Genomic DNA, 71,687 nt, shown 5'->3' on the forward strand with positions numbered 1-71,687 from the left:
TCACATTGGCAATAAAATAATTTTGGGGCAAAAAAAATCCACAATACATTTAAAAAAAGGTGTGTAAGTGTGTGTACACTGGCCAAATTGTGTTGCGTGTATGTGTATTTGTTAATGTGAGTAAGGCCACTGACAGTTTTTGTTGGGTCACATATTATTAGTCCACCTGTCACCTGGGTTTCTGGGTAGTGACCCCTATCAACAATAAAAAAAAGCCCATGAGTGGAACCCATTTCGAAACCCACAAATAGCACCAGGGCCCCTGACTGCAGTACCCTCTTCCCCCCCGATGGCAGTCTGTGTGTAATATATGTGTGCATATGTAAATATACACAAAGAGATCCATAGGATTAATGTCACCCTATGGCGCTAAATCCCTACACTTTATTGTTCCCTAGTTGCTGGATAAATGCCCATGTATCTAGTTTTGCTTATTAGCATATCTGTATCATTGGCCCTTAGACTTATGACCATTTCTTGCCACACTTTAATATAGTGTCTGACAAAGGGTGGATTTTCCTCATTGACCTTCAGTTGCTTACCCAGCTGGATGTGCTCCAGGGAACCTGTCCTGCCCTAGAGGTGTACCCTACTTCTTTTTTTTAACTGTCTGGTTTTATTCAGATACTTATCATATCAGATAACATTACACCAAATGGTATTATTTGTACAGAATATTCAAAGATACATAGTAGGGTACATGTTAATTATTCACATAATGAAAGTATTTTGTTGATTTTAAACAGTAGCAATAAAACTAAAGCTACAAAAAAGAAAATTAACAAAACCAATTAGTCATCCATAGGAAATAATTGCTCGCTGTGTTTAGTTAAACAAAATAAAGTTTCCTAATATAAATCTTGTTGTTCGTGTCTTTCTTTGAAGATTGGAGTTACAGTTGGGTTCCACGGTTGTGTTACACAGATTAGCTTTAAATAAACCAGTAATGGGGGTAGTGGTGCCCATTAGATACCTAATTCTCCTGGTGTACATTAATTTATAAATAGGCATGTCTTGCTGTACCAGTTTTTGTCAGAAGTTCAATGTGGTGGGGTTTTGGTCTTTCCATTTAAACATAATGCTTTTCCTGGCATAGGCAAGAATTGTAGATTTTAATGTCCTTTCCTGTCTAGTTGGGGCTAGTTCTTGTACCTGATTAAGCAGGGTCACTTGGGGATCCAGGGGGACTGTGAGGTCTAGGTTACTGATCTCTATGTAAAAATTTAAAGGTAATTAATTTGTCTCTAGCCAAGAATAGGTTGTCAAAAAGGTAATCTAGCGTATCATTCCAAGCATCTATAGACAAGGTGGGAATATCTCCCTTCCATTGTTCTTGTGCTTGTGTATCTTACAATCCTGTGCTCTTAAAAGGAGGACATAAAGAGTAGATTCCAGCTTTTTATTATTTGGGGAGTGAACAAAGTCCTCTATTTTTCTAGGAGTGGTGGGTATTGGGGTTGTGGGAAATTGGGCTTGTACTGCATGCCTGAGTTGGAGAAAACGAAAGAACTTAGTATTAGGTAGAGCATATGTTTAAGGGCATTGAAGTACAGCAGGCTAGAATTGTAAATTATGTCTTTGAGATATTTAATGCCAAAGAATGCCCAAATTTGTGGGTCTGAAATTGTGTTGAGGTGAGGAAGTTTGGGGTTACACCATGGTCTGGGAAATAAGTTTAGACCAGTGTTCCATGCCCACACAATTTTTTTTGTTTGTATGTGGGGCTATCCAATACAGTTTTCAGTTCTTCATAACCTATAACTTGGGCTTACAGTATTGTCGAGTGATGGGGAGGCCTACCACCATAATGTGGTCAGTTTAGTCGCTAAGTAGTATAAGAACACATTGGGACTGCCAGCACCCCCCATCATCTGTAGGCAGCTGTAGCTTTGCTAGGCTGATTTTAGGGGTTGATTAGTAGTATCTGCATGGATCATTATCCCTAGGTATTTAAATTGTTCTACCCATTGCAGTCCTCCCAGAAGTAATGGTGGTGGGGTTTAATTGTTTGTCTATCGGGAAAATAGTTGCCAAGTTATCTTTCAGGCTGGAAAAATGTGCATGTGTGTTTATTATAGAGAGAGCTGATTCCAAGTCTGCATGTGGATCGGCTAGTTATAAATGGGTATCATCGGCAATAATTATATAATAATTACATTTTTTTTTCGTTAAAAGACCTAGTTTAAGACCCGTAATGTTTGCTGATTTCCATATTTTGATTGTTCCATTGCTACCGCAAAAAGAAGTGGCGAGAGAGGGCAACCCTGCCTTGTACCCCTATACAATCTGAAGGGGGAAGAGGTGTTTAAGTTAGTTCTTATTGTGGCCTCAGGGGAGGTATATAGTGCTTGCACCTATGTTATGAAGTGTGTTTTGAACCCAAACTGGTGCATTACTGCCCATAGATATGGCCACTCAAAAGAGTCAAATGCTTTTTCATTGTCGATGGCACCCACAATTCTAGTTTCAGAATTGTCATGAGTTATAGAAAGATTGATGTGGAGGCGCTTTAGATTGATATTGGTTGTTCTGCCAGTTACAAAGCCTTATTGATCAGGTGATATGATGGAATGTATAACTCTGTTTAAGCGTTTTTCAAGTATTTTAGCCAGAATTTTTGCATCACAATTTATTAATGAGATTGGCCATTGGCCATGAGAGGCGCATTTCCTTAGGTCTTTAATGCGTTTCAGTTTCTCTGCTTTCTGCTGAATAAATATAGCATTCTAGGTGGCACTAATGTGGCGAATCTATTAGTAGTAAAATGCCAAAATGACTTTCCTTCTCCTTTAAATATTTGGAAAGGATTTTTTACTGTGAGAGCTGTGAAGTCATACTGGCTGATACAATAGATAGCTTCAGAAGGGGTTGGATGGCTTTTTTTGCAAGTGAGGGAATACAGGGTTATGGGCAATAGCTCTTAGTACAAGTTGATCCAGGGACTGGCCTGATTGCCATCTTGAAATCAGGAAGGAATTTTTTCCCCCTCTTCAGCAAATTACTTCAGATGGGGTTCCTCTGGAACTAGCAGTTAGGCAGGATATATATGGGCATTAAGGTTGAACTTGATGGACGTATGCCTTTTTTCAACTTAACTTACTATTTTACTATGTTAACTACAGGTTCTTTCTGTTTGGTTTAGACCACAAGTTATGTCTGTCCTATACTTACTAGTGGGTCGAGGGCAAGGTCATTGTGGGAGAGAGTTGTATGTGCAGCGTTGTAGCAAGTGAATTGCATTTTGTCTTAATGTCTAGATCTCCACAGGTCTACCAAATTGAAAGTGTTTGCCAATCTAGCTAGGGATGGATCATGTCTACTATATGGTGGTAATCTATCTTTGCAATTGTCCAAAACCTAATTGAAATCTCTTATTATTATCATTGGCGCTATTTGGAGAGAGGCTATTTTTCCATTAGGGTATAGAAAATATCATCACAATAGGGTGGGGGAATATACACACTTATAAAAGTAAGTAGTTTACCTTGTATTTGGGCCTGGACAAGCAGATATTTGCCACCTGGGTCTGATATGACATGTTTGGGTTGATTCACTAAAGTGCGTTAATTTTTATCGCATGCTTTTTTGCGTTAAAATAGACTCGAAAATTAACGCGCGATTCACTACAGTATTACCGCGCTACCGCATGCGTTAATTTGCGCGCAGAAATGAATACTAACGTATGATTCACAAACACTTACATTGCATTAGGCTACGCGAAAATTAACACCTACTTGAGGCAGGCGGTAATTATAGAAAAGTACAGTTAATGAGCTTTTGGCAATAAAATATGGACTTTGCAGTGTGATTTATTCAAGTATGTGTTGGCCCTAGAGTGATGCAGCCTCCAGTTTGCAGGGAAATGGTCTTTTCAGTACAGTAATTTTCCGAAAGTATTGGCATGTATGGCTAACATGGCGTGCGTTTTTTCGCACGCGGCAACTACGCGGTGCGTTGATTAGTCTTTGCGACTAAAATAACGCAAGCAGTATCACGCGTAAATTAAAGCAAATATCCTTTTAGTGAATCGTGCGTTAAGATGCGAAAAATTAGACGCGATAAAAATTTTAATGCATGCTATAAATAACGCATGTTTTAACGCACTTTAGTGAATCAGCCCTCATGTATCATAAATGGACAAGAGTTTGCGATAAGAATTGCGATAAGATAAAAATTGAGGCCCCAGTGTATGCGGCGTGGTATGTAGTTGCTATCCATGGTTCTTAAAGGGTACCCAGTTTAGCCCTGTCTAGGAGGGTTTCTTATAAAAATATTACTTGTGGGTGGTACCTTTTCAAAAACCAGACCTCGTTTAATAGAGGCACCCATTGGGAAATATGTACAATAAAACTTCCACACCCCCCAGATCCAGTTCAGCTTCCACTGTGCATGATCCTAGTTCACAGAAAGCAGATCAGTGGTGCAAAAAATGCAGCTGCAAACCTTGCTGCACAACTCACGGGAGCTTACAATGTAAGCAGGATAAGTAGTGGGACTTAGGGTCAGGGTAACCAATGTAGTTAGAGAGTTTCTGCTTGTTAGGATAGTAATAGTAAGTGCATAGTTAAAGCTGGAAAACTAGTAGACTAGTAGTGTGTGTGCGAGCAAAGAATAAAGGGGGATAGGAAGATGGTCAAGTTGTTGAGGAATTAGGTGGTAGACTTGAATAAACAGTAATTTCTAAGTGATTTTAAGTGATCATTTGAAAAGCCTGGAGGCTCTGAAAGTGGTTAGTGGGATGGGGTTGAGCGTTTCATAGAATGGGTGCAGCAAATGAAAAGTCTTGGATGTGGATAGAAGTAATGACTCAGGAGGTCATGTGCAGATTGAAGGTGACTTCTGAGAGTGTAATTGGTAATTAGAGAGCTGATATTGAGAAAATTGGTAGACTTACCATTGAAATTTTCTTTTCCATTAGTCCATAAGGCAGCACAACAATGGTTAACTCCCGCTCCCCCTGATAGGACAGGTAGCACAAAAAAAATATTAGCCAGCCTTTAAAACAGCCCTTTAACCCCTCCCCCAGCATGTTATTTTCCTAGCAAATCAACACAAACGACAAAGCACTGTTTGCCGACACACGTTTTTTTTTTACAGGGAGGGATATTGTTGTGCTGCCTTATGAACTAATGGAAAAGAAAATTTCAATGGTAAGTCTACCAATTTTCTCATTCCATTACGTCCTACAGGCAGCACACCAAGGGAAATTGCTAGCTTTCCTAAACGGGAGGGTCATATCTTTCTTGGAGAACTGCTTGCAGTACTTTAGTGCCAAAGGCTGTGTCACATGCCGACAAGATGTCTAGTCTGTAATGCTTCGCCAATGTATGCAGACTGGTCAAAGTCTTCGCACTGCAAATATCCCGAGGTGATGTGAAAGGCCATTCTGCCAGGACATTGCCCTACCTCTCGTAGAATGAGCATTAATCATTTCTGGAGGTTCTCTATCCTCCAACATATAGGTTGTCTTAATCGTTTCCTTAAGCCACCTAGCAACTGATGATTTTGACGCTTTTTTCCCTCTGTTTCTTCCATAAAACAGGACACAGAGATCCGATTTTCTGAGCTGTCTGGTCCTCTCCAGATACTGTACATACTCAAATAGCTCTTTAAATCAAAACCGTGTAACAACCTTTCAGCATCATCCTTTGGGTCTGGGAAAAAAAACTGGAAGATTGATAACTGTATCTGCGCACCATGATGATGGTACTTTCGGTATGAAGAAAGGCAGAGTTCTTAAACATACCTTATCTGGACGGAAATAATATATGGCTCTGAAGCTCCCAAAGCCTGAATTTCACCTATCCTCCTTGCTGATGTAATTGCCGTCAGAAACACCACTTTGAGAGTTAAAATCTTTAAAGACACCTCTAGCAAAGGTTCAAAGGGAGACATACACAATCTATTAAGGACAAAATTGAGGTCCAGCGGAGGCAGAAATGATCTAACATGTGGTCTCAACTTCCTGGTAGCTGTCTTTTCACCAAAGGATCTAGGAATAGCCTCATATTTAGGTGAGCTGATAAGGCAGACAGTTGCACTTTCAAAGTGTTTGGCTGTAAACCTTCTCAAAATCCATCTTGCAAGAATAATAATATCTATGTGATTCCTTTGTCAAGTGGCGATACACCCTTCTTAGAGCACCACTTATTGTATACATTACAGACTCTTTTGTATGACATGGATGTAAATACCTTCCTTGCTAGTATTAAGGTTTCCACCACTTCTTTAGACAGACCCTGTGTTCTGTCTCAGCATCGGTTGTACCTGCCACGAGCCCAGTTTAGACCCAGTCTGTAAGGATGAATGATCACCTTAACAGATAGCTTACTCAATGAATAAAGACTCCAGAAGTGTTTTCCAATGCTTCTTTATGCTTCAAGGTAGCAAGGGTATAAACATAGAGACTTTTCCATAGGTACATTTCTAATGAAGTTACACAGCTTACACACTGCAGTCCCATCATAACACACTAAACAAAAGGGGGAGTTACAGCAAGAAAATGGAGGGCGGGAGCAACTATCCGGCAAGAAACAGCAGGGGTGGAAGGATGATACCAAATAACATTATAACATAACAAGTAATACAACTGCTAGGCAGTAAGAAGCTGCGTGGCAGCACACCCTGTTCCACTATTGTTGCACGTTCAACATCCAGGCTGTCCACTTGAGTCTCTCCAGATCTGGAAATTCCACTCCCTTCTGAGATATCAGGTCTCTCCTTAATGGAAATCTCAAATAAATGCTCCTGGATAGGTGCAAAAGCTCCGGGTACCATGACCTCCTGGGCCAACTCGCTCTAATAACTATCATACTTGCTTGACCCTGCTTCACTTTCTCTATTACCTTCTGAACCATGGCACTGGAGGAAACCCCAGGGTATAGAGAAAGCATCCAGAAAGGTTGTTCTGTCTTTCCAGTAAAGTGAGCAGCATCTCTTGCATTAGCGATTCTTCCTGGTCGCCATCAGATCTATCTAAGGAGGGCCCCATAACTTTGAATCAGGAAATCTTCCCACATATAATAGAGACCACTCCCCTGGAACTACCGTCTGTCTGCTGAGTCGATCTGCCCACCAGTTGTTCACACCTCTTATGTGAATTGCTGCAATGTGCGACAAACTTTTCTGCGACCAGACCATGATCTTGGCACATAATTTGACCAGCTTTTTGATCTCATTCCGCCCTGGTGATTGATATAAGCCACCACCAAGATGTCGTCTGACTGAATCAGAAACAAATCTTGTGCTGAAAGGCTTTTAGCGCTTTCCATACTGCTTCCATTTCTCTGTAATTTGCCGATGTTGTCCTTGTCTTCCAAGACCACAGCCCTTGTGCAGTATGTTTCCTCAGATGTGCCCCCCAACCCTGGAGGGATGCATCTGTGTTATCACCACCTGGTATGTTGGGAGAAAAGGTTTTCCCCTGTTCAAATTGTCTAGGTGAGTCCACCACCTTAACAATCTCAATTTTTCTGTAATTCTCATGGTCTTGTGCATGCCTAAAATCTTCTGATTCCATGCTGCTAGGATATGTGACTGGAAATATCACATCCTGGCTTTGGCCCATGGCACTGCTTCGATTGTCGCAGTCAAGAGACCCAAAGCTCTCATTGCTTTGTGAATAGTAATTCTCTTGCTCTTGATTATTGCCTCCACTGCTTGAATAATTTTTTCTGACTTCCGTTGAGGAAGGAAAATTTTCATGCACTGGGTATTGATGTAAAATGCCAAGAATTTTACCAAGGTCGATGCATGCCAGCTCGATTTTTCTCTGTTCACAAGCCAGCCATGCACCTCCAGAGCATTTAGCGTCTGCTGCAGATGTCTCTCCATTTCCTCGGTGCTTGATGCTTTCAGCAACCAATAGTCTAAGTAAGGTATGATGTAAATGCCTTCCTTTCTCAGAGCTGCCGCCAATACCACAATGATCTTGGTAAAGACCCTTGGTGCTGATGTTATTCCAAGGGCAATGTTCTGAACTGAAAGTGCCTGAGATTCCTTTTCAGGAACACCGCAACTCTTATATATGCATCCTTCAAGTCGATAGTGACCATCCAATCTTCCTTGTTAACATCAGCAGCTGATACAGTAGCCTGGTTAATTTCCTCAAAAGTTTCAGACATCATACTCCTGAACCAATCAATGAAACATTCTGTAACACTTGGATGGCTATAAAAGGGTTAAACGAGGCTAGTAGTTATATGGAGAGCATGTGTTACATGTGACTCCCTTTCTCAGGATGGGCCTTCGCTTAGGTGGAAGAGACCTGACCGGAGATGAGGGTGTAGTTGAACCACAACTCACTGTAGCTGTGTAGTCCAGTTGGTAAGAATGGATGCCAGAAAGGTTCTTGCTGTTGAACTATGCACATGTTTATTGTCAGAGACAATGATGGTAACAGGGTATTGATATACTCACACACACAAGCAGATATAGATGGTAAATCATTAATCCATTGTTTCTCTCCAGCTGATTCTTCTGGGGGCCATTAACCCACTGTTTCTCTCCAGCTGATCTCCTTGCATGCCCCATTGTGCTTGTGGGGCAATCTTCTGCTTGGCTCCTTACGGTGCTTGGGAACTGGCGCTAGCAGGAATTGAACTCTGGACCTTATGCTCCGCAGGCGGATGCCTTAACCACTGGACCGAGCTGGAGGCCACCAGTTCTCATACATACATACCAATTTTTGGTATGTAAGTGCCTCAATTTCTGTGTCTTCTTAGCAGGAGACCTAGACCTATAAAATGGCATAGTACAATAATAAGACTTCCATACATTGCTTTCGGAGAAACACACTGACAGTCTGGCACAATCAGATCCTCAGATGTAGTGTCCAGAGTCACAGAAGGAAAAAAATATTTGCACACCACCAGCATATCTAGCAGAAAGGCGCATCCCCCCAGTCAAAAGGATGTAAAAATACCTTTTCTCCACACCGGTAGAAATGCTAGTGCAAAACTCCTTGTGCCCTTCTTCCTGGTGTGCGCATGTAAGGGCGGACGTGACATCACACCATGCTTCTTCCTGCTTCAGCGTGTCCTGCTGCCCTCAGTCTCCCAACAACTGGAGAAACTTTGGCAAGCACAATAGATCATCTCCACTTCCAGTAATCCTCTGCCAAGGAACCTCCATTCCCCCAGGGTCTCACCCTAAGGTAGTCCCCAGTACGGCCTTCAGACTCCTAGGAGTCTGGATCTCTGGATCTACATCCTCTTCACTACCACGTCTTGAGGTAGGACAGGAAAAAAACATGCTGGGGGGGGGGGGGTTAAAGGGCTGTTTTAAAGACTGGCTAATATTTTTTTTGTGCTACCTGTCCTATCAGGAGGAGCGGGAGTTGTTGTGCTGCCTGTAGGACGTAATGGAAAGTCAAGTCAAAGTCCAGGTACACGTCATGGCAGGTAAGGTTCCGAAAAAAGAAAAAAAAAACTTACAACAGGAATCCAGGAACAGGCGTAGACACAGATTTTCATGTTTTATTTTTAATTGATGACACATGGGAAAAAGGCAGACAGAATGCAGCAGGGTAATTTTTACAGGGGGCAGGTGTTTTTAAAGGCAAGGTAAAGGGAGGTCTCTGCAATATCCAGCAAAGGTCTCCCTTTGCTGGATACTGCAGTGCAGCTAATAACAATACATAGAGCTTGGAATATGGACTGCATTTGTAGGCTTTCTATATGGAAATGCCCAGGCCATTCCGTCTGTCTTTGTTGTATAGTGGCAAGGTCTGGGAAGCCCAGTGACAGGCTGTACATTAATATATAATTCTTTATGTAGGTGTATTATTTAAACACAATCAGGTTTTCTGTAAGCTTGAAAAGCTTGAAAAGCTAGTCGCCAGGGTTGACCTGATTGCAGTTTAATTAAAATGCAATTAGTACAGCCCTGCAACATGTATATATAGACATCTCCCTAAAATTTTCAAGTGATCTGGTCACTCTATTGTAGGGGCATCTGATAAAAAGGGGCCCTTAGCACAGAGCTGCAGGCAATGTTTTGGAGTTCTAAAGATATGCATTATACAAACCAAGTTTATATCTGTTTGTGGGAATTGATCAGATTTGCCCAAACTTATTTTAAATTGATACTGTAAAACAAATATAAATAATAGTGTTTAAGCAAACAGCATCATTGCTTATTAAGCCTTTACTGGGAAAAATAGGGTTACTAGATAATTTGAAAATTCAAGGACATGTCTAGAACATTCAGCTGGAAGGGCTGCACTGATTACAATATAATTTAAATGCAATCAGTGTGGCTTTGTGACTTGCATTTTAAAGAACTGTAAACCTAAATGTTCAAGTACTCTGTAACCCTAGGGAAAAAAAAGTCTAGAACAGTCTAGTCAGGCCAACATAGACTTTTCCTCCAACTGATTCACTAGTGGTTAACCCAGTTCAAACATTTTACAACAGTGCCACCTATTGTCATGTTCAAACATTAACGTAACAATCCACAATACAAAAGGTAATACAATACATTTGCTAAAAAATATAAATAAACGCCTTTAATCTGAATAGATAAACTATACGCAGCGTTGGACTGGGGTATCTGGGGCCGCCATAACCTCTCCACCCCTGGTGCACTGCCGTATTGCATACTTCCTCTTGCTTACTTGGCAGTAACAAACCAGCAAACCTGGTCATGGGTAGGCAGGCTTTCTCTTGGTGTTCTGCCAGCCTAGTCTAACCCTGATGATAGACACTTATGTGGCTCTGATTTAGGAAATCCATAAATCCATATTACTATCCATAGCAAAAGTATCTAAAAATAGAATAAGAATCAACAAAAACAATTCATATTAAGGACATGTAGCCCCCTTTTTTTCCATGGCAGATCCAACTGGCTTCCTTTTTGACTAACCCTTTAAATCTGTGACCTCCACCCCCTCAACCCCATGGCCTTTTTCAACAAATGTCACAGCACTGGGCTGACTTTTCTTTGGGGTACAATCTATACAGCCGTGATGGATTGCACCTCAATGGAAGGGGGTCCGCTGTGCTAGGGGAGAGAATGGTTAAGAGGCTGGAGGAGTGTTTAAACTAGACAAGGGGGGGTTGGGTGAGCTAGAGTTTTATGGGAAAGCTAGTGTAGACGGGGCAGTGGGACTAGTAAAGGGTTGTGGGGGAGGAGTAAGGGGGGCATATAGTTTATTAGATAAGGAGCTTCCGTTGTTACAAGAGAAACAGACTCATTTTCACCTTAGCTCTAACTCTCCGTAAGCTAATATAAACATCATTGGGTGAAGTAATAATCTCCGCTGCATGCTGGCTAATGCGCGAAGCTTGCCGGGTAAATTAGGGGAGCTGCAGGCTATTGCATGTATTAAAAATTATTTAATTGGTATCACTGAGACCAGGTGTGATGAAAAATGCAACTGGGCCGTGAATTTAAATGGTTATACACTTTTTAGGAGGGACAGAGAGATTAAAAAGGGTGGAGGGGTTTGTCTTTATGTAAAGTCAGATTTAAAGCCATGTAATAAAGACATTACCAATGAAAATGTTGAATCTCTTTGGGTAGAAATTTGGGTAGAAGGTCACAAAGAAAATGATCATTGGTGTATGCTATAAACCACCCCGTATAGATGAGGGGGATGAGACCCAGCTACTGGTGCAAATTGAGGAGGCTTCACAACTGGGTCAAGTTGTTATTATGGGGGACTTTAATTATCCGGACATTGACTGGAGTAATGGGGTGGCTAAATCAGAAAAAACTAGTAGATTTGTAAATATGCCAAATGACAACTTTTTATTTCAGGCGGTTCAAGAACCTACTAGGAATGACTTTATTTTGGACCTGGTAATATCTGATAATACTGAACTCATCTCTAACATTTGTGTGGGTGAGCATTTGGGGAACAGTGATCACAACATGGTCTCCTTTGAGATAATGCTGCAGAGACAGCTCTATAAGGGATTAACTAAAACGCTTGATTTTAGGCGTGCAGACTTTGCCAGTATAAGGGCATCTCTGCAATGTGTCAACTAGGCTTTTCATAGGGTTAGACACAGAAGGAAAATGGAATCTTTAAAACATTGCTTTGCAGGTATACACAACAGTATATTCCCTTGTAAGCTAGGAGTAAAAAGAATCTAAAATTATTTTTTAATTATACATAGTTACATAGGGTTGAAAAAAGACCAGAGTCCATCAAGTTCAACCCATCCAAGTAAACCCAGCACACACAACCCACACCTACCAATCTATACACTCACATAAACTATATATACAACCACTTATACTAACTGTAGATATTAGTATCACAATAGACTTGGATATTCTGATTGTTCAAAAACTTATCCAGGTCCCTCTTAAAGGCATTAACAGAATCTGCCATTACCACATCACTAGGAAGGGCATTCCACAACCTCACTGCCCTCACCGTGAAAAACCACCTTCGCTGCTTCAAATGGAAGCTCCGTTCCTCTAATCTATAGGGGTGACATCTGGTGCGTTGATTGTTTTTATGGGAAAAAAGAACAGCCCCTATCTGCCTATAATCCCCTCTAATGTACTTGTACAGAGTAATCATGTCCCCTTGCAAGCGCCTCTTTTCCAGAGAAAACAATCCCAACCTCGACATTCTAACCTCATAGTTTAAATCTTCCATCCCCTTACCCAGTTTAGTTGCACGTCTCTGCACTCTCTCCAGCTCATTAATATCCTTCTTAAGGACTGGAGCCCAAAACTGCACTGCATACTCAAGGTGAGGCCTTACCAGGGACCTATAAAGAGGCAAAATTATGTTCTCATCCCTTGAGTCAATACCCTTTTTTATACAAGACAGCACTTTATTTGCTTTAGTAGCCACAGAATGACACTGCCTGGAATTAGACAACTTGTTATCTACAAAAACCCCTAGATCCTTCTCATTTAAGGATACCCCCAACAAACTACCATTCAGTAGATAGTTCGCGTTTATATTATTTCTACCAAAGTGCATAACTTTGCACTTATCAACATTGAACCTCATTTTCCAGTTTGCTGCCCAGTTTTCCAATTTTTTCTGCAAAGCGGCAGCATCCTGCATGGAACTTATAGTTTTGCACAATTTTGTGTCATCAGCAAAAATAGAAACAGTACTGTCTATGCCCACCTCCAGGTCATTAATAAACAAATTAAAAAGCAAAGGACCAAGGACTGACCCCTGCGGTACTCCACTAACCACACTGGTCCAATTAGAAAATTTTCCATTTACCACCACTCCCGAGTGACCCATGAGTCAGTAGGAAGCCTTCATTAGCTGGCTCCTCAGATGTATAGACAAATTAAAAATAAGAGTTCAAAATTTCTGCTTTTTCCCCATTCCCCCCACCCCGTGATAATAAGGTTCCCACTCCTTCTTGTTTCATTTTTTTACTATTCACATACAGTAATTAAAAAATAATTTTGGATTCTTTTTCCTCCTAGCTGCAATACCCCTTTCCATCTCTATTTTAGTTTGCCTTTTTTGCATGCTTTATTTGCTTCCTTGTACCTGATGAAAGTTTCTGCTGTCCCAGCTAACTTGAATGCTTTAAAAGCACGTTTTTTCTTACCAACCTCAACACTAACACTTTTATTCAGCCATAAAGGTTTTACTTTGAAATGCCTCTCCTTGCTTACAAGGGGGATATACTGTTGTGTATACCTGCAAAGCAATGTTTTAAAGATGTTCCATTTTCCTTCTGTGTCTAACCCTGTGAAAAGCCTTTCCCGGTTGACACATTGCAGAGATGCCCTTATACTGGCAAAGTCTGCACGTCTAAAATTGAGTGTTTTAGTTACTCCCTTATAGAGCTGTCTCTGCAGCATTATCTCAAAGGAGACCATGTTGTGATCACTGTTCCCCAAATGCTCACCCACACAAAGAGATGAGTTCAGTATTATTAGATATTACCAGGTCCAAAATAGAGTCATTCCTAGTAAGTTCTTGAACCGCCTGAAATAAAAAGTTGTCATTTAGCATATTTACAAACCTACTAGCTTTTTCTGACTTAGCCACCCCATTACTCCAGTCAATGTCCAGATAATTAAAGTCCCCCATAATAACAACTTGACCCAGTTGTGAAGCCTCCTCCATTTGCAACAATAACTGGGTCTCATCCCCATCATCTATACGGGGCGGTTTATAGCATACACCAATGATCATTTTCTTTGTGACCTTCTGCCCTGCTGAAATTTCTACCCAAAGAGATTCTACATTTTCATTGGTAATGTCTTTATTACATGGCTTTAAATCTTACTTTACATAAAGACAAACCCCTCCACCCTTTTTAATCTCTCTGTCCCTCCTAAAAAGTGTATAACCATTTAAATTCACGGCCCAGTTGCATTTTTCATCCCACCAGGTCTCAGTGATACCAATTAAATCATAATTTTCAATACATGCAATAGCTTGCAGCTCCCCTAATTTACCCGACAAGCTTTGCGCATTAGCCAGCATGCAGCGGAGATTATTACTTCTCCCTCTGATGTTTACATTAGCTAACGGAGAGTTAGAGCTAAGGCAAATATTAGACTGTTTTCCTTGTAACGGAAGCTCCTTATCTGATAAACTATATGCCCCCCTCACTCCTCCCCCACAACCCTTTACTAGTCCCACTGCCCCGTCTACACTAGCTTTCCTATAGAACTCTAGCTCACCCCCCCCCCTTGTCTAGTTTAAACACTCCTCCAGCCTCTTAACCATTCTCTCCCCTAGCACAGCGGACCCCCTTCCATTGAGGTGCAATCCGTCACGGCTGTATAGATTGTACCCCAAAGAAAAGTCAGCCCAGTGCTCTAGGAACCCAAACCCTTCCTTCCTACACCAAGACTTTAGCCACGCATTAAGCTCCCGCTGTCTCCCTAAACTTGTGCGTGGCACCGGCAAAATTTCTGAAAAAATTACATTGGAGGACCTTTCCTTAATCTTAGAGCCTAGATCCCTGAACTCACTCTTTAAGGTCCTCCACCTACCGTTCATTTTGTCGTTATTACCGATATGTACCAAGACAGCCGGGTCATGCCCAGCCCCTCCCAAGGAAATGGGGGGCACTAAAAATAAGAAGAAAAAGCGGAAGAATAAGCTGAAGTTGAAGAACAGTATGTTGGTTTTTTCAACCCAACATAATTATTACTGTTCTGAATTTGTTCCCTTAAAGGACATGTAAAGCCTACATTTGCCGACAATGTATATCAGTTGGGCATGTCTCCCCCACCCAAATGGCATTATTTGTACTGCATATATCCCCTCCGCTTGCCAGCACCATCACATTTTTCTAAAGCAAATAGTAGCTTTCACCTGGTGGCCATTTTTCCTCTGATACATAATCAGAAACATTTAAAACTGCAAACAGCATACACACATACAGACCCTTATTCAGCATACATTTAATCAAGAATACAGGCTCACACAGGCAGAACTGTCTTTGATAAAATTTCTGCTTTGTTCGAGCACTGTAATGGTAAAGCTGAGCTCAGGAGAAAAAAATTAAAGCAGACAGCTAGAGCTGAGTTTCTATGGGAACCAGCAATGCCATCTCTTCATTGGCTGCTAGACTGGGGGGTGTGTTTAGTAATCTGAGCTTAGAACAACTGAAGCCAGAAATCAAAGCAAATTCCTGATGGAGAGGGGTGTGTGGGTTACAGGAGAAGAAGGAAATCTAAGTGATTAAGGGGATGCTGCAGCCTTACTATTAATCTCTGGACAACCAGTGTGGCAGGTATTGAAAGATTTTAAAGAGGCTGTTCACTGATTACATTTTTGTGTGTGGGGTTTACATATCCTTTAAGAAGTAAATGTAGAAGCATTAAGAACCACCCTATGCAGCATAATTCGGATCTAAAGAAGTTAATAGGAAAAAAAACTGTAACAAGTGTTGTAAAACAGCAATCTGGAAGGCAAAAACTGAAAATAAGGAGCGCATTGTGACAGATGATAAAACTAGCGCCAAAATGTTTCTAAAGTATATTAATAGTAAAATGATGCGGGTTGAGAATGTGGCTCCATTGAATTATAGTAACAATATAAGTTATAACGGATACAGAAAAGGCAAATATGGTAAACCAGTTTTCTTCAGTGTATACAATAGAACAGTGCTGTCCAACTTCTGTGGTACCGGGGGCCGATAATGGAAGCCAGTTTTGACCACTTTTTCAATCCACACCCATGTTATCCCAAGAGATTTTACAACCAAACCCACATTAATGGTGGTAGCGCAGCAAAAACCCAACTCTCAAACTGCCTTTCTGTAGGGATATCACCCTTCATTCATATGTAAAAGAATTATACACACACACAGGCAGAATAGGGCTGGCAGTACATACAGTGACACAATGTTGGCACTGCTCCCACAGTCTGAGGTGTGAACAGGTGAACAATGTGGGCCTTACAGTCTGATCCACAGATGTGAACAATGCAGGATGTGAACAATGCAGGGACTAAAATATATTTTTTCCGAAAGTATTTTTTGACGAAACAAAAATAGGCAAATACATCTTTCTACTGCAAACTACCAAACTACAAAGCTGTGCTAAACATAATAGTTTTTATAAAATTTCTTAAAATTGTCACAAATTGTGATGAGTGAAATTTTTTGGTAGGCATGGATTAGTGGCGAATTGTGAAATGGACGCAAAAATTAGCCACACAATACCCTAGAAAATTATACATTTTCTGAAACTACACATTGGGACGAAACAAAAATTGGTAAATATATCTTTCTATTGCAAACTACCCAGCTACAAAGCTATGCTAAAAATGGCAGTTTTTATAAAATTTCTAAAAATCGTCACAAACCATGCATTTTACCACATTATATGCCCCATATTTTGTAAAATATCAACATAAAACATTCTAAATATGAACGCCAGGCATCTCCTGAACAGTTGGATGCCCAATATGCATAGATTTACCAAACTATGTGGAGTACAGAGACATACAAATAAAAACAGTGCATATGAATTTTCACATCTGACACTTTGGCCCCAGCAATATAAGCACCCGGCATGTGTATTATGTGCCATAAGACCCCCTAACAGTACTGAGACCCTAGAAAACCATATTTTTTCCAAAAGTACACATTCTGACAAAACAAAAATAGGTAAATACATCTTTCTACTGCAAACTAACAAACTACAAAGCTATGCTAAACATAATGGTTTTTATGAAATTTGGGAAAATTGTCACAATAATGATGAGTGAAATTTTGTGGTAGGCATGGATTTGCGGCGAATATCCACGTTTTGCCTTTGCCGTATTTATTTGCGAACCGGGTGCACAAAATTGCCACAGAAACATTTGACAAGTGACAAAAACATTCGCCACGCAACAAGAAACAGTTGCACAGGTATTGCACAGTGCAGTAAGCGAATATGATATCCACAAAGGCAATAAAAAAAATTTTCAGGCAAAAAAAAAAAACGATTGGAAAAAAAAAATAATCCACAAAATTGTGTAAGTGTGCATGCACACAACCGTGGGGGGGGGGGGGGGGGGGGGGGGGGTGCAGGTCGGGCGATGTGGGGGGGTGGCAAAAGGGGGCGGCCTCTGCTCTGTTCTGTGACACTTTACCCCACAGACTGCCCTAGCATCTGGACAGGTTCTGCCTTTCTGAGTTACTGCTCAGCCACTGGGGTCTATACACCCTTAATGCGATTCTGTGCCTGGCATTTCCTATGGGGCCCCTGGGTGATCACTCCCCAGGGGACATTAGTTCTCCACCTCTGCTTGTTGCCTAAGGGCTGGGGAACGACTGAGGAGCAAACTGCAGCACAACATAGAATCTACTTTCTGTGGCACTTCAGTCCTTTTATCCATACAATGTAGATTCTACTTGGGTGGCACTTAAAGGGTTAAAGGGGTTTACAGAAGCGGCTAATGGACAGCTTTGTTGTGATAAACTCCCTATAGTCTTACATTTTTTTTTTTCAGACTTTATTTTTACCCTGTAGTGTTTTATTCATATGCGTCTTAATACCAATAATGGCCTGACGTCTTTCTTAATGAGAGGTAAATGAATAACTGGGATTTATACTATAATTATTCTGTTAAAAAAATTTGTGTGTAAATGGGTTCTTCAGAAGTTTGCCTGAATAGGCTTTTGTAATAAAGAAAAACTTGCAGCTTTTTTTATGATTGCCTGCAAGCTTGGGCAATCATAAATAGTCCATTTTCATGAGTGGAAGAAAGATTATAATTTTATAGTTTGCACCAGTGCACTCTTTATGTAATAAAAACTTCTTACTGAAAATGTGTTATTTTTGCCACCCAGGGAGCTACAGCCATGAGGCAAAGAGAGAATCATTTGTAGCAGCTGGTCAACTCCAGATTTCTTTTTCTTAATGTATTTAAGAAGTCCAGAATTAGTTTTGCTTAATGTTAATCTTAAATAAGATGAAAACCTTGCCTCAGGCGACAGTGCCCTAAAAGTTACCAGGCATGGCAAAAAAGGCGCTCCTTGTAACTTTAATAGCTGGAATGATGTTTTTAAATCATAACTTTGGTTCTTCTAGTACAGAGAGCACAATAACTAGTAATGCATTTCCCCGCCTCAATCCACGGCAAAGCTTTGAAAGGCAAGGGTGGGGTGCAGCATAAACCAAATTTCATTACATTTCCCCCTTAGTCTGGTAAAAGTGCCTGTGATGCACAAATTCATTTTTCCTATAAATACATAGTAACATAGTAAGTTAAGTTGAAAAAACGGACACACATCCATCAAGTTCAACCTTTTATGCCTATATAACTTGCTTAAGTGCAAGATGATCTAGAGATTAAAAAAAAAAAACCTTTGAAGCCTCTCCAATTTGGCATAGAGGGGGGAAAACATTCTTTCCTGACTCCAAGATGGCAATTGGACCAGACCCTGGATCAACTTCCCTTTTCTTTAAAGTGAAAGAATAAACTCCTTCTCCCATGACTCTTTTAATACAGCTTAAAACCTTGTTTGCCTTTGCAGTTGCTGCTTGGCATTGTCCAAGGTCCTTCTCCATTATGAATTTGCCTAGTGCAGTCCCATTAAGGGTATAAGTGGCTTGCATATTTTTACAACCTAGGTGCATGACCTTTTATTTATCGACATTAAATCTCATCTGCCTCTTAGCTTGCTAGATTGCTAGTTTGTCAAGACCCTGCTACAAGGATGCCATATCCTGGATAGAATAAACTGGGCTGAAGCATTTTGTGTCATCTGCAAACACTGATACATTACTTCTAATACCCTCATTAATGAACAAGATAAATAAAAGTGGACCCAGTACATAACCCTGGGGAACCCACTAAGAACCTTACTCTAAGTAGAGAATATACCATTAACAACCACCCTCTGTACCCGATCCTGTAACCAGCTGCATGTGCAAACAACTTCATTAAGACCAACAGACTTCAAGCATTTTTTATTTTCTGGATACACATGACATTTGCATTTATATATATTTATTGTATTTATTTATTATAACACTTGTCCTCCCTGTGTGTAATTTTGTATTTTGTAAGATTGTACAGCACTGCGTACCCTTGTGGCGCTTTATAAATAAAGTTATACATACATACATACATACATACATACATACATACATACATACATACATATATTACCATCAAATGTCCATGACCCATCTGACTGGTGTGCACAATATGTTTTTCATAAAAGCCTCCTCAAGCTCAAACATTTGTTTTGACAGAAATCCAGAGTGGAAAAAAAATATTTAATTACTGCTGATAACCCCTGATTTAAGTAACAATGCTTGAAGTGGAAAATATGTATTTGCTTTTCAATTACAATAATATCAGCAGTGTTTTGTGTGTCCCTTGTTCCCTGGCAAAGGTGACCATGGTCTATATAAGACTGAAAAATTAGGGTATATGTCTATCATCCAGCTTCAAGATGAACAAGCCACTATTGTTTTTAGGTTTGTTTCATAGAATATATTTGCTTTAATTTATTACTGTTTCCTAATTTTAAAGTACCATGAGCCTTTTTCTGAAAAATAAATAAATGTTCTCAATTATTTCTCTCAGGTATTACCCTCCTGCTGCACGTGCAGCTTGGTAAGTAACAGACTTTTTTATTTCATACAAGTAAAACTGGGTTTTATAAAAAAAAGACTTACAGAAAAATGAATAAAGATGTATTGTATATGTGGAGATCAGAGAATGGGGTAAATAATATTTTGAAGTTCATATAATATTTTATGCCTTTAAGGCTGATGGTACATGGGTCATTAGTCCCACCTCTGTGTTTTAGGGAAGCAAAGACTGGCCTTAGAACTGAAGCCACTAGAGAAAACCACTTTATTAGGGCATTAGTTATTTGCTGATGATGATTATCCTATTTATTATTATCTAAAGTTCTTTTTATTCTTGCATACTTAGGATCTTCCTTTAAACTGGTGTGCTACTTCACCAACTGGGCTCAGTACTACCCTGGAGTTGCCCAATACATGCCAGATGATGTAGATCCTTGTATGTGCACTCATCTGATCTACGCTTTTGCTACAATGACAAACAACGAAATCGCAATTTTTGAACCAAACGATCCAGCATTCTATGCCTCCTTCAATGCACTGAAAAACTAGTAAGTTACCTGGTATTAAAACACTTTTTTAGAAGCCCCTCATCTCCAACAACATCTCTTGGAACATATTCACTGTCTGCGTGCTTATCCATATTTAGTTTACAGGAGGTAGTGGTCAATGAAGTTTCTAGCTGGGCTTTTAGCCATAAAAACTATATGGATCTATATAAACCTGAGACCTTATGTATTATCATTGTATTTTTGTGGACAAGTTAATGAAATCTGTGTCCACCTAGACAAAATGTAGTAGCTTTCCACTATGCTTTGCTTCTCCCTCCCTATGAATGCCCCTGATTCTTTATCAACCCTGCTATAGCCCCTTTTAATAAGTGAACACACACTTCAGTAGACTGCATGAGTTGCAGAGCCTAGAGCTGCCATATTGAAAATGCATATTTGTACAAAAAAAAAACAAATCTTCCTATGTTCTCACACCCATCTGTAAATCAGTTTTTTAGCTGTATTTTGCAATTTCATCTAGATGACTGACCACCATAACAATTGCTACCATAAATAAATATCAACTTTATTTCCATAAAATGAAGATATATTTTATAGAGTTCTAGTTTTTGTATTTTTAGTTTACTTTATTTTATATTGTATCTCTCTAATAGACTAAGAACTATAGCAGGATTATTGTTCGGACTTTGTAGGCGTGAAGGGGGTCAATATAATCTCAAACAACCAAGACGGGGCTTAAACACAAAAAATATTTTAAGAAATAGTTTCTTGTTAATATCTACCTTTTAGAAAATAATTGAGAAATCTTTCACCTTTTGAGGCAAATTGAAACTGAATGGGAAATATATGTGTAACAGCTGGACTTTATTGCCATAAGTCTCAACGACTAAAGTAGATTGAACCATTTAATGTTCCTTAAGCAAAATAGGTAAACTTGGCTAATTTGTTTACAGCAACAGTGAATTGAAAACTCTCTTGTCAGTTGGAGGCTGGAACTATGGGACTTCAGGGTAAGTATGATACTGTTTCCCTTCCAATCCATTCACATGGAGTCCTTTATCTAATTTTAATCTGCATTGATCCGAAGTGGAATTTCAGAATGTCATAGCTGAAAAGTCTCCATACATAAATAAAAGCAACCCTCTTATTAATAAACTATGATTGCAGAAATTGCCCTCTATAGACTTCTTAGACATACTGCAATTAAAACATTTTGATTGCTTTATTCGTTTTGTAGAAAACTGTTTTGCTCAAAATCACCTCCTGCAGCTCACCATGAATAGAAAACACACATCTCTTAATATTATTCGTGAAGTGTTTCTCCAGTAGCTTCTGCCACAGGTATATTTCCAGTTAGTTTTATTTTGAATAACACATTCCTCCCAGAGGAAACTTCAGCATTCACCAAGTTGTGTGATAGGCCTTCTGATCTGAAGGAGTCCATCAGAATGCAGATAAAAAGAGACCTGACAGCTGTGTATATAGCCTTTTACAGCTGTGTTTATAGCTTTTACAATCTCACATCCTCAAGCAAAAAATACAGCTTGACAAGGGAGCGCTTACTAGGGGTAGGCAGGAGAGGTACCTGCCTGGTGCCCCCCATCGTTGCACCCTAGGCAGGTGCCTCTTCTGCCTACCCCTAATTCCGGCCCTGATTAAGATCACTTGTATTTTGGCGGCATACTTTTTCATCATTAGATGATCTTCATTTCAGGTTCAACAATATGGTTTCCAGTCCCCAAAATCGTCAAACATTTATTAATTCTGTCATTACATTTCTGAGAAAGTATGGATTTGATGGACTGGATATTGACTGGGAGTATCCAGGAGATTCAGACAGAGGAAGTCCTCCAGAAACCAAAGAGCAATACTCTATCCTCCTGCAGGTGAGGACAATTACTATATACTGTATTTCTTTCTGCATTTTGCAATATTTTTATTAAAGTTAGTTGTTTCTTTGAATGTTTTTGTATATAGTCAGTTTTCTCATTGCCTTATTGAATTCCTTGTGAAATATAGTTTTTTGGGGACTGGAGAAAAAATTATAATTTGTTTTTAAATGGAATTTGCAATACAGGTAATCAATCCTATATCTAGAATATATTCTATATGTAGTCTATATATTCTATATCTAGAATGCTAGGGACCTAGGATCTTCAAAATAAAGGGTCATTCTATACTTTGGATAACTATTTTGTAAATCTAATTAAAGACATTTAACAATAAACTAATTGAATTATTTTGACACCAGTACGGATGAATGCAATGTAGTTAATATATATTCAAGGTTCTGTTTTATCACTACAGACAATAAAGAAATCATTAAAAAAATAACTATTTACTTAAAATGGATGCTATGGAAGATGGCATTCCTTTATTTCAGAGCTTTTTGTATGACAGGTTTCTGAAAAATGGATCTCATACTGGCATATGATAATGGGATCTATAGGTCCTCATAGCTAACATTCAGTTGGTTTCCTATCTCTAAAGTTTTTGCATATTTTCTTTGTAGGAAATGTATAATGCATTTGTGCAGGAAGCTAGTCAGAGCAACCTACCCCGGCTTCTCATCTCTGCTGCAGTGTCCGCTGGCATGCCCACAATAGAAGCTGGATACCAGATCCCACAACTCTCTCAGTAAGCTGTATTTTACACATAGAAGAAAGGAATGTTGGCATTACAATGCTTTTTCTTTACAGAAAATTGCATTCTTTTACATGAAATATAGTGTTGTTTCCAAAAAAAAACATAATTAAGTAAAAACATAATGTACAGTATATTGTTCACAGACCAAGGAAGAAGCTGGGCGCTGTCTCAGTGTTGGAAAAGAGGATTGTATCAGAAATAAGCATCTGAAGGTCACTGAAAGGCAGCTATATAATATTATAATATTAGAAGTATTGGACCTATTATCCAGAATGCTCAGGACCAGGGGTTTTCCAGATAATGGGTCTTTCCATAATTTTAATCTTTATAGCTTAAGTCTACTTAAAAAAATAACTTAAGCAGTAATTAAAACCAACAGGACTGGTTTGGCTCCAATAAGGATTAATTATATCTTAGTTGAGATCACGTACAAAGTACTGTACAGACAAAAAAATGTGAATTATTTGAATAAAATGGAGTCTATTTAAGACAGCCTTTCTGTAATTTGGAACGGATAATGGGTTTCCAGATAACAGGTCCAACAGGTCATATATTACATTTTATATGATGGTACAAAAACCTATGTATAAACAAAAAAAGGCCAAAAAACACATCTAATTATCTCTATTCAAAGGTATTTGGACCTTATCAATGTAATGACCTATGATCTCCGAGGATCATGGGAAGGGTTCACAGGTGAGGATAGTCCTTTGTACCAGGGTCCGGCTGATCAAGGTGGATATATCTATTTCAATGTGGTGAGTCAGCAGGGAAAACTGTTTGGGTCCAGTAGTAAGCAACTATGTTTTTGTCCTGGTCATCTGCATCTAAGTAATCTCAATGTGTTGCTTTTCTAGGACTATGCCATGAACTACTGGAAGAACAATGGTGCTGCACCAGAGAAGCTGATGGTTGGGTTCCCAGCTTATGGCAGAACATTTACTCTTAGTGATCCTTCTAACAATGGTCTTGGTGCCCCAACTTCTGGTGGAGGTCCTGCCGCCCCATACACTCAGGAATCTGGATTTATGGCATACTTTGAGGTCATATTTAAACTTTCTAATACAATATTAATTGTTAACACCCATATGTTGGGTCATTTAGAAAATCCCTTTCCTCAAATGCTAGAGGATTTAGCTGCACAAAATTGCACCCCTTACTGCTCAGTTACAAAGCACTTGTGGCAGGGCATTGCTCCTTGCATTGTGCGCTAAATCCAACCAGTGTAGCTTTGTTCATTCTGTTTGACAGAAAGGAATTATTTGTACCAAACACTGGTTGACTTTTCCTAACCTGCACTTCTGAATGCTGTGCTGGAAAGAATAAGGGTTTTCTACATGCTGCAAAGCCCAGATGTTATATATAGCAGAACTTGACCAATCCTAATTCATCATAATTATGTAATTTAAGCAATGTTAAAATGTATTATTTTATAGTTACATGATAAATGGTTTGATAAATACCTACAGATTTGCAACTTTTTGAAACAAGGAGCAACAGTGGTTTGGAACAGCCCACAAGCTGTGCCTTATGCTTACAAAGGAAGTGAATGGATTGGATATGACAATGAGAAGAGTTTCCAGATCAAAGTAAGATATCTTATCTGTGTATAGCAACTTGATACAGAGGATATTTTTTACACAAAAAATGTAGGGCTTCATTTATTTTTGTAAAGGGTTTTATTGTGCGGAATTCTAGTGCAGGTGAGAGTAAAACAAATTTATCAGAAACATAGGCTACATGCAGAGCATAAGAGGAAAAAGGGTGTTAAGGGCAAAGAATGGTATATTTTGGTAAACATTTTTATGATGAAAACAGAAAGTATTTAATTGGATATGAACTGATAACAAAATTGGATAAGTAATAAGGGTTCATACTCACAAGCATTTATTCTTGCACTTCCCTGCAGTGGCATTCTTTTGTGTTCCACCACATGTAAGCACCATAAGTCAGATTGACTGGGTGTCCAAAGCCCACTTGGGCTGCTGCCCCAGGGGCTTGCCCACTCTGGAGGCTAAGTTCAGCCAGTCAGTTTTGGTTTGCCAACACCCCTGGGGAGGATTAGTGCTTGCCAACTCCATGATTCCAGCACTGTAACTTGTGTACAGTCCCTGTGCTGTTGCAGCCAGCTTTACAGTGCCGCACCTCTACTGGCAGACGTCCGGGCTGCTTCTGCCTTACGCTCGTGTGCTGCACCATCTTACCAGCACTTAGTGAGTGATGCGGGTGGTGGTGGGCCCACTGCCCAATCACTCACTCGCAGAAATGTAACTAGAGGCCTAGGGCCCACCAAGGCTGAGGCCGACTGTTTGTTAACCCTTTCACTGCCAGCTGTGTTGGTCAAAGCAGAACTTGTATTGCCAGACAGTTTTTGAACATTTTGCAAGGGGGCCTTTCCTTGGGGGGACTTTTAGTTTACCCAGGAAACAATATATCGTTTTTTTTCAGGACAAACTAAGCTTTCAAAATATGAAAGCTTGTGGTGTAATTTCAATTTGTTAACAAGAAATAGGCTTCTAAATCTCTAAAAAATTTTAAAAAATCATATTTTCCATAATATAAACACACATACCAGAAACAAAAATTATTTTATGCACAAAAATACAACTGATTTGGAAAGTCCCATGTCTCCTAAAGGCGCCAATACCAAATATAGAGAGTTTTATGGAGATTTCTCACTTGTATACGTCAAAAACTCCCAGCAGTACACTACCAAATTCCAAAGCACTGCTTCAGAAAGCTGCATACTTTATATTTCAAGGACAAAATTCCACCAACAGAAGGTTTATCCCAGAAAATTACACATTTCTGGAAAGAACAGATTCTGGGGAATCCAGAATAGGCACAACTGTCTGTCTACTCCAAACTACCAAGTTACAATGCTTTCCTAAAGTTATTGGTTTTTATCAAAATTTGTGAAATTTTAAAAAAATCACTTCAAAGCTTCCAGTCTATAGGATCTTATCTCCTATAGGTCATAAAGTAACCAAATAAAACACCCTAAATATGAACGCCAGGGGTCCATTGAACAGTTTGATGCCCAATATGTATAGATTTACCTAAGTATGTGGCATGTAGGGGCCCCAATGTGAACATACCCCCATATGATCTATCATTTCTGTAATTTCAGCTCCTGCAAAATCAACACATTTACATCATTATATGTGGAATATAGCTAGTATAAAGTATGCTCATCCCAGAAAGCCATATTTTTGGAAAGTACACATTCTCCCAAATCTAAAATGGGTACCCGTGTCTTTCTACTCCAAAGTAGCAAGCCGCAAAGCTTTTCTAAATGTAGCAATTTTAATGACAGTTCCAAAATACCCTCAAAGCTTCCACTTTGCAGCATCTTATCTCCCACATAGCATTAGGTATCAAGATAAAACACCATACCATGGACCAGGGGTCCACTGAACAGTTTGATACCAAATATGTATAGGTTTACCCAAATATGTGGCATGTAGGGGCCCCCATGGGAACTTACCCCCATATGATAAGTCATTTCAGCTCCTGCAAAATCAACACATTTACATTTTTTATGTGGGATAATGCTACAAAAAAAGTACACTCACCCCAGAAAGCCATATATTTTTGGAAAGTACACATTCCCCCTAATTTATAATGGGTACACATTTTTTTTTATTCCAAAGTACCAAGCCGCAAAGCTTTCCTGTTTGCCGATTTTTATGACATTTCAGAAAATTGCCTAAAAATCTTGCAATTTGCCGCATTTATCTCTCACAATTTCTTGATAAAGATCAGATAAAGGCAAATCACCCCAAATAGAAACACTTAAGGTCTACGGAACAGTTTGATGCCCAATATGTATAGATATACCAAAGTCTGTGGTATGTACTGAACCCAAAATGAAAATAGTGCAAATGGATTTCTCGCCTGCCAACTCAGCTTTTGCACACAGAGCCCCCTGTCAGCGTATTATGTGCTGTAACACCCCCTAACTATACAGGAAAACCCAGAAAACCATATATTTTTGGAAAGTACACATTCTGACAAATCCAACATGGGTAAAGAGTCCTTTCTACACCAAAGTACCAATCTGCAAAGCTTTCCTAAAGTTAGTGGTGTTTATGACATTTCAGAAAATCGTCTAAAAATGTTGCAATTTGCCGCATTTATCTCACACAATTTCTTGCGTACAAAGGCAAATCACCCCAAATAGAAACACCTACGGTCTACTGAACAGTTTGATGTCCAATATGCATTAATATACCAAAGTCTGCGGTATGTACTGACCCCAAAATGAAAATAGTGCATATGGATTTCTTGCCTGCCAACTTAGCTTTTTCTACATCAAAGTTACACATGGCAAACCTATGCTAAAAACAGATCAGGAAAACTAATACAGGGATAAAAATGCAATAGAACCACCAAAATTGTGCAAATTAGTAAATCGACAAAATAAGTCACACGACAGTATAATTAATGGTCAGAATATCTAAGCCAATAGTCATGCTGTCAAAATAAACAGTTTTCAGGGAAAAGAAACTAAGTGGTAAGTGTTTGTGTATACATGTGTGTACATGTGTAAAAGTTGTGTGACAGTGTGTAAGTGTGTATATGAGTGTGTATAAGTGTATATAGGTGTAGATAAGTGTGCAAAATGAAAAACAAAACTGCAAAATTGTGTGCTGTATGTGTGTAAATGTATGTAAGTGTGTGTAAGTGTATATAAATGCAAAAAAATCAGCCTTACCTGTCCTGAAGCTTGCCTGGTCCTCAGTGCTGCAGTCCTGGAACAGGAAGTCCCCCTAGGCAGTGGGCCAGCGCTGGGGGGAAGCAGGAAGCGGGACCAAGCAGCGATCGCGTCGCTGGGCTGACATGACAGCCCCCCTGGCTCGTTCCCCAGGGGGCTGTCATTGCTAAAAACTCTCTGCAGAAGCAGAGTATTTTTATCTGCCAAACAACGTATGGCGCACGTCGTTGGCAGATAAAGCCTTTTACTGCAACGACGTACGCAATACGTTGTTGACAGTTAAAGGGTTAAATACTATCTCTTCACAAACATATATCCAAGGTATGTGTTCTGCCTAAGGCTGCTATAGTGGTGGATCACCACTAAATCACATATGCTGTGATTAAAGGAAAACTGTACCCCCAAACAATGTAGGTCTCTCTAAAAATATATTGCATAAACAAGCTCATATGTAATAACCTGCTTCATCTAAATAAATCATTTTCATAAAAGTACACTTTTTATTAGTATGGGCTATTGGGTACTCCTACAGTAAATAGTAAATGCCATTTTAAAAATAAAGGGCTGTCTCTTGGGATCATAGGATTCACAGCGCTGTTAAATGCAATGCAGGATGTAAAAGGGCAATATTTATTGATATATATATATATTCCACTTTGGTGAGATTCTTTAATAGGTCACTTAACATAATGTAAACTAAATATTCATTCTGGGGGTAAAGTTTTCCTTTAATAAAGTAAAGAAGTGCAAAAATATATATACAGACTCCATGCCATTTTATTTTCTCTGTATCTGTTTCATTTATTGAAATATAAACTTAAACTCACATCTTTGTACTTTTTGAATAGGCTGAATGGCTGATGAAGAACAACTTTGGTGGTGCTATGGTTTGGGCACTTCCCTTGGATGATTTCAGTGGACATTTCTGTGGTCAAGGAAATTATCCACTAATGAACACACTAAAGTCTACTTTGGGAATTTCATTTCCAAGTAAGTGGAAATTAATTTAGTGGCATTAAAGTTATAATGTACCATGGGTAAAGTTCTGTCCAGTAACACTTTACAAGCAATCTTAATTTAGTTTTTATTTACTGTGTGTTAAATTGTATTTACAATAATGCAAGCAAATATGTGTTACTTCACCAAAGAAAATTATGCTTATAACCCTGTAAGCATTCAAAATGGTCCTGAAATTATTGTACATGGAGTCTTACAATAAAGATCATTCTAACATTGTGAGAGCCTTTTATGAACATTCATGATCCTTAAAAGCAATAAAGTCAAATACTGTCTACTTTTTTGCAGATTGTAAGGCACCCACTGTAACAGTAGCACCAAACACAGCAGCTCCAACAGAAGCAGCTACCACTGCCAGTGCAAGTGGCAGTGGAGGAAGTGGAAGTGGAGGAAGTGCCAGTGGGAGCAGTAGTAGTGGGTTCTGTGTAGGAAAATCCAATGGTCTCTATCCAGACCCCACTAATAAAAGTGGCTTTTTTAATTGTCTCAATGGGATAACTTATCAACAGGCCTGTCAAACAAGCCTTGTATTTGATGCAAGCTGCTCATGTTGCAACTGGCCATGACAATGAGTAAGGATGAATGGTATATTCTAACCTATTGATATACTGTGAAAAATAGCATTATCTAATGCAAATAAACTAATTTTGAAAAAAAAGATAATGCTGTGTAATTCAGATGAATTGCTTAATTTGTGTGCAAATGCAACAACAAAACATACCAAGAAGTATACAGGCAAATGCATTTTTTTATACCACTTTTTATTGTGGTAAATGTTACTAGATTGTGACAAGACTGACATATAGTAGACAATAACAAGAAGTTTAAAAAGACTAAAATAATCTCATATTACACTCTTGGACACATCTTTTTTTTTTGCACCCTGGATCTTGCCACAGTGCGAAGTTGCCCGAAGTTTCCTTGAGAGGCAACTTCAGGCGACTTCAGGAAAACGAAGCAACATGTATGCCATCCCACCAGCGATTTATATTCTTGCCGGTGGGATGGCATGTCGGGGAGAATAATTGCCCGCCATAGACAAGATTTATCGTGGATGACTAATCTTCCCATGTGCCACTGCCCTTAAGCTTGCATTTTACAGCATCTTATTTCCCTTGCCTTATTAGGTATCAAGATAAATACAAATGCCAGCGGTTGACTGATCAGTTTGTTGGCCAGTTTGCATAGGATTACCAAAGTATGTGGCATATAAAGACCCTAAAAATGGCACATAAGACTTGTTATGGAGGTCACTTCAGCTACATATAAATCATAATGTGTTTATTTACTGCATTTTATGTGGGGTAAAGCCATTTAAAATATGTTTCTATGCCAAACCATACCAAAAAGCTTTGCTAAACTTGGTGTTGAATATCTCACAATTGCCTTAGCTTTCATTTGACAACAAGATACAATAATTATAGATATAAATGCCAGGGATCCACTGAACAATTTTATATCCTGTATGCATAGGATTACCAAAGTATCTGGCATTTATAAATCGCCTAATGAATATCATATATACTAATTATTATGGAGTATACTTATGGAGCTACTGTACTACAAAATTACAACATTTTATAATTGTTGAAGATACAAAAAATAAATTTACCCCAGAAAACCCTCAGCTAAATCCAGAATGCATAAACATGTCTATCTACTTCAAACTACCAAGCCACAAATCTTTCCTAAACTTTATGAAATTTCTGAAATAGTCTCAAAGTTTGTTTTATTTACAGCCTCATATGACCAACCTATCCTGACATACCAGCATAAAACATCTTAAATATTAATGCTTTTGGGTATTTGGAAAGTAAAGATTCAAGAGATCTGATGCCATACACAGGTAGAAAGGGCCAAATTGGTAGCTTAAATCTGCAAGTGTATGGCAGTTGAGGTGCAATACATCAAAGACTACACCTGCACATTTGGCACCATAAGCTTGTGGTATCATCCTAAGGTTGCACAGGGACTTCTAAGGTCTCAGGAAAAAAAAATGATTTTTTCTTAAGCTTAGATCCCACATCCCTAAACTATATTAGGTCCTACATCTGCCATTATGTCATTAGTACCAGTAATTACTAGCTGGTACACCCAATAATTTGTATACCCGACCAACAAAGCAAAGCTATAAACAACAATTTGGTTGTTCTAAATCACAGGTGTCAAACACAAGGCCCGCGGGCCAAATCCGGCCCGTCAGGCCTTGCAATGTGGCCCGCACCGATCTCGCCGGCCGTACTTGCTATCTATTACGCATGCGCATAGAATCTATGCGCATGCGTATTAGATAGCAAGTACGGCCGGCTATGGCATAGTAGAATCATCTATGGCATAGCTGGCCGTACTTGCTATCTATTACGCATGCGCATGCGTATTAGATAGCAAGTACGGCCGGCCATAGTAGAATCATTCTATGGCATAGCCGGCCGTACTTGCTATCTATTACGCATGCGCATAGATTCTATGCGCATGCGTAATAGATAGCAAGTACGGCCGGCGAGATCACAAGCCACAAGTCACGCGAGATTCAGGAGGCGAGTGCTAAAGAGCGTGTGCTAAAAAATACACAGGAGAGCATATGGCCGTATGCTAAAAAATACACAGGAGAGCGTATGGCCGTATGCTAAAAAATACACAGGAGAGCGTGTGCTAAAAAGTACACAGGAGAGCGTGTGCTAAAAAATACAAAGGAGAGCGTGTGCTAAAAAGTACACAGGAGAGGGTGTGCTAAAAAATACACAGGAGAGCGTGTGCTAAAAAATACACAGAAGAGCGTTTGCTAAAAAGTACACAGGAGAGCGTGTGCTAAAAAATACAAAGGAGAGCGTGTGCTAAAAAATACAAAGGAGAGGGTGTGCTAAAAAATACACAGGAGAGGGTGTGCTAAAAAATACACAGGAGAGCGTGTGCTAAAAAATACACAGGAGAGCGTTTGCTAAAAAGTACACAGGAGAGCGTGTGCTAAAAAATACACAGGAGAGCGTGTGCTAAAAAGTACACAGGAGAGGGTGTGCTAAAAAATACACAGGAGAGCGTGTGCTAAAAAATACACAGAAGAGCGTTTGCTAAAAAGTACACAGGAGAGCGTGTGCTAAAAAATACAAAGGAGAGCATGTGCTAAAAAATACAAAGGAGAGCGTGTGCTAAAAAATACAAAGGAGAGGGTGTGCTAAAAAATACAAAGGAGAGGGTGTGCTAAAAAATACAAAGGAGAGGGTGTGCTAAAAAATACAAAGGAGAGGGTGTGCTAAAAAATACAAAGGAGAGGGTGTGCTAAAAAATACACAGGAGAGCGTGTGCTAAAAAATACAAAGGAGAGCGTGTGCTAAAAAATACACAGCAGAAGCTGCCAGTTCCTGGCATAAAGTGCAGGCATAAAAATCAGAATCTGCTATCTGTACCCAGCCAGGCATTTATTGACTGACTCCATCTGCCAAATCAAGCTATCCCTGTGCAGTTTTCAACTTTTTCCTTCTAACGCAGATTTCCAATAAACTACATCTTTTACTGCCAATATTGATCCCAAAATGTCCAGGAAAAGAAAAGTTGATGGTGAAGGCAGACAATTTAAGTGAGTTGGTTAACAGCACTGTTAAGGAAAAGATTGTTCCACTCATTTTAAATTCACATTTCTGGTTAACGTTGTCAGTTTATGACTGTTCAGTAAACCATTCGGCCCGCGATTTAGGCTGGATTTTAGATTTTGGCCCCTTCTCTGACTGAGTTCGACACCCCTGTTCTAAATCATGATGTTGAACTAGATATTCATCTCCAAATGCCCCATTCATTCCAAACATTGTCATGCCCAGTGCTATTTAGTCTTCTCCTAAGCGTGGCCATTAAGATATCGCCCAAAGGCACGCATATGTTTTGATAAGCATCTTCTTTAACTCAGCTTACTTCTACCAGCTCATGTGACCATCAGGACCAGACTGGCAATCTGTGGAATCTGACAAATGCCAGTGGAACTGCTGTAAGACCATCCAGACCTGGTGACCATAGTAAAAGTCATATTTGACCCCAGAAAAGCCCTCCCACTTTCAAAGCCTACAGTAATGTAGTCTATTTCTCTGCCATGGCAACATAGTCAAATACAACCAGCATTCCCCTTTGTAAAGTGCAGAGATGCACTTTATCGCTAAATATTTATTAAACCAAAAAAATGAAAAAAAAAAAAAAAAAGAAAAATTATGGTGGGAGTCAGTTTCCATGTTGAATGAAACAGCAATAAAAAATAGAAATCATTTATACCAACTGACCTGACACACATTTTCATTGGTCCAGGTGCTGCAAATGTATGACAGAAACTCGTAGAACACAGCCTTGTGCCTCTGAGGAAGCTGATTCATTCAGCGAAGCGCATTAGGTGGAGGTGACATCACATTGGATCATAGACAGAACCATGAGGGGAATATACACACTGGCAAGATTCCTCTCTGGATGGAATTGGGACTCTGCATTTTTATATAACTATATGTGACTGGCCTCAAGCGATGTAATGTGAGTGCATTAAAGCTTTTAAAATCACTGATTATATTAGAGTATGTATATGGTAGGGACCTTAGATTGTAAGCTCCAGTGGGTCAGGGACTGATGCGAATGATGTATAATCTCTGTAAAGCACTGTGTATTATGCAGATGCTTTTTCACCATAAGTTAACATGGGTCACCATACTACCAAGTAAGCAAGGCCCTACCACAGGGGGCCTCAGGTATTAGCCCATTGGTCAACGAGTTAAACGGGACACCAATGAAAAAAATGCCTTGTGTATGCATTATATGAGGCCCCTGGCTAGTGCACCAACTGTACACACTAATGGTAGCCCTATATACAGTATAAATAAAGGATAACAATAAATAATACAGGTATGTATTATCTATTTTCTGGAAACATATATTCAAACTATTATCCACAAACTACGGTGATTTCCCATTGAGTCAATTTACATTGAAATGAATGAATCTCTCTCTCCCAACCTATACGTGTCAATACACATAAATATCTGCTCCTTTGTGCCTGGATCAGATATCAGTTACAGAGAAGACCTTAAAAGATGATGCAGGAAGCAGGGGCATGTTAGGCCATTTTTTGTAAGGTGGCCATACATGTCACAATAAATTATGGGACTTGGCCCCTACAGCTTATTAGATTATGTATCAGGCAGCTAACTGTAGGGCAGGTATGAAAGGCCTGTAAGGCAAGGACTGCATAGGAGCAGCACTGCCTCGGGGGTCCTAGCCACCTGAGGTGGCCAAGTTGATGCCCCCCACCTAGCATATAAAAATGAAAACATTCCAAAGAAAGAGAAATATGATGAAATGTAGAGTGGCAATACGAAAGAACGGCTGCTTGGTGCAGTTATATTTAGAGTTTGTTTAGATGCAAATGCTTTTAATGAATAGTGTTTATATGAATAGAGTTTATAGAAATTAGCTGCTTTGGAGGCCTCTGCAACCAAGTTATGCCAGGCCCCCCTGCAAAAAAATCTTTTGAAAGGGCCTGACACGACCAGTGAAGTGAGCTGCATACTAATGTTGTTTATTGTGAGCGACTCATCCGAGTGGCTTCTTCAGTTCAAATGACTGGTAGGGCATTCCCCGGTATTTAAACCCTTGATGGTAGTACAGTCACAAACATCCAATCACAATGGTTCAGCAGTCTATCTACACCTCAAGGAAAAAGGTCACTTTTTTGAGGACAGTATGGTGCATATTTTGGACCGAGAGGACAGAAAGAGGTGTGAAAGAGGCCATTTTTGCCAGCCTGGAAAAACCATCCCTGAACAGAGGAGGGGCCTGCGACACCGCTTGTCATCAACATACAATGCCGCTTTGACATCCTTACACCAGCAGTTTCACAACAGTTCATGTACTTTGAAGGATTAACACCTGCATCAATGAAAATCATGGTACCATTGTGACTGGATCATACCTTCTTACACCTGTCAGTTTCGGCTAACACCTAACTGAATAAGTTCAATGGAACCATTATGATTGGATGCCTGAGACTGTACTACCAGCAAGGGTTTAAATACCAGGAAATTCCCTAGCAGTCATTTGAACTGAAGAAGCCACTTGGATGAGTGGTGAAACGTTTTCAAGAAAAAAACTCCAGTTGTTTTAGACTTAATTCTACTAGATACTGTATATCATGACCTGGAGGAATGAGAATCTTCATAGACATCCCTACTTGTGTTACAAGATAGACTAGTTCCTGAAACTACTAAAACCAATCTCTCCCTGGAATGTTATGATTTTAGATCATTTTTCACAAGTGACCTCCAGCTATATGACATGCGTATATTTTCATGAAATAAGATCTGTGACCTACTCACATTTCTTGTTTTTTTCCATTGCTGAATATCTTTTTGGCAAAGTATGCATCAACTGAAATGTATCATATTAATTAAACAATGAAAAGGTCACTTTCCTGAAACTATATGACTTTTCAGTCCTTCAGTGCTGCACCTGTAAAGGCCAAGATCTCAAACAGTTTTGGCACAAATGCTATTCTCCATTGTATGATTACTGCATCTTGCTTTGATGATTGAAATGCAACTATACTGTATAGTGTTTGCCCATTCTCCCAGTAAAGTACAGTATATGTTTTATGGCTTTTGTATAAAAAGGCAGATGATCCTGAGGAAACGTCATTACAGAGGAAACCATGGCCAAGTTTGTACTCCTCACTGGTGAGTAGGACGTTTTAAAATAACATTTAAAATGAGTAAAATGAGTAGGACAGATATATATAAATAAGGCTTTACCTTGCAGTTTTTAATAAAAGATGTTTAATTTAACCTTGGTTCAAACTGTAATATATTGTATGTACACAATTTATCAGTAACACTGATTGTGCTTCTTTATGGCAACATGGCAAAAATCTGCTTGTATAAACATATTTCTTTGTTATCATTTTTATTGACTCAATAATTGTCTAGTAAGAATTAATTGTTTATTACAGTTTTTTATTTGTAAAAAATATACTGATATGTTACAACAACATTGATATATGTTACAACAATAAGTGTGCCGCCACTTCATAGAGAGAATTCCACAGTCTCTAAACTCTTACTGTAAATACACTTTAAAAAAATATCACATTTATGATAAAAATTTCTTTCTTCTAATTTTAAAAGACGAATTGTGTCATACTGTTACTAGAGAGGCTATTCTTCAATACTCCTGTGGCATTAAGCTTATGTGATCTGAGGTTCTAGAATTAATAAAGGTCAGACAAGCAAGAAGACATGAATGTCTTCATTCTCCCGCCCCCCCCCCCCCTGACCGCTGCATAGTTCACACCTCACATTTAGGCTGTAAGCCCTTGCATTGTTCACACATGTAAGCCCCTTCACTGCTCACACCTCATTTCAGTTACTTGCATAGTTATGATAGATTTCCCCAGTATCCTTCCCTACTCTGCCTGCCCTGCTATATCATGTGTGCAATACTCTGCCTGTCCTATGCAATTTGTGTGTGCCATACTCTGCCTACCCTATGCTGCCTGTGTGTGCTATACTCTGCCTGCCCTATGCTGCATGTGTGTGGCATACTTTGCCACACACATACTTTGCCTCTCCTATGCTATTTGTGTGTGCCATACTCTGCCTGCCCTATGCTGCCTGTGTGATACATGAGTGATATCCTTGAAGTGAACACGAACCATTAGTCTTTTTGGTGTACTACCACCATTAATGTGGATATGGTCTCAAAATGTTTGTGTTAACAGGGTGTGGTTTAAAAAAGGCAGTGGTCAAAACTGACTTCCATTATCAGACCTCCACCACATAGGCTAGAAAAATTCCAGCCTTCAACAGCACAGAAGTTTGACACCATCCTCCTAGATGGATACTGGAAAAGCTAGGTCACCTTCAACAAAGCTGCATATTTAGAACTGTATCCTATTACGTATTTATGTCTTACATACTTTTATATATTTTTTTGCCCTAGGAAGAGCAAAAAACCATGAAATCTAAAATGAAAAAAGTTGCATGATACGTTTTTCAAATATCAGAGCAAACCCAAGCTTACTCTTCATGGAGATTATATTATGAGGTAAGTTGTGTGTATGTGTGTGGTTGGGGGGGGGGGGCTCTTTGTTTTTAACACTCATTGCCATAGTGCTTTCATGCTACTTTTTTCTTTTCACCATGCATTTATTGTATAGGGCTGTTTGAGTGGCTGGTCTGTATAGGTAGTATCCTTGCTGATAACATCCTTGTTCATTTTATGTGCCATTTACAATACAGATAAGATGGTTAAGTTTACATATATTTCAAAACCTTCTTGTCCATGGAGTTAATGTTTTTTTTTAATTTTTAATATTGTATAGGATAGCAATATGCATAATACAGTACAGGTTTTTCACCACAACAAGTGGTGTCCCTATGTGTATTATTTTTATGGATATACATAGATAATGTATGTGTTAATTTGTTACACATATAAAATACAGTGGATATAAAAAGTCTACACAGCCCTGGTAAATTGTCAGGTTCCACCAGGTACCACTCAATTGAAAAACAAACTGAAATCTTTTAGGTGGAGGGAAGAAAACCCAAAAAACTAAAATGATGTGGTTGCATAAGTGTGCACACTCTTAAACTAATACTTTGTTGAAGCACCTTTTGATTTTATTACAGCACTCAGTCTTTTTGGGTATGAGTCTATCAGCATGGCACATTTTGACTTTGCAATATTTGCCAACTCTACTTTGCAGAAACACTCCAAATCTGTCAGATTGCGAGGGCATCTCCTGTGCTTCAGATCACCCCACAGATTTTCAATCGGATGGGCCATTCCAAAACTTTAATCTTTTTCCGGTGAAACCATTCCTTTGTTGATATGGATGTATGCTTTGGGTTGTTGTCATGCTGAAAGATGAAGTTCCTCTTCATGTTCAGCTTTCTAGCAGAAGCCTGAAGGTTTTGTGCCAAAACTGTGACTGGTATTTGGAACTGTTTATAATTCCCTCTATCTTAACTAAGGCCCCAGTTCCAGCTGAACAAAAACAGCCCCAAAGCATGATGCTGCCACCACCATGCTTCACTGTGGGTATGGTGTTCTTTTGGTGATGTGCAGTATTGTTTTTGCACCAAACATATTTTTTGGAATCAACCTTGGTTTCATCAGACCGTAACATCTTTTCCCACATGCTTTTGAGAGACTTCAGATGTGTTTTTGCAAAATGTAGCCTGGCTTGGATATTTTTCTTCGTAAGAAAAGGCTTTCCCCTTGCCACTCTACCCCATAGCCGAGACATATGAAGAATACGGGAGATTGTTGTCACATGTACCACACAGCCGATTGCAGATTTATTATATTGGTGTAACTGTGTGTTTAGGAATTTTTTTTTAAATAAATTTTAATATTTAATGGCAGTGTAACTTTAGGGGGTAAGATACATTCCTGGGGGTGTTCTTTGTAATTTAGTTTCATGCTGGTGTCCATCATGTATAGCAGTGATCCCAAACCAGTGGCTCAGGAGATGTTGCTCACCAACCCCTTGGATGTTGCTTTTAGTGCCCCCAAACCAGGTAGTTATATTTGAATTTCTGACTTGGTGGGGGGGGGTCAGTTGGTTTATGAGAACAGGGAAAAAGCAAAAATTTTTAACTCTTATTTTTCATCTGTCTATACATCTGAGAAGCCAGCTAATGAAGGCTTCCCTTTTAATATGCCCAGTTAATTTAGCTACTGACGCATGGGTCACTCGGGAGGAAATTCAAAAGAGACTTGAACATATAAAGGTAAACAAAAGTCCAGGACAGGATGGGATTCATCCCAAGGTATTAAACGAGCTTAGCGCTGTAATTGCCAACAGGGCCGCCATCAGAAATCACGGGGCCCCTCACAACAAAGTTTTCTAAGCCCCCCTCCCACCAGTACAAAGAACTCACAGACATGAGACATTGTTAGCCAGCAGGCCCCCCCATAGTACATTGGTAGCCAGCAGTGCACCAACCCTAGTACATTGGTAGCCAGCAGGCCCCCCCCCCTAGTACATTTATAGCCAGCAGTGCCCCAACCCTAGTACATTGGTAGCCAGCAGGGCCCCCCCTAGTACATTGGTAGTCAGCAGTGCCCCAAACCTAGTACATTGGTAGCTAGCAGTGCCCCAACCCTAGTACATTGGTAGCCAGCAGTGCCCCAACCCTAGTACATTGGTATCCAGCAGTGCCCCCCCAGTACATTGGTAGCCAGCAGTGCCCCCCCTAGTACATTGGTAGCCAGCAGTGCCCCAACCCTAGTACATTCGTACCCAGCACAGCACAGCCCCCCTTGTCTTGTGCGGCTCCTCCGGCGGCTCCTCCGTTCACGATAGCACTGCACTTCAGAGTGCCGAAAGACGCCAGGTCCTTTTATAAGGTTGCGCCTCGTGCATACTGACGTGCATTTACGCACGGGGCGCGACCAATAGGATCACCCGCTGACCAACAATGACAGGGCCTGGAATTGATTTAAGGGGGCCCAAGCTACTAAGAAAACTGTAGCACCGCCCCCTTTTAAAGTTAAAATCGTCCGGGCCCGGGACAACTGTGTCCCCCTGATGGTGGCCCTGGCTGGAAGATACCATTGCAGCCTAGAGACAGTTACATATTTCAGCCTGGGCAAAGGCTGGAAGATACCATTGCAGCCTAGAGACAGTTATATATCACAGCCTGGGCAAAGGCTGGAAGATACCATTGCAGCCTAGAGACAGTTACATATCTCAGCTTGGGCAAAGGCTTGAAGATACCATTGCAGCGCAGGGACAGTTTTATATCTCAGCCTAGGCAAAGGCTGGAAGATACCATTGCAGCGCAGGGACAGTTACATATCTCAGCCTGGGCAAAGGCTGGAAGATACCATTGCAGCCTAGAGACAGTTACATATCTTAGCCTTGGCAAAGGCTGGAAGATACCATTGCAGTGCCAGGACAGTTTTATATCTCAGCCTAGGCAAAGGCTGGAAGATACCATTGCAGCGCAGGGACAGTTACATATCTCAGCCTAGGCAAAGGCTGGAAGATACAATTGCGGCCTAGAGACAGTTACATATCTCAGCCTTTGCAAAGGCTGGAAGATACCATTGCAGTGCAGGGACAGTTACATATCTCAACCTAGGCAAAGGCTGGAAGATACCATTGCAGCCTAGAGATAGTTACATATCCCACCCTGGGCAAAGGCTGGAAGATACCATTGCAGTGCAGGGACAGTTACATATCTCAGCCTGGGCAAAGGCTGTAAGATACCATTGCAGCACAGGGACAGTTACATATCTCAGCCTGGGCAAAGGCTGGAAGATACCATTGCAGCGCAGGGACAGTTACATATCTCAGCCTGGGCAAAGGCTGGAAGATACCATTGCAGTGCAGGGACAGTTACATATCTCAGCCTGGACAAAGGCTGGAAGATACCATTGCAGCACAGGGACAGTTACATATCTCAACCTAGGCAAAGGCTGGAAGATACCATTGCAGCCTAGAGACAGTTACATATCTCAGCCTGGGCAAAGGCTGGAAGATACCATTGCAGCGCAGGGACAGTTACATATCTCAGCCTGGGCAAAGTCTGGAAGAGACCATTGCAGTCTAGAGACAGTTATATATCTAAGCTTGGGTAAAGGCTGGAAGATACCATTGCAGCCTAGAGACAGTTACATATCTCAGCCTGGGCAAAGGCTGGAAGATACCATTGCAGCGCAGGGACAGTTACATATCTCAGCCTGGGCAAAGGCTGGAAGATACCATTGCAGCGCAGGGACAGTTACATATCTCAGCCTGGGCAAAGGCTGGAAGGTACCATTGAAGTGCAAGGACAGTTACATATCTCAGCCTAGGCAAAGGCTGGAAGATACCATTGCAGACTAGAGACAGTTACAAATCTCAGCCTGGGCAAAGGCTGGAAGATACCATTGCATCCTAGAGACAGTTACATATCTCATCCTGGGCAAAGGCTGGAAGATACCATTGCAGAGCAGGGACAGTTACATATCTCAGCCTAGGCAAAGGCTGGAAGATACCATTGCAGCCTAGAGATAGTTACATATCCCACCCTGGGCAAAGGCTGGAAGATACCATTGCAGTGCAGGGACAGTTACATATCTCAGCCTGGGCAAAGGCTGGAAGATACCATTGCAGCACAGGGACAGTTACATATCTCAGCCTGGGCAAAGGCTGGAAGATACCATTGCAGCGCAGGGACGGTTACATATCTCAGCCTGGGCAAAGGCTGGAAGATACCATTGCAGTGCAGGGACAGTTACATATCTCAGCCTGGACAAAGGCTGGAAGATACCATTGCAGCACAGGGACAGTTACATATCTCAACCTAGGCAAAGGCTGGAAGATACCATTGCAGCCTAGAGACAGTTACATATCTCATCCTGGGCAAAGGCTGGAAGATACCATTGCAGCACAGGGACAGTTACATATCTCAGCCTGGACAAAGGCTGGAAGATACCATTGAAGTGCAGGGACAGTTACATATCTCAGCCTAGGCAAAGGCTGGAAGATACCATTGCATCCTAGAGACAGTTACATATCTCATCCTGGGCAAAGGCTGGAAGATACCATTGCAGCACAGGGACAGTTACATATATCAGCCTGGGCAAAGTCTGGAAGATACCATTGCAGTCTAGAGACAGTTATATATCTAAGCTTGGGCAAAGGCTGGAAGATACCATTGCAGCACAGGGACAGTTACATATCTCAGCCTGGACAAAGGCTGGAAGATACCATTGCAGCACAGGGACAGTTACATATCTCAACCTAGGCAAAGGCTGGAAGATACCATTGCAGCCTAGAGACAGTTACATATCTCAGCCTGGGCAAAGGCTGTAAGATACCATTGCAGCGCAGGGACAGTTACATATCTCAGCCTGGACAAAGGCTGGAAGATACCATTGCAGCCTAGAGACAGTTACATATCTCATCCTGGGCAAAGGCTGGAAGATACCATTGCAGCACAGGGACAGTTACATATCTCAGCCTGGGCAAAGGCTGGAAGATACCATTGCATCCTAGAGACAGTTACATATCTCATCCTGGGCAAAGGCTGGAAGATACCATTGCAGCACAGGGACAGTTACATATATCAGCCTGGGCAAAGGCTGGAAGATACCATTGCAGCCTAGAGACAGTTACATATCTCAGCCTGGGCAAAGGCTGGAAGATACCATTGCAGCCTAGAGACAGTTACATATCTCAGCCTGGGCAAAGGCTGGAAGATACCATTGCAGCGCAGGGACAGTTACATATCTCAGCCTGGGCAAAGGCTGGAAGATACCATTGCAGCGCAGGGACAGTTACATATCTCAGCCTGGGCAAAGGCTGGAAGATACCATTGCAGCCTAGAGACAGTTATATATCTAAGCCTGGGTAAAGGCTGGAAGATACCATTGAAGTGCAGGGACAGTTACATATCTCAGTGCAAAGTTATGCACTTTGGTAGAAATAATATAAACGCGAGCTATCTACTAAATGGTAGTTTGTTGGGAGTATCCTTAATGGAGAAGGACCTAGGAGTTTTTGTAGATAACAAGTTGTATAATTACAGTGACATTCTGTGGCTACTAAAGCAAATAAAGTGCTGTCTTGTATAAAAAAGGGCATTGACTCAAGTGATGAAAACATAATTTTGCCTCTTTATAGGTCCCCTGGTAAGGCCTCACCTTGAGTATGCAGTGCAGTTTTGGGCTCCAGTCCTTAAGAAGGATATTAATGAGCTGGAGAGAGTGCAGAGACGTGCAACTAAACTGGTAAAGGGGATGGAAGATTTAAGCTATGAGGTAAGACTGTCGAGGTTGGGGTTGTTTTCTCTGGAAAAGAGGCTGTTCATATACATTAGAGGGCATTATAGGCAGATAAGGGGTGTTCTTTTTTTCCAATAAGCCAGAGGCCACCCATAAACCAGAGGTCACCCCTTTAGATTAGAGGAACGGAGCTTCCATTTGAAGCAGCGTAGGTGGTTTTTCACGGTGAGGGCAGTGAGGTTGTGGAATGCCCTTCCTAGTGATGTGGTAATGGCAGATTCTGTTAATGCCTTTAAGAGGGGCCTGGGTGAGTTCTTGAACAAGCATAGTATCCAAGGTTATTGTGATTCTAATATCTACAGTTAGTATTAATGGTTGTATATATAGTTCATGTATGTGATAGTATAAGATTGGTAAGTATAGGTTGTATGTGCTGGGTTTACTTGGATGGGTTGAATTGATGGACTCTGGTCTTTTTTCAACCCTATGTAACTACATAGATGCTACTGTTGGTCCCATACTGTTTGAAGATGTGTGAATCATTTAAAGGGTGGAGGCATAGGATTGGCCCATAGCAGACCGGTCAAATATTGCGGGAGGGTACTTTGTGTTTCGATGTGTAGACATTGTTTGATTGAGTTGCCTACTTGCTTCTAGGATGATAGCTGCACAGTACTTTTCTATATTTGGCTCACCCATAGCTCCCTTATCCCTGTGCCTTTATAGAGTAAGGGTAAGTTTCTATATAGAAGTAAAAAACCTGACCAGTCCTTTGGTTAATCTTGTTATAATAGTTTGACTACACACAATTCATAGTTCTGAACCAAGCCCTTATCAATGTATTTTAAATTTTGTAAGTTAGCCCAAGTTTACTAGATTATTTAAAAATATCAGGTTCACTCAATAACTGGGGAATTAAAAAAAAAGATTAGAGATATTAATAGATAATTAATTTTACTGATGGTCTATGTTTTATTTCATTTTTTGTTTTTGTTTTTTTTCAAATGGTATTTGATCCATTCATCAAAAATTGTAAATCTGAAGACTGCAAGATGTCCTAAAACATATACAATTATATAATGCTAATGTTCATGTTTTTTTTCGTTTTCACAAATCATGGTTTTTAGCTCTAAAAATTGTCGATTTTATTAATTACACGAAAAAAAAAATTGTAATTTATTAAGCAAAAAAACACACAAAAAAAGACCAAACTATACCGTCTATTTGTGGTCTTGGGGTTTGGGGTTTTTTTGTTAATTTGCATTTCGACAAAAAATCATACAAAAACAAAACATTTGAGGTTTTTGTGTTATTTTGTTTTTGTTCTACATTTTAATTTGTTCATACTTTTTCAATTCAATTTTTAATAATAATAACTAGGCATTTGTGGTTTTAATGAAAATAAGTTTTTTTCGTGGTATCAAAAAACTCTAAAACCACTAAAATCAAAATGTTGATAAATGGTCCTCCCCATGTTAATTCAGTGGTGAACATCCTTTTTAATTTAACTGAAGATAATCTGTGAATGGTGAAGCCAAATTTCTTACATAACCTATATTTAGCACTATATTTACATTCATTTAGAACAATAGAAAACTAGTTTATGCAGAAATGTAGTTTTATTGTAATCAGAATAAAAAGCTACAGCATAATATGAGTCATATTCCATGATCATGGCCAATTACAGCACTCGCAGCTTGGATCAAATACAAGGCCAGTTTGGCAGTGCTGCTGGTAGGTAATTCCGTTCAAGCAATGCCAAAAGGCATTGGTGTTTCCAGCCACTGGGTACAAACCACTAGCTTTTCCAGCACAGAATCCACTGCCACCTGAGCTTCCACCAGAGCTACTACCAGATCCACTGCTTCCAGAGCCACTGCCACTAGGTACAGTTGCTGGAGCAGCTGTTACTGGAGCAACAGGAGTAGCAGGAGGGGTACAGCCTTAAAAAAAAACAAAGAGACAGATTTACATACATATATAGCAACATAGTAAATAAGGTTGAAAAGAGACACACTCAAGTTAATTTTCTTGCCTAAAAGAAACCTGTCTAACTGCTAGTTAATCTAGATCCCTTGTCCAGAAACCATTATTCAGAATGCTCTGATTTACAGGGAGGCCATCTCCCATAAGGTCAGTTTTAAAAGAACAGTAGCACTAAAAAATGAAAGAGCTTTAAAGTAATAAAAATATAATGTACTGTGGCCCTGCACTGGTAAAACTGGTGTGTTTGCTACAGTAACACTACTATAATTTATATAATAAGCTGCTGTGTAGCCACGGGGGCAGCCATTCAAGCTGGAAAAAAGGAGAAAAGGGCACAGGTTACATAGCAGATAACAGATAAGTTCTGTAGAATATAATAGTGTTTTATCTGTTATCTGCTATGTGCCTGTGCCTTTTCTCCTTTGAATGGCTGCCTCCATGGCTACACAGCAGCTTATTTATATAAATTATAGTAGACTTTCTGAATTAAACACACAACTTTTACCAGTACAGGGCAGCAGCACATTATATTTTAGTTACTTTTATATACTGTGGCACCCTAAAAAGAACCCTTCTCCAGGTAGAGAATGTTACCTTGACAACCATCCTCTGAACACAATCCAAAAGAGCTTAGCTAAATAAGCAAAGCTTAATGCTTTGGTAAAATTTAAGCAAGAGAATAATCAAATCACAAATGTAACTACATGAGATGCAAGGGTTGCAACAAACACTGTACAAAAACTAAAAGTAGAGCATGCAGTGAAATTAAGAAACCAGCAGCAACAAGGGACATAGGTGTTCTGGATCAAGTTTTGCACTGAGACTTTTGGACATGTAGCTACTGTATGCCATTGGGATATTTCCATTTACCTTTTTCTTTCAAATCCTGATCAATGTAATTACATTTATATTGTGATTTAACTTTATTATACATCTATTAATGCACATTAGATATATATGATCCCTAGTGCATAATTTTCACATGAATTTGTGGCGGAATATCTGCATTTCACCTTTGGTGGATTGATTTGCGAAATGGCGCAAAAATGTGCCATGGAAAATTTGCCACACAAAAAGAAAAAGCTACGCGCATCAAGAAAGACTTTGCACGCATAATTATTTTGACCCGTGCAAGAATTTTTTGCTGGTGCAAACCTCAGAGCCTATTTCTTATGCTGTGTAAAAAAAAATTGCCAAGCAAACAATGTGTAAAATAAACAGCAAATTTATCAAGGTGTGATTTATTTTACGCCATCTGAACACATCTGTGTCATTATTTTATTTTATTTATTTATTTATTAAAAGCTTTAAAGGTTTCACAGCATCTGCCCAGATTTAAAGTCCCAACTATGGCTATTTTAGGCCTTTCGCAAATTATTTAGAAGTTTCGCGAATTTTCTGGCCAGATTTGGGACAGATTCATTCATCACTAATCAGTACCCATACTCACATGCAACTGCAGTAGCTGCTTCTCAAACAAAAATTTCCAGCATGCCTTAGATTAGCATTTTGAAATTTTTCAGGCTGTGAGAACTTCCAAATGTTGGGATCCCTATAATGCATGGCACAGAACAGTGGCCCAAAAATTACCAGCTAAAAATTTTGGTTACATGTTCCCCTTTAGCCATGTGGTTTCTGTCCCCTTTAATGCAGCATGTCATTTTATGAGCTATGATTGTTAGAAAGCTACAAGCCTCCCAAAAGTAAAACAGGCAACATGCTCTACTGTAAATATATGACTGGGCAAGCCAATATGTTGCAGAGTTAATTTTTGGCCTTTATGGGTTCAGATGTTTTATTTTGTACCATTTTTTTCCATAGTTAACAGTAAACAATATATATATAGCATTTATGCATGAAAGAGTAAGACCTACCGGATGCTTGAACACCAAGAGTATTCTTCAGTGTGTTAATCAGAGGGAACTTTCCCTGATTACAGAAAGTCCCAGTGAAATCATCCAGATCAATAGCCCAAACCATAGCACCTCCAAGATTATTTTTCATTAGCCATTCAGCCTATAAAACATGTAGGCAAACCTTTAGATCTTTATAAAATTATTTTATTCTCTATTTTATATTATTATTATTACTAATATTATTATTACCACTACTATTAATAATTATAAGAATGGGTCATAAATATCCTGTAAAATATATCCTTAGAAAGGGTACTTAGCAATATAACCAGTGTTAAGTCCTGTCACTTGGCTCATTCAAACTTGTGTATTATTAAAAAAAACTGCTTTTAAATATGTATTATATATATATGTAAAATATGAGGATACTAGATAGCACCTCTGTGTTCCATGCCCTGTATAAAAGCACTTGGTCTACTGCCTTGTGCCTTGTATGGTCCTGGAGATCTTTGGTAACTTCTACTAATCCTACAGTTTCCAACAAGGAATATATTATTATCAATTATAATTGATAATTATTCCCAATTTAAATCATTAGAGATACCTTTATTTGGAAGCTCTTCTCGTTATCATAGCCCAACCATTCACTGCCTTGATATGCATAGGGTACGTCTTCAGCAGAAGACCAAAGGTTGGTTGCTCCATTCTTCAGGAAGGTGCAGATCTAAACATAGTAAATAATAGTGACATTGTCATGAATATGGATTAGAATTACATAGCTTAAATGACCGGTGTTATAATATTTTGAGAAAAACACATATATTACTAAACATATACAGTCAAACCTCAGTTTTTGTATAGTACATATTTTAAGTTTACAACGGTTTTAATTTTTTTTTATCCAGAAAGTCTCGAATTATGGAAAGGCCATCTACCATAGACTCCATTATAAGCAAATAATTCAAATTTTTAAAAATGATTTCCTTTTTCTCTGTAGTTATAAAGTAGTACCCTGTACTTGATCCCAACTAAGATATAATTAATTCTTATTGGATTATTAATTACAGTTTAGATAATTCTTTTTAGCAGACTTAAGGTAGGAGATCCGAATTACAGAAAGACCCCTTATCCAGAAATCCCCAGGACCCTAGCATTCTGGATAACGGGCCCCATACCTCTACACCATTTATAACTGGTGGTTGTATGCCATGCATGTGAATGTTTACATTTGTCAAAACTGATATCTAAACACCAAACTACTTGTTAAGAACTTACAAATGCATACATTTATTTTAACTCCAAAAGTGTGTAAAGTATTTAATACACATAGCTACCACAAAAGACTGCTTTTTAGAGGTATTACAAACAAGTGTGGTTCATTTTTTAAGGTGTTTTTTTAAAGAATATTAAATACCCCTGGGTCACATGACTGTGAAACTACCGTATTTTTCGCCGTATAAGACGCACTTTTTCTTCCCCAAAACTTGGGGGGAAAAGTTTGTGCGTCTTATACGGCGAATGCTCCTTCCTCTATGTGCCGCGGCTCTCTGCCGCATACTCGCTTTTATAAGGTTGCGCCCGTGCATACTGACGTCACACGCTCAGGGCGCAACCTTATAAAAGCACAGAAGCCGCGGCACAGAGGAAGACATCACAGGAGCCGAAGGCAGCTGGGGGGAAATGGAAGGTGCTTGGGGGCCCGGGGGGGAAGCTGAAGTATGCTGTGGGTGCCGTGGGGGAGCTGGAGGATGCTTGAAGGCCCTGGGGGACGCTGAAGGATACTTGGGGGGGCCCAGGGGGAAGCTGAAGGATACTTGGGGGGGCCCAGGGGGAAGCTGAAGGATACTTGGGGGGGCCCTGGGGGAAGCTGAAGGATACTTGGGGGGGCCCTGGGGGAAGCTGAAGGATACTTGGGGGGCCCTGGGGGAAGCTGAAGGATACTTGGGGGGGGGGAAGCTGAAGGATACTTGGGGGGGCCCTGGGGGAAGCTGAAGGATACTTGGGGGGGCCCTGGGGGAAGCTGAAGGATACTTGGGGGGGGGCCTGGGGGAAGCTGAAGGATACTTGGGTGGGCCCTGGGGGAAGCTGAAGGATACTTGGGGGGGGGCCTGGGGGAAGCTGAAGGATACTTGGGGGGGCCCTGGGGGAAGCTGAAGGATGCTTGGGGGGGCCCTGGGGGAAGCTGAAGGATACTTGGGGGGGCCCTGGGGGAAGCTGAAGGATACTTGGGGGGGCCCTGTGGGAAGCTGAAGGATGCTTGGGGGGGCTCTGGGGGAAGCCTCATTATGTGCGAGCCCAGAGACAATTAACAGTTGATATAAAATATTTTACTACAGTATTTGCTTCAGAATCTTTTTTTTCTAGATTTTCCTCATTTAAAATTGGGTGCGTCTTATATTCCGGAGCGTCTTATAAGGCGAAAAATACGGTACGTCACACGCACAGGGCGCAACCTTATAAAAGCACAGAAGCCGCTGGGAGCCGCGGCACAGAGGAAGACATCACAGGAGCCGAAGGCAGCTGGGGGGAAATGGAAGGTGCTTGGGGGCCCGGGGGGGAAGCTGAAGTATGCTGTGGGTGCCGTGGGGGAGCTGGAGGATGCTTGAAGGCCCTGGGGGACGCTGAAGGATACTTGGGGGGGGCCCAGGGGGAAGCTGAAGGATACTTGGGGGGGCCCTGGGGGAAGCTGAAGGATACTTGGGGGGGCCCTGGGGGAAGCTGAAGGATACTTGGGGGGGCCCTGGGGGAAGCTGAAGGATACTTGGGGGGGCTCTGGGGGAAGCTGAAGGATACTTGGGGGGGCCCTGGGGGAAGCTGAAGGATACTTTTTAAAACAATGGGTTGATATTACACCCAGAATGACTCCAAATGTATTATGTACAATCAATTTTTTCCTGATGGGTTATTATCACATCTCTGAATAAACTACCTCATAATAGGCCCAGAATCCAGCTTGTCTGGTGTAAGGTCCAGCAGGTCCATTCCCAGAAGTTGGGGCACCGATGCCATTGTTGGATGGGTTACTGAGGATAAACGTGTGTCCATAGGTTGGGAATCCAACAATGAGCTTTGAAGCAGGAGCACCATTGTTCAGCCAGTAATTCATGACATAGTCCTATATAGAATAATTATATATATACATATATAAAAAGGGTTATTTCACTTACATTTTACACCTCACTTTCTGCTATCCAACTTGCATAATTTTTGTGCAGGCAGATTTAACATGGACAAACTTTGTTACAGTTGCCATAAACTAAAATCATCCAGAATATCGATAAGGCCTGCAGGCTGAACAGATGGATGCCATATGAGTGGCAATACACATATATGGCCATCTTCCATTGTACCAGGATATATTATCTGTGAGCCAAGAGGATTCAGGATGGTCTGTCAAAACCCACACCTGACCTGGCACACAGGCCCAGACAAAATCTGCAAAACTGTCAAATCTGGGCATGTAAGAACAGTTTAAAGAAACAGTTCAGTGTAAAAAGGAAACTGGGTAAAATAGATAGACTGTGCAAAATAAAAAAAATTTTCAGTTCAGTTAGTTAGCAAAAATGTAATTTATAAAGGCCGGAGTGAGTGGATGTCTAATAAAATAGCCAGAACACTACTTCCTCCTTTCAGCTCCCAGTCAGTAATCAATCAGTGACTTCGGGGGGGGGGGGGGGGGAATATGGGACATAACTGTTCAGTTAGTTTGCTTTTGAATCTGACCTGCATGCTCACAAACTGAACAGTTATGTCCCATGTGCCCCAACCCCCTTTAGTCACTGACTAACTAATAGTTTAAAGACCTAAAAGGAGGAAGTAGTGTTCCTGCTATAATGTTAGACATATGCTCACCCTACTATTTATGGAATTACAATTTTTGCCAAACTAACTATATTAGAAATATTTTTACTTAACACAGTCTATCTATTTATCCAGTTTTATTTTTACACTGAACCGTTCCTTTAAGTCCCAAGGATGTTAGATATTACCATTGTAGACAGGCACTTACAACATTCAAGTAAGCGTTATATCCAGTCGCAGATGGGTTAGTGTACAGAGGGCTGTTTTCTCCAGTGTATCCTTCCCAGGAACCGTGCAGGTCATAAGTCATAACATGGATGTAATCTAGAGCCCTAAATGGTGTTAAAAACATCAATATAGTACAACATTTGGTATACATGTTTTTGGTATGTTAATTTTGCTTCTAAAATAAATACTAATTCTGATACATTTGACTTACTGTGAAAGCTGGGGAATCTGGTAACCAGATTCGATGTTGGAGATACCAGCAGCCACTGCAGCGGTCACCATTAGTCTAGGCTTGTTGGATTGTGAAGCTTCTGCTTCAAAAGCTGCTAACATTTCCTGTTACACACATGGCAATAAATTTACATTGATATTTATTATATATTAAAGAACATCAAGAAAGAAAATAAATACAAACATCTCAATGTCATACTTTTGTAAAGCTGCTAAACCACAACAACTCTACCCCCAATCAAATATTAAATGTGAAATGGAACAGTGATATCCAAACTGCAACCCTTAATTTTTTACTTGACAACAACTATCAAAATGCTTTGGACACATTTAAATGCATGCAGTTGCAATTCAACAAGAGCTGAATGCTTTAAAGTTTGAGTCACAGCAAGCCCCATTAAATAAAACAAAGTAAATCTGTGGGGTGTGAACAAGGTAAAACTAGAATTATTTGTGAGGTACATGCATTGGGTAATGAATAAAAGTTGTAGCTATAAAGATATATCAAAGAAACTACCACCGAAATGTAAATAAAATGTAGGCTTCTGTTGGCGGAAAGCCAAAGGTGGAATAGAGAATATATTCTCTTTCACAGTGTTTAAGATTATTGCTTTAAAGGACAAGGCAACGCAAAATATAATTTTTTGCCTAACAAAAGAAACCAAAATTCTAAGCAGCTTTGCAATATACATGTATTACAAGTTTGTAATGGTTTTTGAGTTATTTGTATTTATAATTGCTATTAGAAGCAGTGTTTGCCTGTGCTTTCTATTCTCTGCCCTGGTGGCTCAGACTGTTGAAAAAATGTAACACAAGGCAGCAGACTGACAGACCTGTATTGCTGGAGAAGCAAGACCTTTGCAACATTGTTTAAAATGTAACAACCAGGAGTTCAGCAAATGCAGCTTTCAATAGCAATTACATTTACACATAACGTTTAAAGCGCTACAAATTTTTAATTATTTAATATTGGAAAGTTGCTTAGAATTATGTTTTCTTTCATTATGCAAAAAATTATTTTTTGGGTTGACATGCCCTTTAAGTACACCTAGTTTTAATGATTACCTATATTCTATAACATTTGGACATTTATCTGATTTATCTACATAAATGTTACTTTTTTTTACACTTTTACAATACAATTATTTAATGACTATAAGGCTAAAATTGTATCTTGGGGTTACATATATATTTGTTTATTTTTTACATATTTTATACATTATTCTACAGACAAACTGTAGAGGAAATTATTTGGAGACCAATAAGTGCATTAATCAGGACAATAATGGAGTCTGTATGAATAGGGTTTTTCGATGAAAAAGATAAATCTTGCATTGTTTGTTTACCTGAACCAATGTGGTAAAGAGCTGCTTGTCCTGAGGAGGGCTGCCTCTGGAGCCTGGATATTCCCAATCAAAGTCTAGACCATCAAATCCATATTGACGCAGGAATTTGATCACAGAAGATATAAATGTCTGACGGCTTTGAGCAGTGGCAACCATGGCAGTGAACCTTCAGAATAAAGAAAGAATGAACTATTTATTAGCATCATGTTACCATAGCAGCCAGTCCACTAATAAGAATTGTTTTAAATTGCTTACGGTGCAGTTCCAAAGTTCCAACCTCCAATTGCCAGAAGTGTTTTCAAATTACCATTCCTACATTGACATAATATCAATATTTTCATTAAATTCTTAATCAATCTAGGCAAAGGCAGCAGCTTTTAATTTATTAAATTATTTAATTTTTTATACATACTGGTTCTTTAGATTTTGGAAGGAGCTGTACAGAGTGACATCATTCCATTCAATCGTGGTGATCTGGTTATTGGACATTCCGGCAAAGGCATAGATCAGGTGAGTACAAAGGCATGGATCAATGTTATCAGGCTTGAACTTTCCTAGCCCTGGTCTGTATTGGGCCCAATTGGTGAAGTAACATGTCAGCTCATAGGCGGAGCCTGTAGTAGTTATAACAATATGTTTAACATTTTGTAGTGTATTTGTGTTTATATATTACATTTTTTGTGTCCAGGTTTTTCTAGGTATACTGCCAATGCATCAATTTTTTCCCCTCTGTACATGACTCTGACCATTTTCAGTAGTGTAATCTTGTATATATCTAATAATATAACTACTGGTAATAAAAACTTTTCTTTTTTGAGGTGCTAATTGTATTGCTTTCAACAAAGAAACAGCAATATATTCTAAGCATATTTTTATTCAGAAATGTATACCTACAGTAATAAAGAGTTTAAAAATCCTTTCTGATATAAAACAATTTTTATCTTAGGTAAGTTTTTGGAAAACTGTTAAAGATTCCAACAATTTATTGCAGGACTTCAATGTTAATGAATCTCAAAAGAAGCTGGACAAAAAAGTGGTAACATGTTTCTAACATTCCTCAGCAAGTCTATAACCTGTCTCTGATAGATACAACATATCATAACCTGGATTAATGTAAATCTTCATATGTGTAACAGTCATTTTATTGTATTGTATTTACTGCAGCACAGAGTGCACATACAAAGATGGATAATAGGTTACACTGGGCACTGGTGATTACAGACTATCATTTTCAGCCTAACAAAAACATGATTAAAAATCTGTGTTATAGACAAACTCTTTAGACAAACTGAGATATACAAATAGGGAAATTATCTGATAATGTTTTGTCTATGTCTATACTCAAAAACTGGATGTAAGCGTAACAATTAATTTTTATCTTGTGCATCTATTTTGTTTCTAATTTTTTATTTTAATCAGTTCTTCAAAACAGCGTCAATTGGCCTTCAACTTACCAAGCTGAGCATTTAACACTAGCGCCAACCCTAGGAAAGAAAAAAAATAGATAATCAAATATTAGCTCTGCTAAGCAATTCAAAACCCCAACAAACATAATTAATTCATTTAAAAACAGAACTATTGTCGGTGGAAAAATGCACCAAATAATGTAGAATGTCATCAACTAACTTTTAAGTTTACATTAAAAAACAATATAATTTTGATTTTTTTTTTATACTGATTTAGATTTTTTATATTGTAATAATAAATATAACATTTTTTTAGCCCCAAGAGAGTGCTGATCCATTCAGAATGTATGCAGAGCATACATTAGCAGCCTGTCAGTTATAACTTCTAATTCTAACAGACTAGTGCTGCACAAATATGGCAGCCCCCTCATAGATGAACATGGGGGATCAGATAGGTAATGTAAAAGCATTGGACAAATACTTTTATGGCAAAGTTATAAACAGCATGCAAAGACAATGTTATGACGTATGATGTAAAAAAAAGTTTCATATCTGGTGTCCGTATTTATATATATTTAAGTCCCAGTGTATGTGGTACTCTGTCTCTATATTTAGAGACTTAATATACTGTAGGCTATATTATAGGCTGTAGTGAAATAGGGAGTGACATTGAGAGTACAGGGAATTTGGAATGGATTGCCAGATACAGTACCTACTACAGAGTTGAAACAGAAAGGCTACTGAAATGCAAGATGTATGATGCAGCATATTGCAACTTTGGACTAATGATCCAAATTTAATCTGAATTTACAAGCAATTGCATGGCAAGTCAGTGGATACCAGTTTTCACTCTTATTACAGTAAGCCCAAATAAAATCAGATTAAAAACATCCATGTATGTAAGGCCTTCAATATTACCATTACATGTGAGTTTCTGATATGGATCTATGTTCTTAAAAAAAAATTCTAAAATCCCATCCAATTCCCTCTTTAAGTATTTGTATTGGTTACTGGTTGTTTTTGTTTTTAAATTTGCATGTATAATGTAGTTATTTAATGCAAAGTGCTGCAAATATGTTGCTGCTTTATAAATAAATATTATATATAATTATAATTAGTGGCAACTATTTCTAACCAAAGGCTTCACAAAAGTGGACATTGGCTTGACCCAAATGATAATGATAATTTTAAGCAAATCTGCAATATACATTCATTACAAATTTGCAATGGTTTTAATTGCTATTAAAAGCAGTGTTTGCCTGTCCCTTTCTATTCTCTGCCCTGGTGGCTCAGGCTATGGCAATGTAACAAAAGCCAGCAGACTGACAGACCTGTCTTGCAGGAGGAGACTGACCTTTGCAACATTGATTAAAAAGTAACAAACAAGAGTTCAGCAAATTGTGCTTTTAATAGCAATTACATTTACAAATAACTTATAAAGCACTAAAACTTTTTAATAAATTCACATTGGAAAGTTGCTTAGAAATAAGTTTTCTTTTATTAGGCAAAAAAATTGTTTTGGGGTTGACATGTCCTTTAATGTTCAGTTCCCATATAAGATAAATATATTGCTAAACATTTAGCCTCAGTTATTTATTATATTTTACTGCTGTTATTAGAGGCTATACCTTAGAGCAACTATTATTAAAGGGGTGGTTCACCTTTAAGCTAACTTTTAGTATGTTATAGATTGACCAAATCTATGTCCTCATTTGTATCTTCATCCAAACCACTCCCTGGTTGCTAAGGTGACTTGGACCCTAGCAAACAAATAACTGCTGAAACTCCAGACTGAAGAGCTCTTGAACTGAAAATGAAACAACTAAAAAACTACAAATAATAAAAAATGAAGATCAATTGCAAATTGTCTCAAAATATCAATCTGCATCATACTAAAAGTTAACTCAAAGTTGAACAACCCCTTTAAGTCCAGTAAAACTTGCATATTAGTTCACCAACTGTCAGAATACACTTACCAACGAGGAGGATAAGTTTTGCCATCTTTGCCTTTGTACTGAATTGAGCTACTAGTTTTTGAGCTTTTATACTTTAATAATATCACAAAGTTGCTTTATCAGTTTGAAACTTTGGCACCGTAAAGAATTACCCAGCATTTTTTTTCTTTCAGTAAATACTTATTATTCCATGTTTCTATTAAATCACATGAAGACAAAGATAAAATCACCCATATTCTTTCATTGTCATTGGATAACAAGGTCAGAAAGTGCAGTGCCAATTTTACAATGGAAATAATAGTGCATTGAAACAGTGATCTGCTTTATTGTTTTATCTTCCTGATTGGAACCACCACGTGTGGAAAAGTGCGCTGCCAAAAGATATGCAACAATGGAAATAAATAATCCAGAGAAAAGTAAATAAGTCAAGGAGGTCTGAACCCCATGAAAGTCATAGTGGAACCTGTGATAGGTCAATGGAATTTTTCTTTATGTTATTTTTTGCATTACTTTACATGAAAAAAATTAATGAAACCATTGTTAAAAATGATAAAATTAGTGAGGTAGTACCAAAGAAAAAGTAATATATCCAGCTTCTTATCTGCCATGACACTCACACTTCTTGATGGTATATTCCACAATAATAAAATACAAGGGAGCGAAGAAAAATCTAAACATGTTTTTTAAATACCATCTTTTTATTTTAAGCTGAAGAGGGATTTAGTATATTTTTCTTTAGACAGAAATAGCATGGTGTCACAAGAAACACAAGTAAACTAATCTAGTCCTTTGAATATAATGAGCATATTTAAAAAGCATTACACTTTCAGATGAAGACAGAGAAGCTTTGTGTAATACTGAGAAGCAACTATATTAAAAATATCAGTATAGTACTTCACATTTTACAGACAGTAGTGATACATTAATAAAAAAAATCAATAGATGAACATCTACTGAATAAAATGAAACCACATTTTGATAGCACACCAAAAATAAAAGTAGATGGAGGGAAGCCAGCACAGGGTCAGGCAGCTAGAGATAATCTGAAACTGGGTGAGTGAGCTGACAGATATCAGATCTAGAAAAAGGCAACTACAACAGGAAGTAAGACCAGCAGGAAGACCAACAAACTGGCAAAGTCCCATTGGTGACAGTGGGCCTTTAAAGTTAAACTTTCATGCCACTTAGTGTAATATTTGCATTGCATGCTGAATCTTTGGTGGACCAGTGTCGCCAAGCTATGCCTGCTCAGAGATGTCATTTCTGAGCACTGGAATGGTTCAGCCATTACACTTACAAGTACCAAGGGGTTAAACAAGATGAATGTGAAAGTCTAGGCAAAAGTCAGATCAGGCAAAATTTAAAGATTGCCAGAAACCAGGCCAAAACACAAAGAATCAGAGTGCGTATTCACAGGAACAGGCCAGTGGACCAGTAAACAGGCAATTAATAGGAGCCTTTAAATCTATTAAACATCTCTTGCATCACTTGCAGCTAAATTTGGAATGTCTATTTATGAATCACACTTTTTTGTATAGTTTGTACAGTGGAAATGCAGACCAGACTAGAGCTCCAGTGATGCTGAAAACTGTAGTAATTCATATAGGGTTATAATAATATATGTTCTATGGCTAGTACGTAGTTGGTGATAGATGAAAAATTACCCCCTCAATTTTACTTCATATTGTTGATGGTCTGCAAAAAAGGTTTCACCTACTGTAGATAAAAAGAGATTAGTAGTCTGTTGTAGAGCGGATTTATCGCAGGCGAATAATCTCCATGTGTGCCATCACCCTTATGGAAACTGAAGCCTTGAATAAAAGTAGCTGGTAGTAGCTGGTTTTTGCTATATTGCTTCAATAGACAGAGGCAACAATGAATGCAGAGAATAGAAAGGGACAGACAGATACACTGCTTTCAATAGTGAATCTGCAAAATCTGTAACCACTAGACCTTCCATCCTACTACCATTTTCCTCTTTGGCCCTCCCTCATCATTCACTCTTTCCTTTGGCTACTTTCTTTTGAACAATAGGAAAAATTCATTCGTTTTGGCTTTTATTTTTTTCGGCACCTAAAAACTGGGGGCGCAAAACACTCAAAATCATCCCTTATTTTCTTTGAATTTTTCCAACTACAGTTGACATATTCACCCACAAGATGGAGCTGTGGTAAAATCTATAGCCTGTATGACATTTTTATAATGTCAAAATAATAAAATACATATAACTGTATAAACTCATCTATATTACTTACAACTGGGAAGACTTAACAAAAAAGGGGGGGGGGGGCGTACTGTTTGGAGGGATTAGAGATCAGACGTATATACATACGTGGGTTCTTTAACACTGTGCCAGTAAGCTCACTGGGACAGGGACTGAATTGATTGCTGTATAATCTCTGTAAAGTGCTGCAGAATTGTGTCAATAAATACATAAAAATGGTATCTGTGTTACACTTAGATAACTACCAACTGGCTACAGCAGGTTACTACATTAATACAATTTTAATCTTTCATTGAATCTCACTGTAGGAAAGACATGCAGATTCTTACATACAGTTGACAGAGAGGTGGCTGGAATAGTCCTGGAGATGAATGTTCAACAGAAAAGTGGCAGAGCAAAATTATGTGTTTTCACATAAAATTATTTGTGCACACCACAGTTTGCACAATGAACTTGAAATGTTTGTGCTTGTGCATTGCTGGAGACCATGCCACTAGGAAGTAGACTAATAGATCTGGGACAAAGGACCAAAAGCTGTGAAAGGTATTTCCTGGCATTTTGTAGCCTCTTCCCCAATAGTGCAATTTGGCACAGGCAACACAACGGCAGGTGTTCCGTTCAGAGCCAAAACTAGAAGTAGGCAGAAGAGGAGAAATGGCACGCACTCCTTGGTCCATTAAAACTTGTCTTTATTGTAGAGATCTTAAAACAAAGAAGGTCCTGACGCGTGTTTTAAGTTTTAGTGGACCAAGGAGTGCGTGCCATTTCTCTTCAAACTGAAGTTCGTTTAATACCTCAAGCTACGGGTTCAGGGTGCTGCACCTGGACCACCACTTGTCTTTGGTGAGTGAATTTCCCAATAACATTGCCAGGACTGTTTTAAAGTCGTGTGTTGGAGGTTGAGGGTCCAGGGTTTATACACCTGGACCACATAATTTACGGGGTGAGCTTATTATCACTTCATTTGCATTTAGCTTTGAAAGATAGCCTGGGGATTATATACACTGGTGCTTATATATATACATTCCCCCTCCTATTTTTAATTTTTAGGATTGATGCTGTAGGCAGAAAAGGCACATGCCCAGGGCGCAATGGAGGGTGGGGGGTTCTAGGAACCTAGGCACACACATCTGCTGCTTACTCCGGCTCTGCAGAAGCAGCAGTTGTTGAGGGTGGGAAAGAGGAGTTGCATAGTGGGGAGCTTTGGGGGGGGGGGGCTATTAAGATTAAACAACTCAATATGAATTTCCATAAACTCCAGGCTGACCTTCCTTTTTACATCAGGAAGGATAGCATCCAAACAAAACACATCCATCTCTAAAAACAGACAAAGAAGCACACATCTAACCAGCCTCAGGAAAACTTTTAATAACCAGATATACAGACCAAAAGATGTCAGATAAACAGATAAAAATATCCACAGTTCTTGTGGGTGACCTTTCAAAACAGGAGACACAAAATAGTGATGTGTAGGTCAACAAAATGTTGACCTGCACCCAACCCACACGCAACCTGATCCATCTCTGACATGACAAAATGGGTGGGCAGGCATCTGCCTATAACTATAGTTCAGCCCAAATCCACCCAAAACCTGCAAGCAGTATGCGAAGGTCGGCCTGAACCTGGCCAACCTGTGGCTAAACCCATGGGTCCTGCAGGTTTCAGCCTGACCTGTACATCACTAACACAAAAAGACAGTTTGTTCTATTAATGTATTGCTGTACACCACTGCGCATAAAAGTAACCACTATTGGTTACTTACAATCCTCACCTAGAGTTCATAAGCCATAACAGATCTGCAACTAACAATCCATAAACATATAATTTAATTGGGTTGAAAAATTACACGTCCATCAAGTTAAGCCTTTTCTACTAAATAAAGAGGGGAAAACCCCCATCTAAAGCCTCTTAAATTTACCTCAGAGGGGAAAAAAATCTGACTTTAAGATGACAATTGTACCAGTCCCTGGATAAACTTTGTACTAAGTGATAATTTCCATTACTCTGTATATTCTTCACTTGCTAAAAAGCCATCCAATCCCTTCTTAAAGTTATTTAATGTTTCTGCCAACTATTTTAGGGAGAGAATTCCACAAAATTCAAGGATGTACTGGTAAATTAATGCTTATATATATATATATATATGCAGCAGAAGCCGGCACTCATGTGTAGAACAGATAAATGTGCCTGGGTGCAACTTTGACAAAGGCTGGTGCTACAGCCGAAACGTCAGTTGTCTTGCCTCTACAATAAAAACTTCAAAATTGAACTTTAAGACCTGTGTGAGCGGTACCTGTTTCCAAGGACTCGTGTATGTATATATATATGTATATATATATATATATATATATATATATACAAACTGTAATATAGGTGTAGCAGGAGGGCCCTGCCAACCCCAGTATTCACCGATGCCCTTTTGGGGCCCTGGACTTTCTCCCGCAGAGTTGACAAGGATCCTATACACGGCCAAGGTTAATCCAAAAACTCAAAGGGATCAGGCAAAGGCATGGTCAAAGTTGGGCAAATAGTCAGTGGCAGGCAACAAAGATTCGTAAGTCAGGAGGCAGGCAAAAAGTCAAAACCAGGTATAGCAAACAGAAATAGGGCTTTAGCAAGGTCAGGGAACTACTGAACTAACTTGGGCACTGAAACAAGCAAGGAAGCCCTATTTATTGTGAATTTCGCATCAAAGTGACATCAGCATATCAGATGCGTCAGAACACGTGCGGAAGGAGGGTCCGGGGACCGGGAGAAATGCGCATTGCAATCTTTTTTTCAAAATGATGATTTTCTATACCCTTTACCAGCTTAGTCGCTCCTTACTGGAATTGCTTGCTACAGATTTTTTATCTATAAGAACCTAAAGATCCATTTCAATTATGGATTTACTTAACACAGTCCCATTAAGGGTATTAGTGGCTTGCAGTTAGACCAAAGTGTAAATTTGTCTAGTGCTGCTGCAAGGATGACATATGCTGTATGGCATCCACTACCTGTGTAGTTTTATGTCATCTGCAAAAACTGATTCATTACTAAAAAAACAAATTAAATAAAAATGCACCCAGGGCCGGATTTCCAAACTGGAAAACTGGGGGGCGAACAAAAATTTTAAGATTTTGCTGTGGCGGGTCGGCATGCCGCCCCCAGGTTTTTGGCGCCCCAGGCCTGGGCCTATGTGGCCTCTCCACAAATCTGGGCCTGAATGGACCCAATACAGAACCTGCAACACCCCACTTAATAGCCTACTGCAAATGAACCATTGACAACACAACATAATCAAAATCAAATCACAAATCAAAAATAAGCAGTAAAACATCCTATACCAAGCAATGGATGGGTGCATCCCAGTGCCTCATGGCACCCACTCTCCTAACGCGTTTCACACCATTGGGTGCTTCATCAGAGGATGACAGACTGGCCCACCGGGAAACCAGGATAAATCCTGGTGGGCCCCTGCTCCAGTGGGCCCCACCACCTACAGTTCCACCTGACAACCTTAATGCAGCAAGAATATCAGCTTTAGATCAAACACAACTATTCCTTGTTCTTTTTGGTGTTGTTTAATTTCTGTTCCAGCCTAAACACTTATCTTACAACTATTTGGCTTCTGGCTCTTCTTTTCACCCACAATGACACAATTAACCCTTTATTGCATTCAACCATCCCTGCTTTTTCTTTTTTCTGATGTACTGATGTATGTGCTAAGGTTATTGTACATAAATTGAAACTGGTATAAAGTACACTGTGTCCAGGTGGTAATTATCAGTGGTATTGCTACTACTTATAACCTATATATTCATTGAGGTCTGGCATGGTGCCAAGAGACTGGCGGATTGCTAATGTGGTGCCGTTATTTAAAAAGGGATCCCGTTCTCAGCCTGAAAACTATAGGCCTGTTAGTCTGACATCAGTAGTAGGAAAACTTTTGGAAGGGGTAATAAGGGATAGGGTACTTGAATACATTGCAGTTCACAATACTATTAGTTTGTGCCAGCATGGTTTTATGCGTAACAGATCTTGCCAGACTAATTTAGTCGCCTTTTATGAGGAGGTGAGCAGGAACCTTGATGCTGGAATGGCAGTTGATGTCATCTACTTGGACTTTGCTAAAGCGTTTGATACAGTACCTCACAGAAGGTTAATGATCAAATTAAGGAATATTGGCCTAGAACATAATATTTGTAATTGGATAGAGAACTGGCTGAAGGATAGAGTACAAAGAGTGGTTGTAAATGGAACATTTTCTAATTGGACCAGTGTGGTTAGTGGAGTACCGCAGGGGTCAGTCCTTGGGCCTTTGCTTTTTAACTTGTTTATTAATGACCTGGAGGTGGGCATAGACAGTACTGTTTCTATTTTTGCTGATGACACTAAATTGTGCAAAACTATAAGTTCCATGCAGGATGCTGCCGCTTTGCAGAGCGATTTGACAAAATTAGATAACTGGGCAGCAAACTGGAAAATGAGGTTCAATGTTGATAAGTGCAAAGTTATGCACTTTGGTAGAAATAATATAAACGCAAACTATCTACTGAATGGTAGTGTGTTGGGGGTTTCCTTAATGGAGAAGGATCTAGGGGTTTTTGTTGATAACAAGTTGTCTAATGCCAGGCAGTGTCATTCTGTGGCTACTAAAGCAAATAAAGTGCTGTCTTGTATAAAAAAGGGCATTGACTCAAGGGATGAGAACATCATTTTGCCCCTTTATAGGTCCCTGGTAAGGCCTCACCTTGAGTATGCAGTACAGTTTTGGGCTCCATTCCTTAAGGATATTAATGAGCTGGAGAAAGTGCAGAGACGTGCAACTAAACTGGTTAAGGGGATGGAAGATTTAAACTATGAGGTGAGACTGTCGAGGTTGGGGTTGTTTTCTCTGGAAAAGAGGCGCTTGCGAGGGGACATGATTACTCTGTACAAGTACATTAGAGGGGATTATAGGCAGTTGGGGGATGTTCTTTTTTCCCATAAAAACAATCAGCGCACCAGAGGTCACCCCTTTAGATTAGAGGAAAGGAGCTTCCATTTGAAGCAGCGTAGGTGGTTTTTCACGGTGAGGGCAGTGAGGTTATGGAATGCCCTTCCTAGTGATGTGGTAATGGCAGATTCTGTTAATGCCTTTAAGAGGGGCCTGGATGAGTTCTTGATCAATCAGAATATCCAAGGCTATTGTGATACTAATATCTACAGTTAGTACTAGTGGTTGTATATATATAGTGTATGTATGTGAGTGTATAGATTGGTAGGTGTGGGTTAAGTGTGCTGGGTTTACTTGGATGGGTTGAACTTGATGGACACTGGTCTTTTTTCAACCCTATGTAACTATGTAACCTGCTATGTGTTATATGACAATTTTACACTCTTACCTTATCTAGACACTTATCATACAACTATTTGGCGTTTCCTATCTTCCACAATGACGCAATTAACCCTTTGTTGCTCTTAAAGGAAAAATAACACTAAATTTTTTTAAGTAAAAAAGCTATTCTACCCTGCACCAGGCTTCCTGTCAATTGAGGTACGGCGATACGGCGAAGGAAAGAGCAGCAACCACTATGCGACGATCGTTTGATCGAGCCTAGCCTTCTTTATGTATAGGAAGGAGTCAGACTAGGCTCAATCAATCGATCGTCACATAGTGGATGCAGCTCCTTCCTTTGCCGTATTGCCGTAGTTCAATTAGTCTCGCGGGCAACTAATCTCCCCGTGTTCCAGAGCCCTAAGTAGTAAGAAATCCAAGACTGGCTTGCAACTTCTCTAGTTACATGGGAGTAGAAGAAACAATAGGTTACTTGAAAACAGTGTGTAGCGCTGGCTCTTTCTGAAAGCTCAGACTCACAATGCACTGACATGGCTACCTACACACCATTATTACAACTAAAAATACATTTGTTGGTTCAAGAATAAAATTTTAAAAGGTAGAGTGAATGATTTGCTATGTAAACAGTGTAATTTAGAAATAAAAAGTACCCCTTAAAAATTATGACAGTATCCCTTTAAAGTACACCGTGTGGTGGTAATTTTCTGTGATATTGCCACTGCATCTAACCCGTTATGTGTTCTATGACAATTTTACAATCTGTGTTCTTAGAATATCATACGTGAAATTGTCACTGCATTCATTTTGCTATGTATTTTGGGGCTATTATACATAAAAATCCCACTATGTCAATCCTGCTATTTGTTCTGAGCATAATAAATATAAAATTGCCATAGCATTTATCCGCTATACAGTCTGCAGTTTATTTAATGTAGACTTAAAACATGGAGATCCAAATTATGGAAAGACTCCTTCTCCAGAAAACCCCCTGATCCTGAGCATTCTGGATAACAGGTCCCATACCTGTACCACAAAACACAAGGTAGTATGATTACAATGGCAATGTAAGGTATAACCCTTGATGGCAGATGGGGCCCTTGGGGTTAGGTCCTCTGGTGGGCCCAAGGGTCCCCAGTCAGACACTGCCTTTAAGCACCTTACATGCCCCACTGTGGTACTGCATGTTGGGAACACAAGAGACATCCATCAAGACAAAATAACTGGACAATATCTGACGAGGATGCATTTCATGAGGTCACCCATTTGTACAAAGACCTACGAGGTTGTCAGGTGAGGACACCTCAAAAATTTTGTACAAATGTCAAAATGTATTGCAAACTGCTGGAATGGAGTTTCCTAGAAATGTTAGTAACCTCCTCAGTAGACCCAGTTTAAATAGAGATACAAACTTTGTGTGCAATTACATAACTCCCAACTGTCCCCATTTTCATGGGACAGTCCCGATTTTAACAGCTCCCTCATTTGCAACCCCTGCACTTAGATACAATTGTAACTACCATAATAAGCTAAACTTGTCTCTTGGGGGAACTGAGACTTGCAGCTTAAAAGGCAATGTCACATTCATTAGTAAAACTGCAATAACACATAAAACAAGATCCCAAAATCACCAGAGATGTTTAAACCAAATTTAGTAAAAATGGGAGTGGTATTGAGGCCGTGATCAAAACATTTCCACCATACTATTCGCACCATTTCTTTTTATCCCTCTCTATACTTTAAACATGTTTGGAGGTATGCATTAATAGGTACAGACAACACGCTGCATGTATCTCAGCGATTGGAGCTCCACAGTATCAAATTATCATTTCACAAGTTATCTTCTGAAACATTCTTGTTTTCAAGCCTGCTCTACCGACTCAAACTACACGTCGATCCTACTATTCCGCCTTCCCAGCTATCAAACGCCTGGCTGCTCAGTCTCGCGTTGTTTCCATTTTAGAAGGGCGTTCTATAAGTTTAGGCAGGAGGCGGAAGTAAAGGTACCGGGAATCAGTTCAATTGGCAATGGCGCCTGGTGGAGCGGATAGGGGATCGGGGGCTTCTGGTGGACCTGGAACTCGTGGCTGGGTGAGGGGCGTCTACCGATTTATCACAGACCGTAATGATTTCCGCAGGTAAGAACGGATATCTATATCCAGTCAGACATTATCAACACCATCTTACACGTGGGTACGAACCATGCATGGAACTAGATATACACACGAGTACAGAGCAATGACAAGGATATAACAAGCGATTCAAAATGTTTTTTATTGTTCCGATTTGGTTACGTACCGGTGCGGAATGCTATATTTTCAGATGTATCGTTTGTGCTCTTGTTACCATTAGGGAAGGTCATGGTGTCCTTAGTATAATGTTGTTTTGTAATTACATCCATTTTAGTCTTACTGTGTGCTTATAATACCTGTATATATTTATATATTATATTTTATATTATATATATATATATATATATATATATATATATATATATATATATATAAAAATATCAAACTCAACAGTAGAAAGCACTCACAGCTACAGCATCAATCAAGTCAGTGATTTATTTCAGCATACCACTGAAATCACTGACTTGATTGATGCTGTAGCTGTGAGTGCTTTCTACTGTTGAGTTTGATGTATTATTTTTGTCAGCACCCAGCCTGTGCCCGATACTGGTGAGTGCCGATTCTTTGCAAGACTATATATATATATATATATATATATATATATATATAATTTTTTTTTTTTTTTTTTTTTTTTTTTTTTTTTACAGAAACCTTCTTGTCAATCTGGGTCTGTTTGCCGGTGGCGTTTGGGTTGCCAGAAACCTGACTGACTTTGATTTAATGGCCCCACAACCAGGCCTGTGAGACAGACAAGTTTCCACCATGGTGAGAATCCATTATCCTATATCTTATGAAGCCTGCTGCAGTTGGTGGTTTTCTATCCTCAGAGTGTCCTTTAAATGACTGTTGTAAGTCACCATCATATATGTTTATTAAACATATTCTGATGGTTCAAGCATAAGATAAGATTAAATTATTCTTCTTCAGAGACAAGGTCAGTTCCGCCTTTGAGTATCCAGTAAAATTTTAAAACTCACATCACTTAAAATGGTCTATTGTTAAAGTTTAAAGAACCAGAATCAATCACTTTGAACAAAGTGAGGTAAAGGTTGAATGAGCCTAGGGTTAGGAAGTAGTTCCTACTAGCAGGAGGCAGACTGATGTTTACTTTTTCAGTCTGTAGACTGTATGTCCTTGTAAATTATTATTTTTTTAAAAAAAAAAAAGGCCAGTTTAGTGTTTTTGGCCCAGAAACATACTTGCACATCATGACTTTGGAAATGTTTCACAGGTCTTAAAGGAGAACTAAAGCCTAACTAAAGAAGTAGGGCAGAAATGTTGTACATTATGTTTTGGGTTTCTGTACCAGCCCAAGGTGACCACAACCCTTTATCAGGGAAGATTTGTGCCTCCAAAGATGCCCGAGTAGTTCCTCATCTTCTTTCTGCTGCTGTCAGTTACTGAGCTTAGGAACTGACTCAAAATATACTGCATAAATAGAATATAAATGTAACAGTAAAAAGCTGATTAGTAATTCATTCAGATTCACATTACATGACAGATCTAAAACCAGGGCATTTGCATCAGAATGTAATATTCAGCCCTGTAGCATCAGCTTATATTACTGACAACCCTCATTTTCTGCTTGATAATTTGCAAGAACCCCTAAGCTTAGCTTCTCAACAGCTGCTCAGACCATCTTGAGCATGTGCACTGTCCCGGACAGTTCCAGAGGGGGTGGGGAACAGAATCCAAGATGGGGAGCTCCTGTGACAACTGTAATGACCTATATCATTACTACTATAGAGTTGCTGAAACTTTAAGCTAGTACAGTCCGTTTCTAATATAAAATATGGCATTTTTAGCCATATTCATTTTTACGGTTTAGTTCTCCTTTAAAGGAGAAGGAAAGGCTAAGTCACTTGGGGGTGCCAAAATGTTAGCGCTCGCTGCAGGTACCCCGGGTGCGGTTTTCTCCTAACGGGCACCAGCCCGCGGTACAAGGTAAGCTATTAAAGTTACTTGGGGGTGCCTAACATTTTGGCACCCCCAAGTGACTTAGCCTTTCCTTCTCCTTTAAGGAAGGAAACACAGCAATAAGCCTTTGTGGAGAGGACCCTCAGTTGTTCAGTAAACAGACTCTTAGGGCGAGAGCAAATAGTGCCTATATCCGCTTCCCTCAGCCCTGCGTTTTTCTGCCAGGCTGAGAGAAGCGGATCCGCTTGCCTATGCTCCTTTAATGCCTGCATTAAAAACAAAGGCAACCGCCTGAGTGCGGGCACACAGAGCAGATTGGAAGCCAGACTGGAAAATGTCTGCTTTCATGTTTTTCCGCCCATCTGACCACCTCCGCTCTGTGTACCTGCATTCGGGCGGTTGCCGTTGTTTTTATGTAGGCATACAGAGGAGTATAGGCAAGCAGATCTTCTCTCAGCCCTGCGTTTTTCAGCCAGGCTGAGAGAAGTGGATAATAAGTACTTTTTTGGCCTTACCTTTAGAGTTTTAACATCATTGCAGGATGATGGAGATTTTAGAGTGGGTAGTTGACAATTAAATTCACTTAGTTTGATGTAGACCGTAAGAATTTGAGACCAAAAAGAAGTAGTAATAAGACTGTGGCCAATACCTTTTTGGCTGCCTCTGCCACTCAGGCGGTTGCCTAATTATGGTCCATTCTACAACATACTAAAAGTTAGCTGTAAGGGGAACCTTCCCTCCTCCCCCCACATTTTTTTTTCTTTTTTTAAAGGAAAGCATGGTTATCTGTATTGTAACTGCCATTTTTGACAACTTGTCATAGTTGCAACATTTTGAATGACACCAAAATTCCCCAATTTGTAGGTACTGTAGCTTTTGCAACTGCTTTCTGCTCTTAGCAGTGTCATGCTACAGATGCAGTGCCTACTTCTATATCCTGCTTGTAGCTAGATACTGATAAAAGGAAAGAAGGGATTTACCATGGAAATGATTAGCGAGCCTGAATGAGCCTAAATTGGCAAATTTAGTAAAACAATAAAAGTGTAGCAAGATGTATTTTTCAATTCACTTTATATTTAGGATTTTATGTGAAACCGAAGTTATGTAAAATACTGTATAGTGAAATGTTTTAAATCAGAAATGGTTTATCTATTTGAAAATAAGTGCTTTATTCTTTTTTAAAGTGTAATTTGTACATTTTGAAATGTCTTCTTTCCTCTGCAGAACAATGTTGACTTCTAAAAGGCATTATTATTGAAAATAAGGTTTTTTATGTGGCGTAAAATCCCATTTACATACTGAAGATGGGTCCTATTTCAGCTTTCCACTGGACTGGAGGAATGGAGTCAAGGTTCAAGGCAACACTGTATGGATGACAGCTTATTCTCATAATTCAGTATGGACCATTGTCTACCAAATACATAGCATGTAGCATTGAAGATGTTGCATGTGATTTGGTGTATAAATAGCTGTTCTCTTGTGTGTAATGTAATTTTGAAGCAAAATGAACATTGTATAAATTAAATACATGTACACAGTCATTTGTTTTTAATTTTTATTGAGAAATTTTTCTTTACAAAAAAATGTAAAAAGTAGATTACAAAACTCATAAAAATGTAATTCCTGCTCATCCCCATCCTTAAACTATCCCTTCCTCTTAAAAGAAGAAACTCATGAGCACATATCCATTAATTTTCTTGTAAATCTGCAGCTGTCTGGATTGTAAGTCAGAGATAGGTGACAAAATTTGCACCACCTTACAGAATGCTATTTGACACAAGAACATATGAAGAAATATGTTTTAAATTAAGATATCTAAGCAAGTCTCAATTAGTTAAGTTCACATTTTCTATACTGAGATAGACTGGAGTCTTGGGGGAAAATTATCCTGATCTTCCATTCAATTCTAATCTTGTAGAACAAATAGCAGATAAATATTAAAATATCTTGTCTTTTCGCTAAACATTAAAACTGAATAACTTTGAGGAATCTACAGTACAACAAGTGTTTCTGCAGTGTAATTGTCATGTTTTAATAAACTGCATCAGTTATACTTGGTCTTGATCAAGAGTACTACAGTACCTATGCACAAAACTGCCTCAATTTTGTCTTCAGAAGTATAATTATGCCTTAAATGGGTAAAACTATTCTGTTTGTATTAGCAGATGTACAGGACTTATTTAAATATCTCTATAATATTCCTAATTGTTAAATAGTGCTACAGCAAGCTTTATGGCTACATTAAGACATCCACTGTAATAGTAAAGAAATTTTGAAGTTGTCACATAAGCATTAGTGTTCGTACCTACAAATGTTTTCATTTTATGATTGCCCATTTAACTCTAGGAAAAAGGAAACAGAGACTGCACTCAACAGGTTTTGGCTGGGGAGCTTACCCCATTTAACTCTACTTATCTGAACCCACAAAGACAGACTTTTCCCAAGAAATTGGTCTTTGTTTTGTTCAGCATTAGTCTACAACCCCAAGGTTTGGGCCCTGTCGGGCATTTGCTAAAGAGGTCTATATTAATAAGCTAAAGATATGGAATTTCAGAAAAGTTTGGATGTAATTCCTAAGTTTGATGCATGCCAGCGAATTTGAGTCCCTAGGCACACAGGCTTAATGAGTATAAGATTAATGGCTGTTTTTTGTGTTGGCAGAGATAATTGCAATACTTCCCATGCAATATGACATTAACTTACACGTATGATGGATTTTAGTCAAACGCGTTGGGCCAAAGTCCATGGCATAAGGCACAAATAGTATTGTAATTTATTATGCTATGTAAAGTTATTTATGCTAGAAAAACTGAAATAGATCAGTCCTCAATCCCTCCTGATCTAGGAGTGGAGCACAGCATGACAAGTCAGAACCGATGGCAAGATGAAAGACTAATTAGTGTATGGGGTAGAACAGGTAGTGTTCTTTACCGTCACAAGGGGCCTGATGACCAGCTAGGGCTGATTCACTAAAGTGCGTTAAAACGTGCACTATTTATAGCATGCGTTAAAAATGTTATCGCGTCTAATTTTTCGCGTTTTAACACACGATTCACTAAAAGTATATTTGCGTTAATTTAGACGCGATACTGTGCGTAATTTAAGTCGCGAACATGTGCTTATCAACGCATCGCACACAGATAGTCGCCGCGTGCAAAAAAACGCACGCCATATTAGCCATACACAGCATTACTTTCGTAAAACTACTTTTATGAAGATGACCATTTCCCTGCAAACTGGAGGCTGCATCACTCTAGGGCCAACACATACTTGAATAAATCACACTGCAAAGTCCATATTTTATTGCCAAAAGCTCATTAACTGTACTTTTCTATAATTACCGCCTGCCTCAGGTAGGTGTTAATTTTCGCACAGATATTTAGTGGGCTAAGTGTTTGTGAATCATGCGTTAGTATTATTCTGGCGCGCAAATGAACGCATGCGGTAGCGTGAAATTTAACATATGCGACTTAATGTATGCGTTTATATTTTAGCAAATCACACTGGTTTTTTTTTCGTCAATTTTAACAAAAAAAAGCATCTTATCGCACTTTAGTGAATCAACCCTCCTGTGTTCTAGGATAATGCAGACTTGTTTTCTGTTTAAGAAAATAAATGCCATACCAACAAAATGTCTCATTGCAAGTTTTAATTTAAATTGGGGTGAATTTTTTTTTTTTTTTTTAGCCACTCAGGTGCAACAGACAGCCAACATGGATAAATCACAGCAGAATGCGTGACTTTTTTTGGCATCTCTACATAAGCATGTATGTTTGTATAGTTAACACTCATGATCAATTATTTATTTCCAAACAATTAAATATTTTTTTTAAGTGGATGTCCCAGTGAGTGTGTGGACCTGGATTAAAGGGGATGTAAAGCTGTGTTTTTTTTTTTTTTTTTTTTAATGCATATAGTCACTCTCCCTTTAAGATTAAGCAGGCGCTGCCAGTCCTACTCCCTGGTGCTTAGAGGGGCAGCAATTCTTGAACAAATATGTAGCTATGTGAGAGTTAAACCACCCATGAACCCTATCAGAAGTTAGCAGTTAAGCATTGAAGGGGGAGCCCATAAATCACTTAAGAGCCAGACAGTCAGTGACTCTCAAGGGAGAGGAGAGAAAGCTGCATAAATGATTTTGTGCATCTTAAACCAGGAGCAACACTCAGTTTTTAACAGTCACATATTACAAATTACAGGTATGGGACCTGTTATCCAGAATGCTCGGGACCTGGGGCTTTCCAGATAAGGATTTTTCTGTAATTTGGATCTACGGATAAATTATATCTTAGCTGGGATCATGTACAAGGTACTGTTTTATAATCACAGAGAAAAAGGAAAATCTGTAAAAATTAGAATTATTTGCTAATAATGGAGTCTAGGGGAGATGGCCTTTCCGTAATTTGGAACTTTCTGGATAATGAGTTTCCAGATAAGGGATTCCATACCTGTAATTTGATTAAGTGCTAAGAACTTATACATGCATTTTTTAAAAAATGACTTTACATCTCCTTTAAGTTTCTGTGTGAGGAAAACCTTTAGTAGAAAAAAAAATCAACCTATAATGTAGTTATGCTGCCCAGTAAACCTCAGATGTAGTCCAGTTTATTGGCTGATTTTGCTCATACTGCTCATTTGTCTTAACATTAATGGATCTCTCATAC

The 71,687-nt window shown here is 39.3% G+C and overlaps 3 protein-coding genes across 6 annotated transcripts; 2 read left to right on the top strand and 1 right to left on the bottom strand.

Moving 5' to 3' along the window:
- The first annotated feature begins 8,955 nt into the window (after positions 1-8,955).
- Positions 8,956-36,941, top strand: LOC548945 (chitinase-like, acidic). Of its 4 annotated transcripts, XR_004221065.1 has the most exons (14): positions 8,956-9,232; positions 9,326-9,401; positions 19,988-20,017; positions 20,342-20,543; positions 21,458-21,514; positions 22,219-22,390; positions 23,017-23,141; positions 23,785-23,908; positions 24,008-24,193; positions 24,620-24,739; positions 28,716-28,857; positions 33,172-33,387; positions 35,517-35,579; positions 36,841-36,941. XR_004221065.1 is itself a non-coding variant. In XM_018091241.2 (12 exons), exons 2-12 carry the CDS (start codon positions 9,362-9,364, stop codon positions 33,186-33,188), a joined length of 1,215 nt encoding a protein of 404 aa, XP_017946730.1. In that variant the 5' UTR covers positions 8,956-9,232; positions 9,326-9,361; the 3' UTR covers positions 33,189-33,618. The 4 variants fall into 4 exon arrangements, 3 of the variants coding, with proteins under 3 accessions (XP_017946730.1, NP_001016191.1, XP_031751817.1); XM_018091241.2 differs by lacking the exons at positions 35,517-35,579; positions 36,841-36,941 and having other exon boundaries at positions 33,172-33,618; NM_001016191.2 differs by lacking the exons at positions 33,172-33,387; positions 35,517-35,579; positions 36,841-36,941 and adding an exon at positions 29,173-29,542 and having other exon boundaries at positions 9,158-9,232.
- A 7,283-nt stretch (positions 36,942-44,224) lies between these two features.
- On the bottom strand, positions 44,225-55,480 carry chia (chitinase, acidic). The gene is made up of 11 exons (NM_001199560.1): positions 55,455-55,480; positions 53,527-53,556; positions 52,485-52,686; positions 52,328-52,384; positions 52,073-52,238; positions 50,707-50,831; positions 50,476-50,599; positions 49,396-49,581; positions 47,071-47,190; positions 46,485-46,626; positions 44,225-44,567 (listed from the first exon to the last, which is right to left on the bottom strand). The coding sequence occupies exons 1-11, from the start codon at positions 55,477-55,479 to the stop codon at positions 44,296-44,298; spliced, it is 1,449 nt and encodes a 482-aa protein (NP_001186489.1). The 5' UTR covers position 55,480; the 3' UTR covers positions 44,225-44,295.
- Positions 55,481-64,916: 9,436 nt separating this feature from the next.
- Positions 64,917-68,711, top strand: tomm6 (translocase of outer mitochondrial membrane 6). Its single transcript, XM_004910673.4, has 3 exons — positions 64,917-65,112; positions 65,754-65,871; positions 68,248-68,711. The coding sequence occupies exons 1-2, from the start codon at positions 65,003-65,005 to the stop codon at positions 65,848-65,850; spliced, it is 207 nt and encodes a 68-aa protein (XP_004910730.1). The 5' UTR covers positions 64,917-65,002; the 3' UTR covers positions 65,851-65,871; positions 68,248-68,711.
- The last annotated feature ends 2,976 nt before the right edge of the window (positions 68,712-71,687 follow it).

This window comes from Xenopus tropicalis, chromosome 2 (genome assembly GCF_000004195.4).
Source record: "Xenopus tropicalis strain Nigerian chromosome 2, UCB_Xtro_10.0, whole genome shotgun sequence".
Taxonomy (NCBI): domain Eukaryota; kingdom Metazoa; phylum Chordata; class Amphibia; order Anura; family Pipidae; genus Xenopus; species Xenopus tropicalis.

Bases quoted from the DNA above. Each gene is read 5' to 3' on its own strand.
- LOC548945 (XM_031895957.1), top strand. From the start codon at position 19,854: ATGAACAAGCCACTATTGTTTTTAG. The intron at 24,740-28,715 runs GTAAGATATCTT...CTTTTTGAATAG, and splicing joins AGAAGAGTTTCCAGATCAAA to GCTGAATGGCTGATGAAGAA. The intron at 28,858-29,172 runs GTAAGTGGAAAT...ACTTTTTTGCAG, and splicing joins TTTGGGAATTTCATTTCCAA to ATTGTAAGGCACCCACTGTA.
- chia (NM_001199560.1), bottom strand. From the start codon at position 55,479: ATGGCAAAACTTATCCTCCTCGTTG. The intron at 52,687-53,526 runs GTAAGTTGAAGG...TAACTACTACAG, and splicing joins AGTGTTAAATGCTCAGCTTG to GCTCCGCCTATGAGCTGACA. The intron at 49,582-50,475 runs GTAAGTGCCTGT...TATTCTATATAG, and splicing joins ATAACGCTTACTTGAATGTT to GACTATGTCATGAATTACTG.
- tomm6 (XM_004910673.4), top strand. From the start codon at position 65,003: ATGGCGCCTGGTGGAGCGGATAGGGGATCGGGGGCTTCTGGTGGACCT. The intron at 65,113-65,753 runs GTAAGAACGGAT...TTTTTTTTACAG, and splicing joins GACCGTAATGATTTCCGCAG to AAACCTTCTTGTCAATCTGG.